General features: G+C 60.9%; 2 protein-coding genes across 4 annotated transcripts; one reads left to right on the forward strand and one right to left on the reverse strand.

Annotated features, from left to right (window-relative positions):
• Positions 1-1,706: 1,706 nt before the first annotated feature.
• PPM1N (protein phosphatase, Mg2+/Mn2+ dependent 1N (putative)) lies at positions 1,707-4,970 on the reverse strand. Its single transcript, XM_044987911.1, has 3 exons — positions 2,880-4,970; positions 2,181-2,298; positions 1,707-1,822 (listed from the first exon to the last, which is right to left on the reverse strand). Exons 1-3 carry the CDS (start codon positions 3,783-3,785, stop codon positions 1,707-1,709), a joined length of 1,140 nt encoding a protein of 379 aa, XP_044843846.1. The 5' UTR covers positions 3,786-4,970.
• A 1,215-nt stretch (positions 4,971-6,185) lies between these two features.
• RTN2 (reticulon 2) lies at positions 6,186-34,315 on the forward strand. Of its 3 annotated transcripts, none has more exons than XM_044987908.1 (10): positions 6,186-6,374; positions 10,646-10,690; positions 17,894-18,382; positions 19,348-19,602; positions 27,381-27,588; positions 28,900-29,038; positions 31,741-31,810; positions 31,979-32,025; positions 32,575-32,633; positions 33,692-34,315. In XM_044987908.1, the coding sequence occupies exons 1-10, from the start codon at positions 6,344-6,346 to the stop codon at positions 33,732-33,734; spliced, it is 1,386 nt and encodes a 461-aa protein (XP_044843843.1). In that variant the 5' UTR covers positions 6,186-6,343; the 3' UTR covers positions 33,735-34,315. The 3 variants fall into 3 exon arrangements, with proteins under 3 accessions (XP_044843843.1, XP_044843844.1, XP_044843845.1); XM_044987909.1 differs by having other exon boundaries at positions 6,335-6,374; positions 17,871-18,382; XM_044987910.1 differs by lacking the exons at positions 6,186-6,374; positions 10,646-10,690; positions 17,894-18,382; positions 19,348-19,602 and adding an exon at positions 21,931-21,989.
• The last annotated feature ends 34,164 nt before the right edge of the window (positions 34,316-68,479 follow it).

A 68,479-nucleotide genomic window follows, 5' to 3' on the forward strand; every position in this document is an offset into this window, starting at 1 on the left:
ACAGCGACGGGGCGGCCCCTTGGGGGGCACCAGACGGGGGGAGGTCTCCAGCTGCCCTGAGGGGAGGCTGAGGCAGGATCCGAGCACCTGGCAACGGGCATTGGTCTTTGCTGGGGTGGGGGAGTCCTTTGCTCTCAGCCCTGCCCCTGCCTTTGAGCCCCGGGCTGCCCCCTAACCTCCAGCGCCCCTCCCTGTGCCACGCACTCCAGTGCGGCGACGGGGGGCCACGCGCAGGCCCTGGCAGCGTCCGTCCCCTTGTGCTGTGGTGTTTCCTCTGGCGCCAGCGCAGGGCCAGGCAGGGAGCCCTGGGCCCGGCAGAGCCGTCGGGGGTGGGGAATGTCGGGGGGCCCAGCAGAGCCGTCGGGGGTGGGGAATGTCGGGGGGGGCCTGTCAGAGCCGTCGGGGGGGCACGTGGAGCTGTCGGGGAAAGGGGTGGTCCAGTATCCTCGTCCCATGGGCGCCTCTGCCCCAAGAGGTCTGCTCAGCAGGGGGCGCCGCTCTCACAGGGTCCCTGCAATGGAGCAGACAGCAACAGGGGTGTCACATGGGCCCAGACCCGGGGGCGGGGCGGGGGGCAGAGGCTACAGGCCGGGGTTTACAGGGGATGCTGGGAGTGCAAGGGTGGGGAATGGGATGGGGGACAGTAGCTGGGGTGGGGAGGGGAGTGGCTGGGTTGGAGGCTCTGTGGTGGAGAGAGAAGGGGATCATGGGGTGAGGGGAAGGGGGCTGGGCTGGGGGACATGGGTGGAGGGAGCAGGAGTTGAGAGCCGTGGGGCAGAAGAGGGAGGGGCTGGGGGCCATGGGGCAGAGGAAGGAGGGGCTGGGGACAGGGGCGTCTCTAAGTATTTTGCCACCCCAAGCAGGGCAGGCAGGCTGCCTTCGGCGGCTTGCCTGCGGGAGGTCCCCGATCCCGGCTGGGGAACACGGGGTGGAGGGAGCAGGGGCTGGGGGCCACGGGGCAGAGGGGGCTGTTGTGGGAGCCGTGGGGTGGAGGGAGCAGGGGGACACAGGGTGGAGGGGGCAGGGGCTGGGGGGTGGAGGGGGCGGGGGCTATGGGGGCTGGAAGCTGGGGGTGGAGGGGGCGGGGGCTATGGGGGCTGGAAGCTGGGGGTGGAGGGAGCGGGGGTTGGGGGCCGTGGGTTGGAGGGAGCAGGGGGACACGAGGTGGAGGGGGCAGGGGCTGTAGGGCGGAGGGAGTGGGGGCCTCGGGGCACAGGGAGCGGGCGTTGGGGACCCAGGATGGAGGGGGCTGGGGTGGAGGCGATGGGGCCTGGAAGCTGGGGGTTCAGGGAGCAGGGGCTGGGGGGCGGAGGGGGCTGGGGTGGAGGCGGTGGGGCCTGGAAGCTGGGGGTGGAGGGAGCAGGGGCTGGGGGGTGGAGGGGGCGGGGACTATGGGGGCTGGAAGCTGGGGGTGGAGGGAGCGGGGGTTGGGGGCCGTGGGTTGGTCAGTCCTTACCGACATCTGGGCCTCATAGCTCCGTCGCAGGCGCTCATAGGCCTCCATGATCACGGCCCTTCTGCAAGGGGACAGCAGGGGTCAGCCCAGAGGCAGTGCCTGGCCCCCTCGCTACCCCACCCCGGGGTCCCCTGAGGGCCAGGGGGTTCTCACCCCCTCCCGTCCCATGGAGCCATAGGGCAGGCCCTCAGGCCCATGTGCTGGGGGGCGCCATGTAGTGGGGGGGGCGCTCGCTGGGAGGGGTCTGTACTCACTTGCTGGCCAGACCCCCGCCGGGGGGCAGGCTGGGGTTCACCTCGGACGCCAGGCACTGGAAGATGGCCACGAGGCTGGCAGCCCCCTGCTCCTGCAGCTCCCCGTACAGCTCTGTGGGGAGAGGGGCTGGCGCGTGACTGGCTCTGCCCAGGCACTCAAAGCCCCGCTCTGCCCCCCACCATACCTCCTCCATACCACCATACCCCCTCCCCGCTGCCATACCACCATACCCCCTCCCCACTGCCCCTGCCCCCATCCTGTTCTCACCCATCTGCCTCTGCCCTTCCCCTGCCTTCCCCCTGCTGCCCCTGTCCTCCTCCTACTCCCCTCCCTGCTGCCCCTGCCCCCCCCATGGCCTGAGGGGCAGTAGCTGCCACAGGCAGGCGTGGGCGCCTCTCGCTCTGGGTCCCATGGTCTAGCTGCCCCATAGCCAAAGGCCTGGTGCTGCCCAGGGCTCGACCTCACCCACCTGCCACCCGGCTCTCCAGGTGTGCGTCCAGCTCCCTCTCCTTCTGCAGGGCAGCCTGGGAGGTGCCAGGGGCCCCCCGGAAACACACCACCATGCAGGTCATGTTGTCGCGGCTTCCCTGGGCAGGAGAGAACCACCTGGGTCAGGGGGGGACCGAGGGTGGGGACAGGCGGCTGTAGGGGGCTCTGATGGGTCATTGGAATGGTGGGAGCCCATGGGGGCATTATGCCTGGATATGGCCCAGTGTGGAGCCCACGGGCCCATACAACAGCCAGATAAGGAGAGCAGCCTGATCTGCACCTTCCCAGCCCAGTGCAGGAAATCCATCCAACCAGACAGTGTTGGGGGGGGGTCCCTCATCTCCCCCCACCCCTGCCCCAAACCTCTGGCCAGGCAGAGATAACAGAACCACCGTCTGCTGGAGGGGAAAGGTCCCGTGCCCCACTCCCTTCCCCCTGAGCCAGCCAGTCCCTGCCCTGGGGGCAGATGGGAACCAGCGCCCCCTAGAGGGGAAAGGTCCCGTGCCTCATTCCCTGCCTCCCTGAGCCAGCCAGTCCCTGCCCTGGGGGTGGAAGGGAACCAGCATCCTCAAGAGGGGAAAGGTCCCATGTCCCATTCCCTGCCCCACCCCACCCTGCAGCTGGCTGGAAGCCAGCGACCCCTAGAGCCCAGTGGCCCTGCCCCCCATCCCTGCCTCACCTTGTAGAGCCCAGCGTCCAGGACCTCCTCGCACACGGCCTGTGGGTCCCCGCCGAGCAGCAGGCGGGAGCGGACGAAGGCGCAGAGCCCCTCGGTGTCGAAGGCGTCCCAGACGCCGTCGCAAGCCAGCACCAGGAACTCGTCCTCGCCGGGGCAGCGCGGCAGCTCGTACACCTCGGGCTCGGGCGACACCAGCTGCTCCGTCTGGCCCCGCCAGGCCACGGCCTTGTAGTCGAAGTCGCCCAGGGCGCGGGAGACGGCCAAGGAGCCGTTGACGCGCTGCAGCAGGACGGTGCCGCCGGCGTTCTCGATGCGCTCCCGCTCCCGCGGCTGGCTGGGCTTGTGGTCCTCCGTGTAGAAGGTGAGGCGGCCGGCCCGGCACAGCAGCGCCCGCGAGTCGCCCAGGTTGATGAAGTAGAGGTGGCCTGGCGAGACCAGCACGGCCACGGCGGTGGAGCCGGCGTGCTCCCACCCCTCGGCGCGGGCCAGCGCCTGCATGCGGCTGTCGATGCGCAGGAAGCCCTCCCGCACCGCCTCCTTCACCGCCTCAGGCGACTCCGCCTCCCCTGTGAAGGCCTCGCCCACCACCACCTCCCCCAGCAGGTGGCAGGCACAGAACTGCGCCACCGTGCTGCCTGCGTGCCCGTCGTACACGGCAAAGAAGGCCCAGGTGGCCAGGGCACCTGGCAGCTGGGGCTGAGCCGTGTGAGCGTCCTCCATGTGTGCCCGCCAGCCCTGCATGGCGCCCAGCCCATAGCGCAGCCCGCCCCCCTCGCCCCGCTCCAGCAGCTTCTCCGTCCGTGGCGCCTCCAGGAAGGAGCCGGGCCCCTCGCCACGCTCCGCCTTGAAGAGACGCGAAACCACCCGCTCCGCCTGCGACACCAGCAGCCGCACAAAGGTCGCCATCCTGTGCCCTGGGTACTCACCCTATTTCCAGGCCTGGTGCCCCCAACCAAGTGCCGTGGGGAATCACCCAGTGCCCAGGCCTGGTGCCCTGGGCCGTCACCACTTGGCACCAGCCCTCTGATCTCTGGCAAGTTTCAGTTAACTCCTCGGGGCCTTCCTGGCGCCCCCCATGGTGCCCTGCAGCCGGCTCGCCCCCTGGCAGCCCCAGGGACACATGCACTGCAGGGGCTGCCGCGGCTCTGTCCTCCCTGGCACCGTAATTCCTCATCCTGCAGCTAAATATGGAATGTTAAATCTCCTAAGCCCTGCCCGGCCATGGGCCAGCAGGCAGCTTGGGCCATGCGAGACTGGGGTGTGGGTAGCGGGCCCCCGGGCCCACCCCGCCCTAGCCACTGTGAGTGTTCTGCAGAGTGCAGACAGATTGGCAAGCGAGCTGTGAGCGGCGGCTGGATGGGGAGGGGCCGGGAATAAGGGGGATGGTGGGAATGCAGAGCAGGAGGGGGTGGAGGGGTGGGTGGGTGTGGAGGAGATGGACAGGGTAGGGGGTGGAGTGGCACCAGGGAGATGGAGGGGGCTACAGTGACAGAGCAGTTGGAAGGGGTGGGGGAGGGCAGGGGGGAGACGCAAGCAAGGAGGGGACCAGGCCCACGGTGCCATCATTAAAGTGTCCATTGTCCCATCACCAAGCTGTCCGGGGGCCATTCCCTTCAGGGGCGGGGGAGCAGCAGCAGGACCCAGCTGGGGTTGTGGTGTGGGGTGGAGCAGCAGGGCCCACCTGGCCTAGGCTGCTTTTCTCCCCGTTTGAATTCAGGGTTTCTCCCCACATAGCTTCACATAGAAACTTCACTTGTTTTCACTTCCTGTCCCAAATTGCTGGGCACTGTTGCTGGGTGACTGTGTTTATATATCCTACCTCCCCGCAGAGGTGGCTGCATCTCAGCACCAGCCGGCTGATCCCTGTATAAACAGCCCCACGCCCCACCCCAGAGATGGCTGCATGGCATTCTGGCAGCACCGGCTGTTGGGTGATTACTAATGTGGTGACTCCGTTATGCCCAGAAGGGGGCGGTGCTGTCCCCGGTGGTCCCCAGGTAGGGGGTGGGGCAGCGCAGGGTCCGTGCCACCCTGCTCAGCCTGGCGAGGGGCAGCGCTGAGTCCCAGGCTGGGCTGCATCTGTGGTAGATGCTCAGCTCTGTCCTCGCCCTCAACCCACCGGGGCGGCTGATGCCTGGTGTCCCACTGTGCCACCCGCCACCATCTCCATGGAGATGCCCCATTGCCACAGGCCCAACCACCTGCAGTCTGGGTGCTGAGCCAGGGGCTGCAGGTTTGGGTGCTTGGGGTGGCATGAGAGTGAGTGAGGAGGGGCTCAGAGTGCCGGGGGTCATGGCATGGGGTGGGGGGCAGCGGTTTGGAGTGACCAGGTGGAGGAGGGGTGCCTACCCTCGCCCAGCATGGCCCCCATGACTACCCCCCCCACTCCCATCCCATCATGCCATTAATTCCTCTTTCCCCAGAGTGCTCTGAGCGATGTCCCACTCCCACGCCTCCCTCTGCACCCACCCCAGGACCTACTCCCACCCCTCCCTCTCCACCCAGCACAGGATCAACCCCCCACCCCTCCCTCTCCACCCCTCCAGGACCTACCCCCACCCCTCCTCTCCACCCCTCCAGGACCTACCCCCACCCCTCCTCTCCACCCCTCCAGGACCTACCCCCCACTCCTCCCTCTCCACCCCTCCAGACCTATCCTCCATGCCTCCCTCTGCACCCACCCCAGGACCTACCCCCACCCCTCCCTCTCCACCCAGCACAGGATCTACCCCTCACCCCTCCCTCTCCATCCCTCCAGGACCTACCCCCACCTCTCCTCTCCACCCCTCCAGGACCTACCCCCACCCCTCCCCCTCTCCACCCCTCCAGGACCTACCCCCCACCCCTCCCTCTCCACCCCTCCAGACCTATCCTCCACACTTCCCTCTGCACCCACCCCAGGACCTACCCCCACCCCTCCCTCTCCACCCAGCACAGGATCTACCCCCCTCCCTCTCTCTCTATCCACCCCAGGACGGAGCTACCCCACCCCTCCCTCTCCACCCTCATAGAATCATAGAAGATCAGGGCTGGAAGGGACCTCAGGAGGTTCTAGTCCAACCCCCTGCTCAAAGCAGGACTAAGCCCCAACTAAATCATCCCTCCAGATCCCTCCAGGATCTACCCCCCATCCCCACCAGGATCTGCCCCCCACGTTCTCTCCCTTCCCCTGCGCCTTTGTCTCCGTCCCCCTTTGTCTGCGTCTCTCCCCCCCCACACGCTCCCCGCCCCTCGCCTTTGTGAGCCGCCGCCCGCCCTCCTCCGCAGCCCCCCCCCGCTCCCCCGCAATCGCTCGCGGGCCGGCGCGGAGCGGAGCGGAGGGGGCAGCGAGCTGCAGAGCCGCGGCTTCCCCACCCGGCCGGCCGGCGGCAGCAGCATGGGGCCGGGGAGATGAGAGCCGGGGGGCGCCGGGGGGCAGCGCCGCCGCAGCGCACCGCGAGCCCCATGAAGGGAACTGCGGGGCGATGGGGCAGGTCCTGGGGTTCGCCCACTGCAGTAGGTAGCGGGCGGGGCGGGGCGGGGCGCGGGGATCGGGCCTGCCGGGAGGGGGGACCAGGGGCAGGGTGGGGGATCGGGCCCAGGGGGTGGATCGGGACTGGGCGGGGGGATCGGGCCCGGCCGGGCGTGGGGACCAGGGGCAGGGTGGGGGATCGGGCCCGGGGGGGTGGATAGGGACTGGGCGGGGGGATCGGGCCCGGTTGGGCGTGGGGACCAGGGGCAGGGTGGGGGATCGGGCCCGGGGGGGGGAGGATCGGGACTGGGCGGGGGGATCGGGCCCGGCCGGGCGTGCGAACCAGGGGCAGGGTGGGGGATCGGCCCGGGGGGGGGGGATCGGGCCCGGGCGTGGCGGGATCGGGTCCGCTGCCCCCGTGAGCCCTCAGCCCAGCCTCGCTGCCCGGCCTGGCGCTCCAGCGGCTCCTGCTGCGGGGTCCCCGGGCAGAGCCGGGCCGCTGGGGAGCCGCCGCGGTGGAATCTCTCTCCGGCTCCGCTGGGGGCTGCTCTGCGCCCCGGGGCCTGGCTATGGCCCGGGCACGGCGGCAGGCGGCTTCCCGGGGCTGCAGGGGCGCGGCGCGGGCTCCGGGCCGGTTCAGCACCTGGCTGGGCGGAGAGCGGCAGCCGAGGGCCCCGGGGCTGAGCTAAGCAGGGACCCCGGGAGGTGCCTGGGGCGGATGCCAGGCCCGGGCCGCAGCAGGTGCCCCCGTGGGCTCTGCTCCCCGCCCGCCTGGAGGGACTCGCTTTGCTCTGGGGAGCTGGGGGGCCGGGGATCTTTGCTGAAATCCGACAGCGGGGCCAGGGGATGACCCAGCCGCCCCCCCCCTCCAGCCCAGGTCCGGGTGCGGCCGGGGCTCCGCGGGAGCTGGGGGGAGTCACAGGCCTGAGGCTGCTAAGGATCAAGCAGCAGGGTACAAGAGGTGCAGGCAGGAACCATTATCGTTTATTAGGTGCATTACGGTACCATCTATGAGCCCCAGCCATGGGGCAGGCCCCCACTGTGCCAGGGACTGTACATTTTTATTGCTATTGGGTGCATTACGGTAGTGCCTAGGCCCCCCCCAGCCACAGGGGCAGGCCACATTGTGCCAGGTACTGTACATTTTATAGCTATTAGGTGCATTATGGTAGGGCCTAGGACCTGCAGCCATGGGGCAGGCCCCACTGTGCCAGGCCCTGCACACACACAGAGCCGAACATCCCTCTTGGGAATTTGCCACTGAGACTTTCTGAAGGGAAATTCACTTTCGGCAACATTGACAATTTCTCAGGAAAATTTCAATTTTGCTGCAAAATTTCCATTTTCTGTCAGAAAAATCGTTCCCAGCCCCCCTGGCTCCTTTGCCCCTGGGTGGCCGAGGCTTCGTGGTGCTTGGCTCTGGGCAGCTCCCTAGACGCACCCCAGGGAGCCCACTTCATTCCTGCTTCAGGGACATGCGGGAGGGGTTTGGTCCCAGTCACGGATTAAAAACAAAGTTCCAAAAACTCTTAAGTATTTAGTAAAACAGGAATTTAATTTCCCAGCCGTCATTCACGGGCACTTGATCAGGGGGCGTGGTTGGGGCTGACCCCATTGCTGCAGTGTACACGAGGGGGCGTTATGCAATAGGGCACAGGCAGGGCTGACCAATTCCGGCAGTGAACACTAGGGGGCGCTGTGCTATAGGGCACAGCCAGGGCTGACCCATTCCGGCAGTGAACACTAGGGGGCGCTGTGCTATAGGGCACAGGCAGGGCTGACCCATTCCAGCAGTGCGCGCTGGGGGCGCTGTGCAATAGGGCACAGGCAGTGCTGACCCATTGCTGCAGTGCGCACTGGGGGCACTGTGCTATAGGGCACAGGCAGGGCTGACCCATTCCAGCAGTGAACACTAGGGGGCGCTGTGCTATAGGGCACAGGCAGGGCTGACCCATTCCCGCAGTGTGCACTGGGGGCACTGTGCTATAGTGCACAGGCAGGGCTGACCCATTGCTGCAGTGCGCGCTGGGGGCGCTGTGCAATAGGGCACAGGCAGTGCTGACCCATTGCTGCAGTGCGCACTGGGGGCACTGTGCTATAGGGCACAGGCAGGGCTGACCCATTCCAGCAGTGAACACTAGGGGGCGCTGTGCTATAGGGCACAGGCAGGGCTGACCCATTCCCGCAGTGTGCACTGGGGGCACTGTGCTATAGTGCACAGGCAGGGCTGTCCCATTGCTGCAGTGCGCACTGGGGGCACTGTGCTATAGGGCACAGGCAGGGCTGACCCATTCCGGCAGTGAACACTAGGGGGCGCTGTGCTATAGGGCACAGGCAGTGCTGACCCATTGCTGCAGTGCGCACTGGGGGCACTGTGCTATAGGGCACAGGCAGGGCTGACCCATTCCGGCAGTGAACACTAGGGGGCGCTGTGCTATAGGGCACAGGCAGGGCTGACCCATTCCCACAGTCGCACAAGGGGGCACTGGGCTCTGGCGCGCACTTGCAGGCTGAGCTGACCCCAGGGCGCCAGCGTTACTGACTGGTCCCCAAGCGAGAGGCTGGCCAGAGCCCTGGGGTCGGGACTCAGCCCTTTGGGGAGGAGCCTGGGGAACTGGAAGGGTCTTAATATCAGTGACTCAAAGGACAACAATATCCCCCCAGCATCACAGCGCCCGCTGCTGAGCCCTGCCCCTGGCCACACGGGCCCCCCTACTGAACCCTGCCCTGACCGCACGGCGCCCCCTGCCGAGCCCTGCAGCAGTGCCCCTCCCCGCACCCCCGGCCCTTTCCTCACAGCAGCTGGGCTTTGCCTTGACCCCCACCCAGTCTTGACCAGACCTGCCAGGGAGCCAGACAGTTTGGGGCAGGAGGAGGCTTCTTCACCCACCAGGGCCCTGGCAGTGGCCCAGCTCCTGCATTAACCCCTGGCCTGCACACAGCTGGGCTCTGAGCAGCTGTGGGGAGGGGGTGATGTCAGGCCCCGGAACAGCCTGTGATGGGAGGTGGCAGCACCTGCCCGCCCGTCTGTGGGGAGAAAGACCTGCCTTGGCCAGTGGGGCTCGCACAATGGTGCCCCCTGCTGGGCAGCCGGAAATAGGCCCCCTGGGTCTGGCTAGGGGCTGCCCCAAGGGTCAATGTCCCAGCAGAGGGGTTGCGGGGTAAAGCCACCCCAAAGACCCCAGCTCAGATCAACCCGTCTCTGACTCTCCCCAGCAACCTGCCCCTGCATAGAAAGGGTCTGCTGGAGACAGACGAGCCTGCACGTATTGGGGGGCAGTTAGAGCAAGGGGGCGGTGATGGTTGGAAGGGGTCTGGGGGAGGGAGAGGAGCAGAGTGGGAGACAGCGGGGGGTAGGGAAGGATGCAGCTCGGGTGCTGGAAAGATCCCCTGGGTCTCTGCACACAGGTACTTACATCCAGCAGCAGAAGGGGGCATCCTCCCCTTGGGCTAGTGAGGACGCGGCTCAGCAGGGCCGGGAACAGGAGAGAGTTTGTTGCAATGGATGTTCTAGTCGACACCTGCCCCCAGCCTGGGCATGGAGTGAGGCTGCGGGTTAGATTGCGCTGCTTGGAATCACGGCTCAGGGTTTGGTCTGGTAGTAAATGATGCAAAATGGCTGAGCCCCCCAGGACTGCTCAGTGGCCTGCAGGGAGCGGGGTGAGGTGCTCACTAGGGGGCGCTCTCCCCTGGCAGTCAGTGCTGGCCCCGATGCGCCAGTGCAGCGCTAGGGGGCGCTGTGCTGCAGGGAGCGGGGTGAGGTGCTCATTAGGGGGCGCTCTCCCCTGGCAGTCAGTGCTGGCCCCGATGCGCCAGTGCAGCGCTAGGGGGCGCTGTGCTGCAGGGAGCGGGGTGAGGTGCTCATTAGGGGGCACTCTCCCCTGGCAGTCAGTGCTGGCCCCGATGCGGCAGTGCAGCGCTAGGGGGCGCTGTGCTGCAGGGAGCGGGGTGAGGTGCTCATTAGAGGGCGCTCTCCCCTGGCAGTCAGTGCTGGCCCCGATGCGCCAGTGCAGCGCTAGGGGGCGCTGTGCTGCAGGGAGCGGGGTGAGGTGCTCATTAGGGGGTGCTCTCCCCTGGCAGTCAGTGCTGGCCCCGATGCGCCAGTGCAGCGCTAGGGGGCGCTGTGCTGCAGGGAGCGGGGTGAGGTGCTCATTAGGGGGCGCTCTCCCCTGGCAGTCAGTGCTGGCCCCGATGCGCCAGTGCAGCGCTAGGGGGCGCTGTGCTGCAGGGAGTGGGGTTCAGGGATGGGTGGACTCATTCCTTGTCTGGGGCTCAGGAGTGGACTGACCCCAATGCCTCCCTCTATCTCTTGCAGAAGAATCTCCTTCTACTGTCTCCACCACACCCGACTCCACAGATGGTGAGTCTCTGCCCCCCACACCCTGTCCCCAGAGCTCCCAGCACAGGGGGCGGAGCCCCTTCCAGTCCCATCCCTGATGGGGTTTGCATCCCCCACAGCCTGGAGGCTGGGGGTGGAGGGGCAGATCCCCTCCCAGCCTGGTCCCTCATGAGGATTGGGGGATGGGATCCCCCATGGCCCGGTCCCCATTGGGAGGTTGATGGTTTGGGGTGGGGGGGCAGATCCCCTCACAGCCTGGTCCCCCATGAGGATTGGGGGGTGGGATCCCCCATGGCTTGAGTCCTCATCAGGAGGGTGAGGGGATCTGTCCCCCCCTCACAGCCTGGTCCCTGGTGGGGTTTGGGGGGTTGGATCTCCCACAGTACGGACCCCATTGGGGGGTTGAGGGGGTGTCACGGTCTCACAGATCGTGCCCACTCTTAGCCCCGTACGGTCCCTGGAAGAAAGCCCCTTCTCGGGGGTCCACTCTCTCTCGGGGGTTAGGCCCCTCCACCTCCTGGAACCGCACCTCTCTGAGCCTTAACACGTCTGTCTCTCGCCGTGGGCCCCCTCAGGGAGTCCCCTCACTCTGGACCCCCGGGGCCTCCACTCCCAGAGGGAATAATGCCACCCTGCTCTCTAGACCAGAGCGATTCTCAGCCAGCGTAAAACAGGAGGGTTTATTGAGCATCTGAACACAGCACAGGAAAATCTCAGAGCCCTCAGGCCTGGCCTCCCTCAGCACAGCACATCTAAGTCTCTCCTGCAGCCAGGTGAGCTCTGCCTGCTCCCTCTCTCCAACCCAGAGCCCTTCCCCCACCCCCTGCTTTCCAGCTGGGCATCTGATAACACCTACCCCAAACCCCTCCTCTGTTCTTTGTCTTCTGTCCAGGTAAACAGGGTCTCCTGGACCTCCTCTCAACCATCCTTTGTCCCCCTCTGGCTGATCAGGTCACCGGGGTCCTCTCTTTGCAGCCCATTGTCCTCCCACTGGCCAGAACTGGCTGTGACTCCTGCGCTGGGCCTCCTGGTCACCAGTTGCTGGATTATCCATTCTCCAGGCCATTGGCTGGGGTCCCAGTTTCCCTTGCTGGTCCTCTGTACCAACAAACTCCCTCTCTCATCACCTTGTTAAATCTGTAACACCCAGGGAAACTGCATCCCACCATCTCTGCATGCAAAGCATAGAAACAAACAAGAACACCCCCCCCACACACACACTTCACATCTTTTCACCCTTCGAGTCTGAACTGAGCGGGGTCACTTAGCCAATGACCTGGGGAAGTTCAGGGCTCCCGCCCCAGTATAAAGCATTGGCTATAACACTGGCCCTCCCCCTCACACGGACCACCTCCATGTCAGACCCCTGGAGGAGCAGGCTCCATCTCAGGAGCTTGGCATTAGCCCCTTTCATTTGGTGCAGCCACGTCAGGGGCGAATGGTCGGTGTACACAGTGAAGCGCCGCCCAAATAGATACGGCTGCAGCTTTTTAAGGGTCCACCCCATGGCCAGGCATTCCTTCTCCATGGCCGCATAGTGTTGCTCCCGGGGCAGCAGCTTCCTAGTCATCTACACCCAGCCAGCACCAACTTCTCCCTGTCCCAGTACGGCTTCATCATGTTGGCACGGTACACCCGGTGGCTGTGTGCCTGGTTGGACAGTTCCACGACATAGTTCACCTCGTTTACCTGTCTGATGACCTTGAAGGGGCCGTCCCAGGCAGCTTGTTCTTCCTCACGGGGATGAGAAGCATCACCTGGTCCCCAGTAGCATAGGAGCAGGCATGTGCTGAGTAGTTGTACCAGACCTTCTGGTTTCTCTGGGTCCTGGCCAGGTTTCCTCTGGCTAAGCCCAGGAGCTTTTTCCGGAAGGTCAGTACATATTCCACCACTGATTCTCCATTGGGAGAGGCCTTCCCCTCCCACTCATCCCTCATCCAGTCGAAGGGTCCCCTCACTCTCTCCCCATACAGCAACTCGAACGGGGAAAACCCTGTGGATTCCTGGGGCACTTCCCTGTATGTGAACAGCAGGTGGGATAAATACTTGTCCCAGTCCTGCGGGTGCTGGTCCATAAATGTTTTCAGCGTCATCTCTCCACCAGCCCATTGGACTGAGGGTGGTACACCGAGGCTCAGGTGTGCCGGACCCCACACTTCTCCCACAAGCACTGGAGCAGGGTTGACATGAAGATGGACCCCTGGTCTGTAAGGGCCTCCTTGGGGAACCCCATGCTGCTGAAAATGGTCAGCAGCGCGTCTGCCACAGTGTCTGCCTTGATAGACAAGGCCACGGCCTCGGGGTAGTGAGTAGCGAAATCTACCACCACCAGGATGTATTTCTTCCCTGAGTGGGTCGCCCTGCTGAGGGGCCCCACTATGTCCATGGCCACCTTCTGGAAAGGCTCCTCTATGATGGGCAAAGTGCTTTACACTTATCCCGGGCCTTCCCCATCCTCTGTCAGGAGTCACAGGACCCGCAATACTGTTGGACAGCGTCAAGGATCCCAGGCCAGTGAAAGTTCTGCAGCAGCCTCTGCCTGGTGCCCTGAAAGGGGAATATCGTGGACCAAGTAGAACAGTCTGCGGCGGTACCTCTGGGGAACCACCACCTGCCTCCTGGCCTTCCAAGGTTCAGTTTGCCCTGAACCAGCCCATTCCCGGTACAGGAATCCCGTCTACCACAGGAATCTCTCCCGGCGTTTTCCCCCTGGGATCCTGCACTGCTGTGGCCAGCAAGGGCCCTCAGCTTCTCCAAGGAGGGATCCTCCTGCAGCTCCATCAGGAATTCAGCTGCTAGGTTTGAGGCTCCATCCGTGGTTGTCAGTTCCTCAGTTTCCCCACCTTGGGACGGAGGCTCCAGCCCAGCCCTGTCAAGCCCCATCCTCGGTGCTTCGGTCCCCCCCTTCAGAAGGTCCTGCGTCCCTCACCGGCTTGGGCCCCGGGTAAGGACCAGGGCACTCTGAGTGCCATCCAGCCAGTTCTCCAAGTCATTACCCATTAGCAGTTCAGTGGGCAGGTGATCGTGCATCCCAGCCTCTTTGGGTTCCTCAGCCCCCCATTTCAGGTGCACTACAGGTACTTTGATGGGGGGCCCGACCACTCCCCTCAGGGTCATGTAGGCATTGGGCACTAGCTGGTCTGGGTCCACCACCTCGGGCCATGCCAGTGTCACCTCTGCACCCGTGTCCCAGAACCCCTGGACTGGCGGTGCCCCCTCTCGGTGGGCTTCCACCCAGTTGACACCCTGCGGGTTCTGCTTGGCCGCCATTTCCTTCATCTTCAGGCACTGCGCCACCTTGTGTCCTTTTGGCCACAGTAATTACATTTCAGGTCCCACGAGGGGGGTCGGCCCGCCCTGGCATTCATGGGCACCCCTGAGTTGTGCTTCCTGGAGTCCCCCGATGTGGGTCTCCCTCCTGCCCCATATCTGCTTTCTACAAACTCATCCCACCTCACAGATCTTTGGGCTTTCGGTCCACTAACCACATCTTAAGGTCTGGAGGGCAGATGTCAGACAGCTGCTCCAACCCCACCAGGTTATACACGTCCTCTGCGATAGTGGCCCCTGCGCCCTTCCCCCACTTGCGTAGATATTCCTCCAGCAGGTTGGCGACCTCCTTGTAAGTGACACCTGAGGTCTTGTGTACGCCCCAGTATCGTTTCCTGTACGCCCCAGGGGTCAGTTCAAACTTCAGCAGCAAAGCCTGTTTGGACAGGTCGTAGTCCTCCATCTCAATACCATCCATTTGGCTGAACGCCTCCATGGCCTTGGGACCCAGCAGGGAGGTCAGACAGCGAAGCCTGTCTGGGGGTCAGTCTGGTTCAGATCACAAGCCTGCTCAAAGGCTGTGAGGTAGGCACTGTGGCAGAGTCATAGAATCATAGAATCTCAGGGTTGGAAGGGACCTCAGGAGGTCATCTAGTCCAACCCCCTGCTCAAAGCAGGACCAAACCCAACTAAATCATCCCAGCCAGGGCTTTGTCAAGCCTGACCTTAAAAACCTCTAAGGAAGGAGATTCCACTACCTCCCTAGGTAACCCATTCCAGTTCTTCACCACCCTACTAGTGAAAAAGTTTTTCCTAATGTCCAACCTAAATCTCCCTCTCTGCAACTTGAGACCATTACTCCTTGTTCTGTCATCTTCTACCACTGAGAACAGTCTAGATCCATCCTCTTTGGAACCCCCTTTCAGGTAGTTGAAAGCAGCTATCAAATACCCCCTCATTCTTCTCTTCTGCAGGCTAAACAATCCCAGTTCCCTCAGCCTCTCCTCATAAGTCATGTGCTCCAGCCCCCTAATCATTTTTGTTGCCCTCCGCTGGACTCTCTCCAATTTATCCACATCCTTCTTGTAGTGTGGGGCCCAAAACTGGACACAGTACTCCAAATGAGGCCTCACCAGTGCTGAGTAGAGGGGAATGATCACATCCCTCAATCTGCTGGAAATGCCCCTACTTATACAACCCAAAATGCCATTAGCCTTGGCAACAAGGGCACACTGTTGACTCATATTCAGCTTTTTGTCCACCGTAACCCCTGGGTCCTTTTCTGCAGAACTGCTGCCCAGCCATTCGGTCCCTAGTCTGTAACAGTGCATGGGATTCTTCCGTCCTATGTGCAGGACTCTGCACTTGTCCTTGTTGAACCTCATCATATTTCTTTTGGCCCAATCCTCTAATTTGTCTAGGTCCCTCTGTATCCTATCCCTATCCTCCAGCGTATCAACCACTCCTCCCAGTTTAGTGTCATCTGCAAACTTGCTAAGGGTGCAGTCCACACCATCCTCCAGATCGTTAATGAAGATATTGAATAAAACCGGCCCCAGCACCGACCCTTGGGGCACTCCACTTGATACCGGCTGCCACCTTGTCCCCGTGGGTCCTGCGCTTCTAGGTGGTTTATGCCAACCTCAGTGGCTCACTGCGACCCTCCACGTAGCCCTTCTCTCTCTAGGGCCAGGGTTACCATCCACTGAGCCCTTTTCATCATAGGCCTGCAAGGAGGTTGGGGAGAGAACTCCCACAGTCTCTGTTGGCCCTGGGGGCTTATTTCAGAACAGTTTAGCCTCCTGTCCTGACAGGGACCTGCCTTCCCCTCCCAGGAGCTGTTCCTGTAGTGGTGGGTTGGGGGGAACCCAGGCCCGCCCTCTACTCCGGGTTCCGGCCCAGGGACCCTAATGGCAGCAGCTGTTGGCAGCCAGCCTTTCACTGCCAGAGTTGCTACATTTCCCTGGGCCACTTCCCCACCGCTCTCCTGCTTCTCCCTTACCTTAGGGCTCCCTTACCGTGTCGTCATTAACCAGCCACACTTCCTCTCCTCTGGCTCGCCGGCTCCCCACACCTAACTGGAGTGAGCCCTTTTATAGTATCAAAAGGGCCTTAATTAGAGTCAGGTGGTCACATTACTTTAATGGCCTCACCTGACTCTTTGCAGGTTAATTGGAGTCAGGTGTTCTCATTAGCCTGGAGCAGCCCCTGCTCTGGTCAGTCAGGGAACAGAAAACTGCTAATCCGGTGGCCAGTGTATCTGCCTTCGATTACTTTGTTGTACCCAACTGGCCTGGGTCTATCACAGCATCAATATCCTGGGGCAGCAGTTTGGTGTCTGGATTCCGCACAAAGCTGGCGTCTCGAAGCCCTTCCCCTCTTACCCCCGGCAGGGCCCCTGGGCCCACCTGTCCAACTCCAACTCGTGCTTTTGCTGTTCGGCACGGTCCACCAGCCTCTGCTCCTCCAGCTCCAGCTCCGGTCTCCACAGCTCCTCCAGGGAGAAACCTGACTGGGCCCCTCCTGTGCTGGCTGGGGAGTCGGGTCTGATAGATTCCTGGCTGCTACACGGGCTGCCCCCACAGCTGCTCTCCGGGCACCCCGGGAGCCCCCAGGGATCTGGAGCCTGTTCCACAGACTGGTCATTCTCTACAAGCTGAGCCATCAGCCGCTCCACGCTCAGCCCTCTCTCCCTGCCAGGTCCCTCTTACAGAGCTGGTTATAGGCCATTTCCATGCTAGTTCCTTCAATTCCCTTGTTTTATCACTGGCAGCCACTCACTGCAAAGTGCCTGCACTCACAGCCCACCCTCTACAGGGTGCATCTGCCAACCATCCTCTGCTACCACGTTGTCACGGACTCAAAGGTCATGCCCACTCCTGGCCCCGTACGGTCCCAGAGGGAATAATGCCACCCTGTTCTCTAGCCCGGAGCGACTCTCAGCCAGCGTAACACAGGAGGGGTTATTGAGTGCCTGAACACAGCGCAGGAAACTCTCAGGGCCCTCAGGCCTGGCCTCCCTCAGCACAGCACATCCCAGTCCCCCTGCATCCAGGTGGGCTCCGTCTGCTCTTTCTCCAGTCCTGAGCCCCCCTGCTTCCCAGCTGGGCATCTGCTATCACCTCCCCCAAACCCTGCCTCTGTCCATTGTCTTCTCTCCAGGTAAACAGAGTCCCCTGGGCCTCCTCTCCTCTCTTCTGTCCTCTGTCCCCCTCTGGCTGGAACCAGCTGGTCAGATCACCAGGGTCCTCTCTCCGCAGCCCATTGTCTTTCCACTGGCCAGAACCGGCTGTGACTCCTGAGCTGGGCCTCCTGGTCACCAGTCGCTGGGGTGTCCATTCTCCAGGCCATTGGCTGGTCCCAAGTTTCCTCGTGGGTCCTCTGTAACTACAAACTCCCCCTCCCATCACCTTGTTAAACCAGTAACACCCAGGGAAACTGCATCCCACCTCCTGTGCATGCAAACCATTGAAAAAAACAAGAGCCCCCCCACTGCATCACAGGGGGGCAGAGCCCTTCACAGCCCGGTTGCTGGTGGGGTTTGGGGACTTGGATCCCCCACAGTCTGGTCCCCATGGGGGAATTGAAGAGGGAGCAGATCCCCTCAAAGCTCGGTCCCTGGCAAGGTTTGGGAGGTTGGATTCCCCACAGTCTGGTCCCCATGGGGGAATTGAAGAGGGAGCAGATCTCCTCAAAGCTCGGTCCCTGGCAAGGTTTGGGAGGTTGGATTCCCCACAGTCCCGTCCCCAACAGGGGGTTGACGGGGGGGCAGATCTCCTCACACTCTGGTCCCCATCAGGGGGCTGAGGGGGGGCAGATCCCCTCACAGCCTGGCCCCTGGTGAGGTTTGGGGGGTTGGATCCCCCACAGTCCGGTCCCTCGCTGGGGTCTGAGGTTCGTTTTCCCTCCTTGCCCGGCCTCTCTGCCCCAGTAACCCCCGCGCCTCCTCGGCAGGCGGTAATGATGAGTCGGATTTCCCGGAGCTGCAGACGGCGCGGGAGTTCTCCGAGGACGAGGAGGAGGAGACATCCCTGGACTGGGGGACCCCGAGGGAGCTGACCTTCTCCTACATCACCTTTGCGGGTGGCCCTGACACCATCCCTCCCAGCGAGCCTGGCCCCCGGGGGCGGCGGGACTCCCTGTCCCGCCGGGTGAGGGGCCCCCTGCCCCGCCCCGAGACCTGCGAGACCTTGGTGCCCATGCTGGGCGACAGCCTGGAGAACATCCCCAGCTTGTGCCAGTCGCCCGAGGGCGAGCAGGGGCTGCCGGCCAGGCAGTGCCAGGGGCTGGAACCCTTCTCGGCCTGGGATGCCCCGCTGAGCTACGCGGATGAGCCCAGCTCCCTGGGGTGGGAGGAGCCACAAGTCATGCCAGGCGGGGGTTGGCCTGGCCTCCCCCCTTTCGGGGCAGCAGAGCAGCCGGGAGCCCTCACCGCACACTCAGGTGGGAACCATGAGAGAGGGGCTCTGTTGGGGGGAAATGAAGGGAGGTGGCTGGGGGGATGGAGGAGGGGCTCTGTTGGGGGGAAATGAAGGGAGGTGGCAGGGGGGATGGAGGAGGGGCTCTGTTGGGGGGAAGGGAAGGGAGGTGGCAGAGGGGATGGAGGAGGGGCTCTGTTGGGGAAGAGAAGGGAGGTGGCACGGGGGATGGAGGAGGGGCTCTGTTGGGGGGAAGGGAAGGGAGGTGGCTGGGGGGATGGAGGAGGGGCTCTGTTGGAGGGGAAGGGAAGGGAGGTGGCTGGGGGATGGAGGAGGGGCTCTGTTGGGGGGAAGGGAAGGGAGGTGGCTGGGGGATGGAGGAGGGGCTCTGTTGGGGGCAAGGGAAGGGAGGTGGCTGGGGGGATGGAGGAGGGACTCTGTTGGGGGGGAAGGGAAGGGAGGTGGCTGGGGGATGGAGGAGGGGCTCTGTTGGGTGGAAGAGAAGGGAGGTGGCAGAGGGGATGGAGGAGGGGCTCTGTTGGGGGGAAGGGAAGGGAGGTGGCTGGGGGGATGGAGGAGGGGCTCTGTTGGGGGGAAGGGAAGGGAGGTGGCGGGGGGATGGAGGAGGGCTCTGTTGGGTGGAAGAGAAGGGAGGTGGCAGAGGGGATGGAGGAGGGGCTCTGTTGGGGGGGAAGGGAAGGGAGGTGGCTGGGGGGATGGAGGAGGGGCTCTGTTGGGGGGAAGGGAAGGGAGGTGGCTGGGGGGATGGAGGTGGGGCTCTGTTGGGGGGAAGGGAAGGGAGGTGGCTGGGGGGATGAAGGAGGGGCTCTGTTGGGGAAGAGAAGGGAGGTGGCAGGGGGGATGGAGGAGGGGCTCTGTTGGGGGGCTGGGGCAGACTGCATTGCTGGAGGGGGACTGCAGCTGGGCTCGTGGGGTGTTGGGCTGTCGATGACCCCGGCGATGACCCCTCCACTCCCCTGTCTGTGGCAGAGGATGCTCCGGAAATGGCGCCAGGGGACTGCCCGCGACCCAAGGTCCTAATGCCGTGTCCTGCAGGGGGCACCCCCGGGCTCGCTTACGCCGAGATCAGCCAGCACCCACCCCAGCCCTCAGCTGCCCCCAGCCCAAGGGAGGAGGAGCTGGAGCCACAGGAGGAGGGGCCGCAGGCAGATACGGAACCAATCACAGAACAGCAGCTGGATGGGCTGGACCAATCCGGGAACACTCTGGGAGTATACATCATAGGTGAGCAGCCAATGAAGACACAGAAGCTGGGAGCGAGGTGCGGGGCAAGGGACAGGTGAATAACAGGGCTGTGGCTGGGCACTGCCCTGGGGAAGCTCACAGCACTGGAGCCCCTCTGCTCTGGGGAAGCTCACAGCACTGGAGTCCCAGGCAGGGCACTGCTCTGGGGAAGCTCACAGCACTGGAGTCCCAGGCAGGGCACTGCTCTGGGGAAGCTCACAGCACTGGAGTCCCAGGCAGGGCACTGCTCTGGGGAAGCTCACAGCACTGGAGTCCCAGGCAGGACACTGCTCTGGGGAAGCTCACAGCACTGGAGTCCCAGGCAGGACACTGCTCTGGGGAAGCTCACAGCACTGGAGTCCCAGGCGGGGCACTGCTCTGGGGAAGCTCACAGCACTGGAGTCCCAGGCGGGGCACTGCCCTGGGGAAGCTCACAGCACTGGAGCCCCAGGCGTGGCACTGCTCTGGGGAAGCTTACAGCACTGGAGCCCCAGGCAGGGCACTGCTCTGGGGAAGCTCGCCGCACTGGTGTTCTGTGGGGCACTGCCCTGGGGAAGCTCTCAATGCCCAGAGTCCCCAGCTGGGTGCTGGCAGGGCTGCCTCAGCCCCCTGCCCCAAGAGCTCCTCCCAGCTTCTGAGCTGGTGCCGGAGCAGGATCCCAGGACAGGTGAGTCAGCAGGTAAACATAGCCCCAGTGCTGACAGCAGCACGTCCCGGAGCAGCGGCGGAGGGACTGTGGCTGGCACATGCCTCCCAGAGAATGTTACAGCTGGAACTGGGACGCTCCAGCCTCCTGCAGGGCCAGGCTGGGCTGAGGCTCAGGGGCTGGTTTTACAGGGATCCTTCCCCAGTGCTGTAATGCAGCCACCTCTGGGGTGGGGCACGGGAAGTGGTTATATGGGGATCCCTCACCCAGTGCTGTAATGCAGCCACCTCTGGGCTGGGGCGCGAGGGCTAGTTATACAGGGATCCCTAACCCAGTGCTGTAATGCAGCCACCTCGGGTGGGGTGCAGGGGGTGCTACACAGCCATGCAGCACTGAGGAACGGGGTGTATCCGAGTGCCCCCACAGGGGAAGGGGGTTCTAGTTAGCAGAATCCATCACAGCTGGAGTCAGCCCAGCATTCTGGGGTTCACACTGGTCTGTAATAACCGCCAGGGCTGGGGACACAGCGCCCCCTAGAGCCACACTGGGGTCAGCACTGACTGCCAGGGGAGAGCAGGGACACTAAGTCCCCTGTCCCGCTCCCTGCAGCACAGCGCCCCCTAGTGCCACACTGGGGCATTGGGGTCAGCACTGACTTGGGTGGGGGAGCACCTCTAGTGAGCCCCCACCCCCACAGTGCATCTCCCTGGCTTTGCCTGGAGGGATCTGAAAACCTGAGGGGTGGGGGTGGGGGAGGAAGATGAGCAAGGCTCCCATTGCTTCTTCCCCACTGGCCCGTCCTGATGCCCCCATGGCCCTGGCGGCAGAGACTGGGGATTATCCATTGACAGGGTCCCTGAGCCCTGCCAATCACTGTGGTTCTGGGTACCCTGGCCCAGGGCCCTGGGGCCTGGTTGGCAGGTTCCATGGGTGGCACTGGGGGTCGGGGCTGAGACACACAGCTGCAGGCTGCCTGTGGGGTCAAACTAGGGACCCCATACTACAGGGAACAAGGTCTCACTGTCAGGAGTGGGGGGCTGGGAGCCAGGACTCCTGGGTCCTATCCTCAGACGTGCCCCAAATTGCTGTTCACCTTGAGCGAGTCCCTTCCCCGCTCAGTGCCTCAGTTTCCCCTCTGTGCAATGGGGAGAGTGACACTAACTTGCTCGGTTACTGTGGTCAGGGAGAACGAGCGGGGAGCGGTGCTGGGATGTAGGGTGCAGGGCTCAGCTCCCCATTTCAGGGTGTGTGTGTGTGTCAAGTTCAGTACCAAAAATTCAGGCGGCTAGAGTCAGTGGTCACTTCTGAAAATGTTGACCAGAGTCACAGTGTCTGGGCCAAAGCTGGGAATAGAACCCAGGAGTCCTGGCTCCCGGCTCTCCCCCCCCCCGCTCTGACCACTGCACCCCATTCCCCTCCCAGAGGCAGGGGCAGAACCCAGGAGTCCTGGCTCCTAGTCCTGTGCTTTAGGCATTGGATCGTCCTCCCCCCCCTGGCTATTACCTGCCCCCCACCACTGCCCGTCGGCACCGTCCCTCCCATCCCCGGTGCGGCCGAGCACCCCTGCAGGACAGGAAGGGGGATGGGTGATGGGAGACAGCAGCTGGCATTCGTTGGCTATAAATAGCCCCCGGGCTCCCCCCCCTTGCACAGCCCCCAGCCCCCACCCGGAGACGGTGTGCCGTGGCGACGGGACCCTCGCACCGCGCTGCAGGCAAAGGGCTCGCGATGGGCAACGCAGGTTAGAGATGCCCCATCGCGGCGGGGGGATCTCAGGGCTGAGGATGGTCGGGGGCATTGGGGGGCTGCGCTCAGACAGGGATTGGGGCTGAGTCATTCTTGGGGGCCGGGGAGTGGCTGGGGGGACATTGCGGCCAGGGCTGGGCTGTGAGAGCGGGGTGGACGGAGGCTCGGGGGGGGGAGGGGCTGGGATCAGAGCTGGGGGTCGTAGTGATTGCTGGGGGGGGGCCCAAACCTCAGGGCGGTGACCGCCCCCCCACCCCAGTCTGTGCCTGTGAGCGACGTGGCCCCAGCCTGGCACTTGGGCCTGTCAGTTACCAGGTGGGGGAGGGGGAGCAGCACCATCCCGACAGCTGCAGGCCGGCAGCTAAACTTAGCCACAAGCCGCCCACAAAGGGGTGACCCCCCCAACCCCCTGGGAAGCAAGGCCCCCCCCACTACCATTTAAAGGGGCAGGGCTGGGGGTGGCACTTAGCCAGATGGGGAATGGGGGTGGGGAGCAGGGTGTCCCCAGCTCCTGGGCAGCTCGTGTTACAGAGAGTGGCCTCTGCCAGGGGAGGAGGGGAAGGAACAAGGGCACTGGGAACAGGCATGGAGTGGGCAGTGATGGGGGACAGTATGTGGCGCGCCCAGAGGGGTGGAAGCTGCCACATGCAGCCTTTCAGGGAGGGAGGCGTTAGCACGGCACAAGCAGGGCCAGCGGCTGGGGCACTCTCATGTCTTGGACATTGCGTGGGGTGCGGCTGAGCATGAGGAGACACTGCGGGGGCGGGGGGGGGTGTTGGGCACTAGCTGTGCAGGGGCGCTGAGATGGCCCTTCTGGGGTTTGGCACTGGGGAGTGCTGAGATGCGGGCATTGCAGGGGGCTCTGGCACTGCAGGGGGCACTGAGGTGTGGGCCCTGCAGAGGGTGCTGAGATGTGGGCCTTGCTTAGGGAACTGGCACTGGAGAGGGCTCTGGCACTGCTGGGGGTGCTGAGATGAGGGCACTGCAGGGGTGCTGAGACATAGGCATTGCAGGGGAACTGAGGTGTGGGCACTGCAGGGGTACTGGCACTGCAGGGGGTGCTGAGATGTGGGCACTGGCTGTGCAGGAGGTGCTGAGATGTGGGCACTGCAGAGGTCACTGGCCTGCAAGGGGTGCTGATATGCGGGCACTGCTGAGGTTCTCTGGTGTGGGCACTGCAGAGGGAACTGGCTCTGCAGGAGGCACTGAGATGGGGGCACTGCAGGGGCACTGGCTCTGTTGGAGTGGGGGTGGGGGAGTCTCCCGTATCTGGCCCCAGTGGGTCCTGGTTTCAGAGCAGGTGTGGGTTAGAGGGTTTTCCTTTCGCCCTCTTCTCTGGTCCTTGTCACGCAGACAGCAGGCAGCAAAAGACCAGAAGTGCGAAGCGCAGACAATGGGATGTTCATTGGGGTTAGTTTCCAAGAAAGCACATTCCGAAGCCCTTCACACCAGTCCAGCTTCTCTCTATATGCAGATAGAGCCTTTACCCCATGTCCCCCTTGCCGGCTCCGACGCCACAGAGCGTTTACCCCACGTCTCCCTTGCCGGCTCTGACATCGCAGAGCGTTTACCCCGCGTCCCCCTGCCCGGCTCCGACGCCACAGAGCGTTTACCCCGCGTCCCCCTGCCCGGCTCCGACGTCGCAGAGCCTTTACCCCACATCCCCTTCCCAGCTTCAACACCGCAGAGCGTTTACCCCGCGTCCCCCTTCCCGGCTCCGATGCCGCAGAGCGTTTACCCCGCGTCCCCCTTCCCGGCTCCGATGCCGCAGAGCCTTTACCCCGCATCCCCCTTTCCGGCTCCGACGCCACAGAGCGTTTACCTGTGTCCCCCTTCCCGGTTCTGACACCGCAGAGCGTTTACCTGTGTCCCCCTTCCCGGTTCTGACACCGCAGAGCGTTTACCTGTGTCCCCCTTCCCGGTTCTGACACCGCAGAGCGTTTACCCCATGTCCTCCTTGCTGGCTCCGCCGCCGCAGAGCGTTTACCCCGCATCCCTCGTGCCAGCTCCGAAGCTGCAGAGCATTTACCCCGCGTCCTCCTTGCCGTCTCCAATGCCGCAGAGCGTTTACCCTGCGTCCCCCTGCCCGGCTTCGATGCCACAGAGCGTTTACCCCGCGTCCCCCTGCCCGGCTCCAATGTCGCAGAGCCTTTACCCCACATCCCCTTCCCAGCTTCGCCCAGCTCCGACGTCGCAGAGCGTTTACCCCACGTCCCCCTTGCCAGCTCTGACACCACAGAGCATTTACCCCGCATCCCCCTGCCCGGCTCCGACGTCGCAGAGCCTTTACCCCACATCCCCTTCCCAGCTTCAACACCGCAGAGCGTTTACCCCGCGTCCCCTTTCCTGGCTCCGACACCGCAGAGCATTTACCCCACGTCTCCCTTGCCGGCTCTGACATCGCAGAGCGTTTACCCCGCGTCCCCCTGCCCGGCTCCAATGTCGCAGAGCCTTTACCCCACATCCCCTTCCCAGCTTCGCCCGGCTCCGACGTCGCAGAGCGTTTACCCCGCATCCCCCTTGCCAGCTCTGACACCACAGAGCATTTACCCCGCGTCCCCCTGCCCGGCTCTGACGTCGCAGAGCCTTTACCCCACATCCCCTTCCCAGCTTCAACACCGCAGAGCGTTTACCCCGCGTCCCCCTTCCCAGCTCCGATGCCGCAGAGCCTTTACCCCGCATCCCCCTTTCTGGCTCCGACACCGCAGAGCGTTTACCCCGCATCCCCCTTTCCGGCTCCGACGCCACAGAGCATTTACCTGTGTCCCCCTTCCCGGTTCTGACACCGCAGAGCGTTTACCCCGCATCCCTCGTGCCAGCTCCGAAGCTGCAGAGCATTTACCCCGCGTCCTCCTTGCCGTCTCCAACGCCGCAGAGCGTTTACCCCACGTCCCCCTTCCCGGCTCCGACGCCGCAGAGCGTTTACCCCGCGTCCCCCTTTCCGGCTCCGACACCGCAGAGCGTTTACCTGTGTCCCCCTTCCCGGTTCTGACACCGCAGAGCGTTTACCCCATGTCCTCCTTGCTGGCTCCGCCGCCGCAGAGCGTTTACCCCGCATCCCTCGTGCCAGCTCCGAAGCTGCAGAGCATTTACCCCGCGTCCTCCTTGCCGTCTCCAATGCCGCAGAGCATTTACCCCGCATCCCCCTGCCCGGCTCCGACGCTGCAGAGCGTTTACCCCGCGTCCCCCTGCCCGGCTCCGACGCTGCAGAGCGTTTACCCCGCGTCCCCCTGCCCGGCTCCGACGCTGCAGAGCGTTTACCCCGCGTCCCCCTGCCCGGCTCCGAAGCAGCAGAGCCTTGCCTGTGTCCCTGTTCCCATCCCCCCCATTTAGCAAACATGATTCCAATTTCCCTTCCACTTCCTGTTTAACCCGTTTATATAGTAATATTCTCAGCTATACCTTAACCCAGGGGTAGGTAAACTGTGGCACCCGTGCCGAAGGCGGCACCCGAGCTGATTTTCAGTGGCACTCACACTGCCCAGGTCCTGGCCACTGGTCCGGAGGGGGAGGGGGGGGGGCTCTGCATTTTAATTTAATTTTAAATGAAGCTTCTTAAACATTTAAAAAACCTTATTTACTTTACATACAACAATACTTTAGTTCTACATTATAGACTTAGAGAAAGAGACCTTCGAAAAAGGTTAAAATGTATGACTGGCACGCGAACCCTTAAATCAGAGTGGATAAGTGACGACTCGGCACAGCACTTCTGAAAGGTTGCCGACCTGCCTTAACCAATCATTTTACTGAAATTCAACTGACCAATCCTAACATATTGTAACATAATTCTCTAACCAATTATATCCCACTACCCTAATTAACTCGCACCCAGCAAAATGAATTATACAGCCGACAGAAACAATTAGAGAACCAGACTGATTAACGATAGAAAAGTGGGGGCCATAAAGATAGAACGATAGAGAAATGAGGGTTTCACAACCACTGATACGTGATTTCTTGCCAGACCGGATGCTTTCAAACTACGTTTTCTTAACCATTTTAAGATCTTTTTCTTTATCTGGCGGTGATGGGCGCTATCAGGACAGGATCTGGTTTGGGATGTGAGGATGTGACCCTAAGCGTATGGTTGCCCCTGCTGCTTAGCCAAAGGCCTTGGCCTACGAACAAGGCCTCAGACTATCCTAGTGAGAGACGGCCCGGACACAGGCGGACTGTGCTTTTGATTCTTTGTTTTATATCTCGATAACTAACTAAGTGCTAAAAATACACCGAAGTTCTATAGTCTAAGGGAGTCTCTCGTATCTGGCCCTGGTGGGTCCTGGTTTCAGAGCTGGTGTGGGATGCCTGGCCCAGTTTCAGACCCCCTGTGGGACGGGAGCCCAGAGCAGATGGCGCCTTGACTCCCCCTGCCCCCTTATTCCTTTTCCCCAAGTGTATCCTATAGCCCGGCCTGTGGGGAGGCCTGGAACGACCCAGTCAGGGCTGGCATGGCCCCAGGGTGCCCACAGGCCTTCGGGATCCCCTTCAGGGGTGGGCATTGGATCTGGGCTAAGCAGCAGCTGCCAGGGTCTGTCACCCCCTCCCCTCCAGTCTGTGCCCGCAGCCCTCCCTCAGAGTGCCTGCCCCAGGGCTGTGCCCACCCTGGGCCCCATAGCAGAGCCCAGGACCCTATGGCGGCCTCGACCCATCCCCAGATCTCTGTGGCTGTGCCCAGTGGAGCTCCAGAGGCCTCAGGCCCGCTGCAGAGCCCGGCCCCAGGACACCCCCCAGGCACCGCCAGCGACCCAGACACAGCCTCCCCCCAGGGGCCTGCTGGGAGGGATGGTCTCGGGGTCCCATCCTCCCCCCAGCACCTGCTGCCGGCACCGTGCCCCACAGACCAGGTGTGGCTGGGGGTCCCTCCTGGCCCGGCACTGCTGGGGAGAACCCCAGCAACCATCCAGGCCTGGGTCTGGCTGGCTGGGCCCTGTTGGCGGCTCATGCCCTGGCGAGGCGCTGCAATATCCAGGGGGTGGGGGCAGGGGCTGGAGGGTCTGTGCCTGGGAGCTGGGCACCCACTGCATTGGGCTGATCATTGTTCTGGCCCAGCAGGAGATGCAGCCAGGGACCCACGCTTGGGGAAGGGAGGGTCAAGCCTGGGAGAGGGGGGACTGAGCCGGGTGTCCCCAGATCAGGGTGGGAGGGTTCCCTGAGGGGCCAGACGGAGGGAGGGGGTCCTGAGGGATGGAGCCAGAGTCCCCAGGTGGAGGGGGTTCCTGAGAGGTCTGGTGGGGAGAGGGGGGTCCTCGGATGGAGCTGGGGGTCCCTGGGGGGCCAGGTGGGGAGATGGGTCCTGAGGGACGGGGACAGGGGACGCCCCAGGCTGTGGACACCTCTGGCTCCAGGCCCCACCGTCACGCCCCGCTACCGCTCTCCCCCGCAGTGGCGGACCTGGTGTACTGGCGGGACACCCGCACCTCGGCGCTCGTCTTCACCGGCGTCATGGTGACTCTGCTGAGCCTGCTGCACTTCAGCATCGTCAGTGTGGGCTCCTACGGCGCCCTGGCCGTGCTGGGCATCACCATCACCCTGCGGCTGGGCCGCAAGGGGCTGCAGGCCCTGCGCCGCTCCGACGGCGCCAACCCCTTCCAGTGAGTGTGAGCCCGGGGCCCCGCCGAGGAGTGCGACCCCCCTGGTGCCGTGCCAGGGATTGTGACCTCCCAGGGGCCCCCGCCAAGGAGTGTGACCCCACCCCCCCGGGTGCCTTGCCAGGGAGTGCGACCTCCCCCCCCCGTGCCATGCCAGGGAACGTGACCCCCGCCCGGTGCCTTGCCAGGGAGTGCGACCCCCCCGGTGCCATGCCAGGGAGTGCGACCCCCCCCCGGTGCCTTGCCAGGGAGTGCGACCCCCCCACCGGTTCCTCGCCAGGGACTGTGACCTCCTGGGGGTCCCCGCCAGGGAGTGTGACCCCCACCCTGGACCCTCTGCCAGGGAATGCAACCCCCGCCCAGGGCCCTGCCAGGGAGTGTGACTCCCCTCACCCCCTCTGACAGGGAGTGTGAGCCAACCACACACCCTCCCCCCTTTCAGTGAGTACCCCCATCCTGACATCCTCCTTCCAGAGAGTCCCCATGGTCCCCCAGCACACCACTGGCCAACCCCCCGATCCTCTCCCCTTCTAGTGAATGATCCCCCCCACAACCCCCCAGCCTCCCAGTCAGAGATTAACTCCCAGACTCCCACTTCAATGAGTATCCCCAACACCTCCTCCCCATGAGTACCCCCTCCCCCTTCCAGTGAATTCCTCCCTCAGCAGCCACCTGACTATGCCAGAAGGGGGCACTGTGGGGACCAGGGCAGGGTGCTGGCTGCGTGGGGAGCCCCCAGCTATGCCAGTCCCAGCCTCTCCCTGCAAGGGGCGCTGTGGGGAGTGTGTGGGGGGGAGCAGCTCCCGGCTATGCCAGGCCCAGCCTCTCCCTGCAGGGGGCGCTGTGGGGAGCAGGGTGGGAGCAGCTCCTGGCTATGCCAGTCCCAGCCTCTCCCTGCAGGGGGCGCTGTGGGGAGCGGGATGGGAGCAGCTCCCAGCTATGCCAGTCCCAGCCTCTCCCTGCAGGGGGCGCTGTGGGGAGCAGGATGGGAGCAGCTCCCGACTATGCCAGTCCCAGCTTCTTCCTGCAGGGGGCACTGTGGGGAGAGGGGTGGGAGCAGTTCCTGGCTATGCCAGTCGCAGCTTCTCCCTGCAGGGGGCGCTGTGGGGAGTAGGGTGGGAGTAGCTCCTGGCTATGCCAGTCCCAGCTTCTCCCTGCAGGGGGCGCTGTGGGGAGCACGACGGGGCACTGGCTGTGTGGGGCGCTCCCGGCTATACCATCCTTGGCCTCTCCCAGGGGGTGCTGTGAGGTGTGGGGTGGGTGCTGGGCTGGGGTCCCCCCCACTTGCTAACCCCCCCGCCCCCATGTGCTCAGGGCTCAGCTGGATGCCGACTTGCCGCTGTCCCAGGAGCAGCTGGAGCGCCTCACCACGCGGCTCAGCCAGGACATCCTGGCGGCCGCCCACACCCTGCGCCGCCTCTTCCTGGTGGAGGATCTGGTGGACTCGATCAAGGTGGGTGCTGCCCCTCCCTCCCCCCGAAGGGTCACCCCAGCTCCCTGTCCCTGCTGGTGTAGGGGGCCTTGGGCCCCCTGTGAGCATCCTGGAGTGGGGGTGGGAGAAGTGTTGTCCTCTGTTTAACCCCGCTCCCATGGGAACAGGGGCACAGCAGGGGAGGGTTCTCGCCCCCCGTTATATGCTCCCCTTGGCTGTTAGGGAGTCATGGGGGGGTGGGGGTGGTACCTACCCCTGGGTCTGGCAGGAACTGGGGGGATAGTCAGCAATGTGGGGACTCCTTTCCATGGGAGTGGGGGCAGTGATTAGCAGGGGGTTGTGGGGAGCGAGCGAAGGGCCCCCCATGCCTGCTGGAGGGGGATGCCCACTCTGCAGAGTTTTGGGGGTGCAGGGGGAGCCAGAGCCTGAGGCTGGAGACATGGCCCAGCAATGCCCAGGCCGTGTGGCCAGTAGGGTGGCAGCCAGGTGACGGCCACGCCAGGTGGGTGGGGAGGCGGCCAGGTGACGGCCATGCCACGTGGGTGGGGCCAGTGGGGAGGCGGCCAGGTGCTGGCCACGCCAGGTGGGTGGGGCCGGTGGGGAGGCAGTCAGGTGACGGCCACTCCAGGTGGGTGGGGCCAGTGGGGAGGCGGCCAGGTGATGGCCAGGCCACATGGCTGGGGCTGGAGCTGGTGCAGGGCGGGCGCCAGGCCAGGGCACTGGGAAGGTTTGAGCAGGGGGTTGGACTAGATGACCTCCTGAGGTCCCTTCCAACCCTGAGATTCTAAGACGCAGGCACCGCCCGAGCCCCAGGGGGCCACACACTCACAGCTGGCCCTGAGGCACCAGAACTGGACCCCACGGCTTCGCCCGCAGGGATCAGGCCTCCAGCTGCCCTCCCCACGGCCCTGCCTGAGCCGGAGGGAGCTGGGGCTGCTCCCGCTCCGGCGCTCAGGCTCAGCGCTGAGCCAGCTGAGGCCGGTCGTTCCTCACTCCTCCCCAGGCTCTGACCCTGCTGGTCCCCTGCGGGCGGCAGCTGGGCTGTGTTTCCGATCCCAGCGCTGGCCGGACTGCGCACAGCCCTCCCCTGCCCCTGCTGGCGGGCAGCGACCCTCCTGTGCCTGCAGCACCTGGGCCCTGGGACTCTGGGAGTTGGATTTAGGGTTGCCAATTTTCTAATCTCACAAAAACCAAACACCCTTGCCCCGCCCCCTGACTCGAGGCCCCGCCCTTTCTCAGAGGCCACACCCCCTGCCCACTCCATCCCCCCTCATCGCTTGCTCTCACTTTCACTGGGCTGGGGCAGGGGTCTTTGAGGTGGGGCCGGGAAGGAGGGGTCTGGGGTGTATAGGAGGGGGCTCCGGGCTGGGAATTGGGGTTGTGAGGGGGTGAGGGCTCCAGCTGGGGGTGCGGGCTCTGGGGTGGGGCCGGGAATGAGAGGTTTGGGGTGCAAGAGGGGGCTCCAGGCTGGGGGGCGGGGCTGAGGGATTTGGAGTGCGGGAGGGGGCTGTGGGTTGAGGCAGGGGTTTGGGGTGCAGGAGGAGGTCCGGGCTCTGGCTGGGGGTGCGGGCTCTGGGGTGGGCTGGGGATGAGGGGTTTGGGGTGCAGGAGGGGGCTGTGGGTTGAGGCAGGGGGTTGGGGTTCGGGGGAGGTGAGGGCTCTGGGCTGGGGGTGCAGGCTCTGGGGTGGGCTGGGGATGAGGGGTATTGGGGGTGTGTGTGTGTCTGGGGGTTGGGCTGAGGGATCTGAAGTGGGGGAAGAGGCTGCGGGTTGAGGCAGGGGTTTGGGGTTCAGGGGGATGAGGGCTCTCAGCTGGGGGTGCGGGCTCTGGGGTGGGGCTGGGGATGAGCGGTTTGGGGTGCAGGAGGGGGCTCCGGGTTTGGGGGCAGGCTCAGGGCAGGGGCAGGGGGCTGGTGCTCAGGGTTGGCGGGCGAGCTTACCTTGGGCGGCTCCCGGTCAGCGGCACAGAGGGGCTCAGGCCTGTCCTCTCTCCGCGCTGTGCCCCAGAACCGGTCAGCAGGTCCGGCTTCTAGGCTGGGGGGGGCCAGGAGACTCCGCGCGCTGACTCCGCAGGTACCGCCTCCCCCCAGCTCCCATTGTCCGTGGTTCTCAGCCAGTGGGAGTGCAGAGCTGGTGCTTGGGGTGGGGCCCGTGACACCCCCGCCTAGGAGCCGAACCTCCTGGCTGATTCTGGGGCGCAGGACGGTGCCAGGCTAGGTAGGGACTAGCCTGCCTTAGCGCTGCAGCTGGAGGGAGTTTTCACGGCCCGGTCGGCGGTGCCGACCAGAGGCGCCGGGGTCCCTTTTCGACCAGCTGTTCTGGATGAAAACCAGACCCCTGACAACCCTAGCTGGATTCCTGTTCCTAGCATCCCGGGCGCGGGGAGCCGGGCGGGGCTGCCAGCTTGAAGGATGCACTGAGGACAGAGTGGGTCGCAGCAGGACGCTGACCCCATGGCTGGTCTCTGTGGGTCTCAGGCGTCAGGTCAAGAGCCACGGCCACGAACCCACAGGGCTGGCAGGGAACTGCTCCCACTCCCCGGCCCTGCCCTGCACCTGCCAGCTTCCCCGGAGGCTGGGAGCAGGGACCCGTGGGAGTCTCTGCTGAGCAGAACCAACCGGGTGCCCTCCCCCTGCATGGGGGGCTGGGGCCGGCTGCAGCCCCATGGCGGGCGGCGGGAAGGGAGGCAGCCTCGCTCTCACCGCGCTCTCTCCTGCTTGCAGTTCGCCTTCCTGTTCTACATCCTCACCTACGTGGGAGCCGTGTTCAACGGGCTGACGCTGCTCATCCTGGGTAAGGGCGGGCGGGGGCGAAGGGGGGTCGGGGAGGGGGGTGTGGGGCTGGACCAGCGTGTAGGCAGCAGGGGGGTAGCGCTGGCTGTGGGGGGCTCCCCCAGCAGGGGGCGCTGGGAGCGGCGGGGGGTGTGTGTGTGTGTCTGACCTGCCCCTTTCTGCCCCCCAGGTGTGATAAGTGCATTTACTTTCCCCCTGCTCTACCGGCAGCACCAGGTGAGTGGCCGGGGGGTGGCTCAGGGCCACGTGCACCATCGGGGTGGGCTAGTGGGGCCAGCACCCGCCCCAGGGCAGGAGAGAGAGAAAGACGGCGCCCCCTAGAGGCGAAAGGACCCATGTCCCATTCCCTGCCCCCTGGGCCACCAGTTCCCATCCTGGGGCTGGGTGGGAGCTGGCGCCCCCTAGAGGGGAAAGGACCCATGTCCCATTCCCTGCCCCCTGGGCCACCAGTTCCCATCCTGGGGCTGGGTGGGAGCTGGCGCCCCCTAGAGGGGAAAGGACCCATGTCCCATTCATGGAATCAGCGACGATCAGGGTTGGAAGAGACCCCAGGAGGTTCTAGTCCAGCCCCTGCTCGAACCTGCAGGACCAACCCCAGCAGTCCCTGGAGCTCTCACTTTTGTTCAGGGATCCCCAGAGGTGTCGGGGGGGACCCCAGGCAGCGACTTCCGGCTCTCCGGGGGCCCTGTAGCTGCACAATGGTCTCTGGTGGGGGCAGTTGCCCAGACCCCCCCCCCCATTTACCTCTCACTTCATCTGTTCCAGGCACAGATCGACCAGTACGTGGGGCTGGTGAGGAACCAGCTGAGTAACCTCAGAGCCAAGTAAGGGCCCCCCGCCCCCCTCGTGTCTGCCATGGGGGGAGGGGATGAGCTCCCGGCTCTGCCAGGAGCCACACGGGCCACAGCTCATCATCTCCCAGGCAGCCGTAGTGAGCCCACAACGCAGCCCAGAGATGACATGCCCTGCAGTGCGGTGCCCTCTGCTAAGACCCCTGCCCCCTTCCCGTCAGCGTGGCACCCCCCTCCGAGCCCCCAGCCCCCTCTTGTCGGTGCAGTGCCCCCCCGAGCTTCACATCCCCCTCCCATCTGTGCGGCACCCCCCGCCGAGCCCCCAGCCCCCCTCCCGTCAGCAGCCCCCCCCACTGAGCCTCCTGCCCCCCGCCTATCAGCACAGTGCCCCCTGCCCAGCCCCCCTACCCGCCTCCCGTTGGCGCCTCCCGCCAAGCCCCCAGCCCCCCTCTTGTCGGTGCAGCACCTCCCCGAGCCCCCAGTCCCCCTGCTGTCGGCACGGTGCCCCCCCGCTGAGCCTCCTGCCCCCCGCCCGTCAGCGAGGCAGCCCCTGCCAAACCCCCCGCCCAGCCCCCCCCACGCCTCCCATTGGTGCAGCGACCCCACCCAGCCCCCCTCCCCTCTCCCATTGGCACGGCGCCCCCTGCCGAGCCTCCAGTCCCCGTAGGGTGGCACCCCCCTGCCGAGCTCCCCGCCCCACGGCTGCACCACAGCGCCCCCTGCCCCACGGCTGCAGCACGGCACCCTTACCATGGTTCTGGGGTACTGGGCTCAGCTCTGAAGGCAGGGGGTGAGTTCCTGCAGCACGGCATCCCCACAGTATTTCCCTGTGGCGGTGCTGGGTTCAAGGCCCTCCAGTGACTCCTTTGCTCATCAAGCCCGGCCCAGCCCAGGCGTCCTGTGGGGTGTGAGTGGGCTCCCCTCTAGGGGCAGGCCCTGGGGGCTGAGTGCCAGGGGGTCAGACCTGGAGCCTGGGTAACCCGCCCTGTGCCCGCCCTGCCACGTGTGGTGCTGAGGAGGAGGGGGAGGGGCTCCAGCCCGGGCCAGGGGGATTAAACCACCGTGGTGATGTTTCTCTTTCTCTCCTTTAGGATTCAGGCCAAGCTCCCAAGTGCCAAAGCGAAGCCAGAATGAGCGACTGCCCCGGCCCGACTCACAGCAACGACGCCCCTGGCCCCCCCCACCCCAGAACCACCCCCGCTGGTGACACCCCCCGCCCCAGGGAAAGGGGCCGAGGCCCCTCTCCTCGTCAGGAACCCGCCTACAGCTCTGCCCCTGCGCTGCCCCCCTGGCCCTGCGTGTTGGGGGGCTGGGGCAGGAGGCAGCTCCCTGCACATTCAGGGCTGTGGGGGTGACTGAGAGGGGCCCCCCCGCGATTCGGCCACCACCCTGCCATAACAAGAGGCCCCCGCATGCCACCCTCCTGCTGGGCCCTGCCTGCTTCCTGCCTCCAAGCCGCAGCCCCAGCATGAGCCCGGGTGGGGGTGGGGAAGGGGCAGGCCCCTGGCTCCTCAGGGCTGGAGGGGTCTGGTTTCCCGGGGGGGGGCTCAGACCCAAGTGCATTCAGGGTCTGTGATTGGTTGGGAGGCCAGGGGCTGGCAGCCTGTTGCGTCCGAGCCCCCCTCCGCCCCCTGCTGTTTTTAGTCCGGGGGCCCCTTCTTGGACTTGGCCTGGGGCCACCCCCTGGCGCCGTGGGGCAGGCGCCGTCCTGGCGCCCGCAAAGCTCCACTCAGATTTACACTTTAATAAAAACGCTGGTGGAAAAAGCCGCCGGGCAGGGTCCTTCACTGCGGCCACGGCGGGGTGCAGGGGGCGGGAATGACCCAGACACCAGCAGGGGGGAGCTCCTGAGGCTGGGAGAGTAGGTGGAGGGGGGTCACAGCAGGGGCCAACACCAGGCTCCTCCCCCCCCACATGCCCCGTAATCGCTGCCCACCCAGCCCCTGAGCAGGCGTGGCAGGGCAGGGGGGCTCAGCTTGGCACCGGCGCAAGAGGGGGGAGCTGCGTGGAGCCCATCCCCCACTGTGGTGCCCCCCTAGATGTGATCCCTTAACCCGGCACAGAGCTGGGCTCCCCTGGCACCAGCTGAGCCTCCTGCCCCCCACCCATCAGCGAGGCAGCCACTGCCAAACCCCCCGCCCAGCCCAGGAAATGAGACACTGCCCCCCTGGCCAGGGCATGGGGCCAGCAGGGCAGAGCGAGGGGAGCGGGGAGCCGGCGGGAGGGGAGGTGGGGGCCAGCGCGAGGGGAGCAGGGATCTGGCAAGAGGGGGGGTGGGGGCCAGCGCGAGGGGAGCGGGGATCCGGTGGGGAGGGGGGCCGGCGGGGCAGAGCGAGGGGAGCGGGGAGCCGGCGGGAGGGGAGGTGGGGGCTGGCGCGAGGGGAGGTGGGGGCCAGCGCGAGGGGAGCGGGGATCCGGCTGGGGGGGGACCAGCAGGGCAGAGCGAGGGGAGCGGGGAGCCGGCAGGAGGGGAGGTGGGGGCCGGCGCGAGGAGGTGGGGGCCAGCGCGAGGGGAGCGGGGATCTGGCTGGGGGGGGACCAGCAGGGCAGAGCGAGGGGAGCGGGGAGCCGGCGGGAGGGGAGGTGGGGGCCGGCGCAAGGGGAGCGGGGATCTGGCAAGAGGGGGGGTGGAGGCCAGCGCGAGGGGAGCGGGGATCCGGTGGGGGGGGCCGGCGGGGCAGAGCGAGGGGAGCGGGGATCCGGCGGGAGGGGGGGTGGGGGCCGGCGCAAGGGGAGCGGGGATCTGGGGGGGGGCCGGCGGGGCAGAGCGAGGGGAGCAGGGAGCCGGCGGGAGGGGAGGTGGGGGCCGGCGCGAGGGGAGCGGGGATCCGGTGGGGGGGGCCGGCAGGGCAGAGCGAGGGGAGCGGGGATCCGGCGGGAGGGGGGTGGGGGCCGGCGCAAGGGGAGCGGGGATCCGGTGGGGGGGGCCGGCAGGGCAGAGCGAGGGGAGCGGGGATCCGGTAGGAGAGGGGAGGTGGGGGCCAGCGCGAGGGGAGCGGGAATCCGGTGAGGAGGGGGGCCAGCGGGGCAGAGCGAGGGGAGCGGGGAGCCGGCGGGAGGGGAGGTGGGGGCCGGCGGGAGGGGAGCGGGGATCCGGTGAGGTGGGGGTGGGGGCCAGCGGGGAACCGGTAGGAGAGCGGGTGGGGACCAGCAGGGCCGGGTCATGGCCCCGGGGCTACACCGTGGTTTGTATCTCCAGTGCCCCCTGCACTTGGCATCACCAACCCCGTGGCATCTGGCTCCCTGAGCTGGGAACGTGGCGTCTAGGAGCTCCCCCCACTCCCCGCACGGTCCTTACTCCTGAGTAAGGCCCTGTCCCCCCCCCCCACCGACAGGAGCCAAGTGGCTTCCTTTGCTGCCCCCCCCCCACGTCACACAGAGCCAAGGACAGGACCAGCGGGTGCAGAGAGCCCGGGTCTCTGGCAGCCTTTCACAGTGACCACGTGACGCTGCCGTGTGAGCTCTAACCACTAGACCAGGGCTCAGCACGCGAGCCGGTTTTTAATGGCACGTTGCTGCCGGCCGGAGTCCTGCCCGGCCCGGCCCAGCCCGCTCTTCTCCGCCCGCCCCCACCCCCACCCCCACCCCCGCGGGGGCAAGGGGCAGAAGCTTGGTCCTGACGGCTCCCCTGCCTCTTCCCGCAGGGTGCTGGGTTCCCGCCCCTCCTCCCTCCCTGCCGGCGGATCAGCTGATGGGTGGGAGAGGAGTGGAATCAGCTGTGGCGGCAGAGAAGAAGCGGGGGCAGGGCCTTGGGGAAGGGGGGGTGGAATAGGGGCATATCCCCTCCAGCCCCCTGCTGTGAGCAGCCTGACCCCAGTCCACACCCCCAGCTCTCTGCCCTGACCCCCCCTCACACACCCAGCCCTCTGCCCTGAGCCCTGCACCCTGCACCCCCCCCAAGTCCCTGCCCTGAGCTCTGACCCCCCCTCACACACCCCCAGCCCTCTGCCCTGACCCCCCCCTCACACACCCCCAGCCCTCTGCCCTGACCCCCCCCTCACACACACCCAACCCTCTGCCCTGACCCCTGCACCCTGCACCACCCCCCACAGGTCCCTGCCCTGAGCCCTGACCCCCCCTCACACACTCCCAGCCCTCTGCCCTGACCCCCCCCCACACACCCCAGGTCCCTGCCCTGAGCCCTGTACCCCCCTCACACACACTCAGCCCTCTGCTTGTTTCCTTTACCCCCCCCCCACACCCCATGCCCTGACACCTGCGCCCCCCTCACATGCCCCCAGCCCTCTGTCCTGACTCTTACACCACCCATATACCCAGCCCCTCCACATCTCATGCACCCCCCACATCCCCACCCTGAGCACCAAACAGGAGCTCCTGCACCCCCCCCCCGCACATTCCCACCTGCACCCCTTGCACCAAATGGGAGCTGCCCAACTAAGCACTCCACACCCAAACCTCCTATCCCAACCCTGAGCCCCCTCCCTCATTCTAGCTCCTGGCCAGACCCTACACCCCAGCCTGCTCCTTCACCCCCAGCCCTGTGCTCAGTGCAGAGAGAAAGAGGAAGAGAATGGGCCAGAACCAGGGAGAAGGTAGGTACCCACTGTATGTGGGCAGGGCCGGGACCCCAGACTGGCAGTGGGCTGAGCACGTCTGGCAGCCGGGATCCCGGCTGGCAGGAGCCAGCGGATGGAACCCCTGAGTGCTCAGTCCACTGCCGGTCTGGGGTCCCTGCCGCCAGCCCTGCACAGCCCATTGCCGGTCTGGGGTTCTGGCTGCCGGACCCTTGCCAGCTGGGGTCCCGGCCGCAGGCCCCGCTCAGCCCACTGCCGGCCTAGGTGAACAGAATCCCAGACCAGCAGCGGGCTGGCAGCGTAAGATCAACATTTTAATTTCATTTTAAATGAAGCTTCCTAAACATTTTGAAAACCTTGTTTATTTCACAATACAACACTAGTTTAGTTATATAATATCCAGACTTATAGAGAGAGACCTTCTAAATAACATTAAAATGTATGACCGGCGCGCAAAACCTTAAATCGGAGTGAATAAATGAAGACTCGGCCCAGCACCGCTGAAAGGTTGCCGACCCCTGCACTAGTCACCACTCCCTGGCCAGAGCCTGAGCCCCTGCACTGCCTGGCCCATGAGAAAGGTGGCGGCTCCCAAGCCTCCTGGGTTCTAATCCGAGCACTGACACCACTTCCCTGGGTGTCCTGGGCCAGCGGCTGCCCATCTCCCTGTGCCACAGGCTTCCTGGCAGCCCAGGACGCTGGTCTGGAGCAGCGGCTGGTTTGTATCTGGGATCGAAAGTGTAGCCTGGCCCCTGCGGGTGGCTCTTTCGCAGCAGGATGGGGCAGCCCCTCAAGCACCTTCCCCCAGCCCCCTGCTTATGGGGGTTCTGTCTGACGGGTGCAAGCCACGGGGCTGGAGCATGCGGGGGGAGAGGGGATGTCAGGGGCTTTACCTGGTGCTGGTTTTGGCTCTCCATGGTGCCGATCTGGCACCCAGCAATGCCAGATCCACCCCAGAGCAACTTGCTCCCAGGGAGACGACTGCAGGGCTTGGCCGGGCGCCGACCTCCTCAAAAAGACCAACCAAGGGGAACAGCGATGGCTCCCCACCCCCGCCCAGCCAGCTGCCCCCTGGGAGCGATACCCCCCCTCCATGTGCCTGCACCCTGCTCCAGCTTGTCAGAACCTGGCATGCTGCTGACTCCCGCTCACTGCTAGCACAGCTCAGTCGGGAACGTAGCTCGCACCATACCAGGGAACCCCTCACGGCTCACTCTGCAAGAGCCTTTCTCCCCGGCACGCGGCCCTCAGGCCAGTGCAGCATTTAGCCCATCCCTTCAGGATAACGGAGTTCAGGACCCCTGCCAAAGGCCATCTCCAGACATTGCTCAGCCCCTCCTCGGGCTCCGGACCACTATCCCCGTGGCCAGCAGGGGAGCCCGGGCCCACCCGCTACCCCGGGTTCCAGCCCAGGGACCCTACAACGAGCAGCCCAGGTCTGCTCAGGCCCCATCCCTGCTGCTATTTCCCTGGACTGCCTCCTACCAGCCTCTCCGTCTCCTCTTGCCTGGTCGTGGGAGCTGCTCTGCTCCCCGGGGCTCCCAGCCTGTGGCTGACTCCTTGCTTCAGGGCGGCCTCTCAGGGCTTGGTCTCCTGCCTCCCTCGTCCCAGGCAGAGACTGCAGCCCCCTCCCGCTGCAGCCCCCTTCTCCCAGATTCCTGGCTGGTTAGTGCGGCCCAGCCCTGCCCTGCCCGTCTCCCACCTCCATGAACTTGGGCCTTCCCACACCCAGGACTGGCCGGGGAACGAACTGACCTCGTCTCAGGCTTTTGTTAACCCTCTCAGGGCTGGGGTGGGGTGCCCGCCTGTCACACACCCTGCCCGCAGGACTAGCCCGTGGGGGAAGTGCCCTCTGCAGGGCATCTCATTTCTGCTCCAGGTGACCTGCCACGAGATGCCCTTGCCCATTTTCTTCCCTCATGCCCGGTGCTGCTTCTGCAGGAACTCTTGGGCCTCTGCTGGCAAGGCCTGCGCTGCAGTGACTAGTGTCACCTGACTCCTCCGCTGCCACCACCCGCGCCCGTCCCAGCCGGGGCTGTGTGCCCACCGGGGCCAGTCCTGTGTCTGGGCCGGGCCCAATCGCAGCCTGTCTCGACCACCCTGTGACCTCCGAGCGGCTGCAGGGTGAACTGAAAGGTCCATGGGCGTCGCCGCCACTTCCACCTTGCCTGCCTCCTGCCCGGTCCTGCGGCAGGCCACCCCTCCGGCCCCTTGGGGTCCATGCCGCAATGGGATGCTAAACTGTACTGTACGGTTCTGCCACCAGGTGGCGCAACGCACCCAGCCCTTATTTCAGCAAACCTGGCCATACCTGGCAGAGCATTAAAGGGTCTTACAGCTGGGGTGGGGTCTGTCTGTGAGGGACGCCCTGTAGCCTGTCCGTATCCGCACAGCAGGGCCGGCTTTAGGAAGTGCGGGGCCCAATTCGAACATTTTCGGCGGGGCCCCGGCAGGGATGACTTAAAAAAAAAAAGTTTAAAAAAGCCTTTCATTTCTTAGCAACCAGTTCCCTGTAAAAAGTTCTGTTTTAAGGGATGTGCCACAGTATGTATTTTTTGTACCAATAGGGTTACCATACGTCCGTATTTTTAAAAATTCCTCCCGGATGGCGATTTAAGAACCAAAAAGCTGGACATGTCTGGGAAAATACGGATGTACATTAACCCTACCTAAACTTCTTTTTTAAAAAGATGGGCCTGAACTAGAACTGAACTCTGTTTCACATGTGTGGGTCCCCACCACTCCCTGGGGGTGTGCTAGGGTGACCAGATGTCCAGATTTTATAGGGACAGTCCCGATTTGCGGGTCTTTTTCTTATATAGGATCCTACTACCCCCCACCCCTGTTCCAATTTTTCACACTTGCTGTCTGGTCACCCTAGGGTGTGCACGTGTGTGGGTCCCAGCTGTTCCCTGCCCCTCTCATTGAAGCAGGTGTGCAGGGTTACTGCCCTGGGAACTGCAGGGCACCAGTGGACATGGGGCTGGCTGGAGGCAGGGCAGGGGCTGACTGGAGGTAGGGTCTGGCTGCAAGCAGGGCAAGGGGTGCGGGGCTGGCTGGAGACGGGGATGTGGGGTGGGCTGGCTGGCTTCAGGCAGGGCCGCAGGGGGGTGCGGCAAGGGTTGGCAGGCCTGGAGACAGAGGAGTGCGGGACTGGCTGGCTTCAGGCAGGGGCGTGCGGCCGGGGTTGTCTGGAGACAGGGCAGGAGGTGCGGGGCTGGTGCGGGCAGGGGCTGGCTGCAGGCAGGGCAGGGCGTGCGGGGCTGGGTGCAGGCAGGGGCTGGGTGCAGGCAGGGGGTGTGGGTACAGGGGGTGCAGCCCACCCTGTACGGTAAGTGCCTCCTCCTCTCCCCTCCCTCACCAGGGTAGCAGCAGCAGCCCGGGGCTCAGGGGCTATTTAAAGGGCCCGTGGCTCCCCTGCTTCCACTGCCCCAGCCCTTTAAATAGCCATGGGAGCCCTGGGGAAGTGGCAGGGCTCCAGGGGCTATTTAAAGGACCGGGGCAGCAGAGGCAATTGGAGCCCCCCGCTACCCCAGGACTCTGAGGGTTATTTAAAGGGCCTGGGGCTCCCCTGCTTCTACCACCCAAGCCCTTTAAATAGCCACGGGAGTCCTGGGGAAGCGGCGGGGTTCCAGGGGCTATTTAAAGGGACGGGGCAGTAGAAGCAAGGGGAGTCCCAGACTTTTTAAATAGCCCCCAGGGCTCCAGCAGTGGGGCTCTGGTGGCAATTTAAAGGGCCTGAGGCTCCAGTCCCTGCTGGGAGCCCCAGGCCCTTTAAATTGCCTCCTGGGGAAGCTGGGCCACCCCGGTACAGCGCACTGGCAGGGCTTGGGTGCGGGGCCCTCTTAGGCGCGGGGCCCGATTCGGGGGAATTGGTTGAATTGGCCTAAAGCCGGCCCTGCCGCACAGGAGCCTGCCCTGGGGGGTCTCTGGGAATCACGCCCTGTAGCCCGTCCGTATCCACACAGGAGCCTGCCCTGGGGGGGTCTCTGGGAGGGACACCCTGTAGCCCGTCCGTATCCGCACAGGAGCCTGCCCTGGGGGGTCTCTGGGAGGGACACCCTGTAGCCCGTCCGTATCCGCACAGGAGCCTGCCCGGGGGGGGGGTCTCTGGGAATCACGCCCTGTAGCCCGTCCGTATCCACACAGGAGCCTGCCCTGGGGGGGTCTCTGGGAATCACGCCCTGTAGCCCGTCCGTATCCACACAGGAGTCTGCCCTGCGGGGGGTTCTGGGAGCAGGGCCGGCTTTAGGAAGTGCAGGGCCAGATTTGAATAGTTTCAACAGGGCCCTGGCAGGGATGACTCACCCAGTGGCACTCCGGGTCTTCGCTCTGGGTCTTCCGCAGCACTGAAGGACCCGCCGCCAAAGACTCTGGAGCGCCACCAGGTGAGTAAAAAAAAGAGCCTCTTTGTGTCTAGATCAGGGAATGGGGCTCTTGCTGCAGCGGGTTCGCCCTCACTGTTCGCTCTGCAACAGCCTTACTCCCAGGCACTCGGCCCTCTGGCCAGCGCAACATTCAGTCCGCCCCTTCTGGGGTTACAGAATCCAGCAGGACCCCTGGCCAAAGGCCGTCTCCATACGGTACTCAGCCCCTCCTCAGACTCAGGGCCACTATCCCCATGGCTGGCAGGGGAGCCCGGGCCCACCTGCAACCCTGGGTTCCAGCCCAGAGACCCTACAATGAGTAGCCCAGGTCTGCTCAGTCCTAGGGTTGCCGGGGTCTGGTTTTTGAGTGGAAAGTCTGGTCAAAAGGAGACCCATGAAGTGTCCAGTCAGTTATGTTGACTGGACACCAAATGTCCAGTTCCCGCAGTAACTGCCACTGGCCTCTGCAACCGGGAGGCGGGAAGAGCAGCTGCTGCTGGAGGAGGGATCCTGACAGTGCCTGGCATTTGAGGAGCAGGGTCAGTGGCCGGGTTCACCTCCCATGAGAGCCCGTCCCACCTTCTCAGCCTCCCAGGGCCTCGGCTCTCTCCCCACCATGCCCCAATTGGGCAGGCAGGTAGGCTCTGCGTCAGCTCCTCCCAACCCAGCTCTGCGAGCAACAGGGGAATCCTGGTGTTACCCGCACAAAATTCTCTGTTACTTGCACATTCTAGGGACACCCTCCTTTACCCAGTTCCTAGGGCTCAGGGCATTACCTTACACTCTGCAGGTTTGTTATTTATTAACAATCAGCAAACAGGATGCACAGGTTACACATACAGTGCTCACCACTCCCAATAAGGCAGATGAACTTTTCTTGATGGCCAGTCAGGATCAGATCATCTGGGGGACTCCCACTTTTGCACAGTGTGGTTAGCAGGGTGTTGAGCTCTGGTAGCTCTGTTCTTGGGGTTGTGTCCTGGAATTAGCTCCTAAAGAACTTCCTCTTGGATCCCAGTTTATATAGTGAAACTTGAGTCCTGCTTAGCTATACTTTAACCAATCAGTTAAAGGGCAGTAGAGAGGTCCTCCAAGCTGCTTAGCGTGGCTGTGTGGGAAGCAGCCAATCAGGGCCCAGCAGGTCAGTATAAAAAGGGCTGCAGGGCCAGCGGGAGTTCAGTGCCTTGCTGGAGTTGGAGGAGAGTAGTGGTGCTCCCTTCCAGGAGCCCTTTCCTGAGTGGCCAAACAGCTGTTTAGTGGCACCCCTGATTAGCTGATATGAGGTGCTGCCAAACAGCTGTGGTTGGTGGGTGCTGAGCCCCCATTATTTATTTTTTTCCATGGGTGGCTCAACCACAGAGCACCCTGGAGTCAGTGCCTATGGCATGACTTGCTTTTGACCAATCCATGTTGGCTGTAACTTATCACTGAATTATCCTCCCAGTGTTAACAGGGTTTAATAATTTGTTTCAGGTATCAGAGTTAGGTTGCCTGGTCTAGAATTCCTGGGGTCTTTGTTCCCCTTTGGAAGATAAGTATGATGTGTTTTCCCTTCTCCAGTCCTCTGGGACTTGACCCACCCTTCAGGAGCTTTGCTAATGGTTCTGAGATGGCCACAACCAGTTCCTTAAATAGCCCAGGGTGAATTTCATCTGGTAAAGGGATCTGAGGTGCAGAGGGTTCAAGGGGCTCAGGGATCTGGGGTGCAGTGGGTCACTTCCCAGCAGGGCCGTCACCCCAGTGGACAGATGGGGCTGGAGGCACAGAGACAGGGTCACTCAGGAGGGCCGTGTCAGAGCAGGCAACTGAGCCCTGGTCTCCAGAGGCTGGTGACCAAAGGTAGAGGGGGTGTTGATGTCCATCAGGGGCTGATCCTGAGTCCCAAGCTGGGCTTAGCCTGGACATCGGGTCGAGCTGGGGGTTGGGAGATGCTCCCTCTCTGCAGCTGATGGAGCATCCCAGAGGCTCCCTGGCTGGCATGATGCCCACCCAGGTGTCCTTTTCCGCTGTGCCCTGGCTGCCCCCTCATCCACCTGCCAGGAATGGGCAGTGCCCCAGGTAGCTGGCATTCACCCTCATTGGAAGGTGCACCCCTAGACAGGGCTGAGGTGTGGACAGGCCTGGCTCCCTCAGTCTGTCACTGGGTGTGTGTGGGGGGTGCCTCATCAGTTCTTTACATTGGGGGGGGTCTAAACTGCTGCCAATTTAACCCTGTCATTGAGCTCCTCATGGGGCTGATGGAAGAGGGGCCTTGAAAACAGATCCCCCCTAGAGCCCTGGCACCCAGATCACAAGAGTTGGGTGTCGCACAGGGCAATGAACTGGACAGCTGGGCACCCAGGCTGGGGGAGCCTCTGCCATGCCCTGCAAAGTGAGGCAGAAGGGCTCGTGGGAGTCTGCTCTGTCTCAGGCGGGGGCCGAGCCCCCCTTTCCCTGGAGATGGGGGTGTGTGTGTGTGTTTCTGGGTGAGTGACAGCAGGCTGCTCTCCGCACTCCTGATATCACCCATTAGGTGGCGACCTCACGCCAGCCAATCCCCAACCCCTCTGTCACAGTGAGCAAAGTGTCGCCCTCATGGGAGTGTCCTGGGGGTGGGGGCTGTCACTCACCCCTGACAGCACCTCCTCCAGTGGCCCCTTTCCTCCAAATGCCTCTTAGCAGTGCTAATCAAAGGGCAGTGGGGCCTAGTGGTTAGAGCAGGGGGGGCTGGGAGCCAGGACTCCTGGGTTCTATCCCCAGCTTGGGGTGGGGAGGGGGGCCTAGTGGTTAGAGCAGGGGGGAGTCTGGGTATCAGGATTCCAGGGCTCTAGCCCTAGCTGTGACAATGACAAGGCCTTTCTCTTGCTTCAGTTTCCACCTCTATACCGTGGGAGCCACGGCACTGCACAGGCGGGTGGCTGGATGCTGCTGGCTGTTGGGTCCTGAGACCAACTGGAATGGGTTGGGGGTTGGTTTTCCATGCTGGGTTGTTTTACAAGTGTGGGTGTGAGCTCACACAACACTGCTGCCCCCTGCTGGAGGGGATGGGCTCTGCTGTCTCTGTGTGAAATAAACTCCTTGTCCAAAGCTATTTGTCAGATGTGACCGGAATTTGTAAATCATTTTGGGGGCCCTGAAAACTGCATTTTTCAGCAAAGTTGTTAGTTGCCCAAAAAAATCCCCCCCGCAGCTCTGATAGATAGGCCCGTGAAACCCTCTCGCCTGGCCTTGTGCGTAACGCAGGGCATCACGTCTCACCCAGCCGCTCTGTACTGGGCCCAATCACTCAGGCTTGGCTGAAGCGTCTTCTCCAAAGGAGCCAGACTGGCCTGGGACCACCTGGAGATGGAGCCTCCACCCCTTCCTGGTGAACATCTGGGCCTTGGTCCTGGTGCGAACGTGTCCGGCTGCAGCCCCCGGCCCTGGGCTCTTGTCCTGCCTCGCCTGGGTCCAAGAGCCCTTCAGGCCCTGGGATTATCTCCTCACAAAGGTGCTTAGCCGGGAGATGGCCTCACCTCCCTTTGCTCAGCTAACCCGGCCAAGCCCGTTCTCTGGCCTCCAAGCACAGAGTCCCAGAGGGGGAGGGCGGGAAGGGACCGCGAGCACTCACTTAGTCCAGTCCCCTGCGCTCCAGGCAAGGCAGCTCACGACCTAAATCCGGTTCAGCGGCGCTGCCTCCCGGGGCCCCCCCGGCAGCTGGCGGGACCCATAGATGTGACGCAGCTGGGCTTTAGTATGGCTTTTGGCACGACGGCCCCCACGACATTCTCGTGACCTCACTAGGGAAATGAAGCCTAAGGGCCATTACGATAAAGCGGATGAGCAACTGGTTGCAAAACCACCCTCTGTGGGTGACTGTCAGCCTGGGACGCAGCGCGAGTGGGTCCCGCAGGGCTCCGGCTGGGTGCGGTGCTCCCAGAGAGGGTGAGGGCGGACTGGGGAGTGTGTGTAACACGCTGCAGGCTGCACCGCGCTGGGAGGGGCCTGAAGCACCAGGCAGAACCTCCTGAGACATTGGAGAATTGGTCACGGGGAGGGGTGGGGTGGGGAGAGAGAGCTGGGGAGAGGATGGGGCAGAGGGACGGGAAGATGGGGGAGGGGCAATGGGGATGCAGAGCAGAGGGATGGGGCAGGGGAGGGGGAGATGAGGGGCCAGAGGCTGGGAAGGGGAGACATGGGGAGGGGGCAGAGGGCTGGAGGCAGGGGAGGGGGGAGATAGGGGCAGGGGGCAGATGCTGAGCTGGGGAGACATGGGGAGGGGGCAGAGGGCTGGAGGCAGGGGAGGGGGGACATGGGGGAGGGGGAGGGGCCAGAGGCTGGGCAGGGGAGAGGGCAGAGGGCTGGAGGCAGGGGAGGGGGGAGATAGGGGCAGGGGGCAGATGCTGGGCAGGGGAGACATGGGGAGGGGGACATAGGGGGGGTTGCAAGGGGCGGCCGGCGCAGGGTTCCGCGAGGCGGGGGGGCGCCGGCCGGGCCCGGAATAGCTGCGCTGACGCGGCTCCGGCCCAGCGCGCAGCGGCCCCCCCGCTATTCCTGGCGCAGCCCAGCTAAAAATAGCAGCGAGCCAGAGGCCGGGCGATGACGGCAGCGGCGCAGGGGCTGAATCAGCGGCTGGAGGGTTTGGGGCTGGATCCCCCCTCCCAGTGCCTGGGCCCAGCAGCACCGGGAGGGTCATAAAGGGGGCTGGGAGCCAGGACTCCTGGGTTCTCTCCCTGGCTCTGGAGGGGAGGGGGGTCTAGTGGGCTGTGGGGGGAGGCTGGAGCCAGGACTCCTGGGTTCTCTCTCTGGCTCCGGAGGGGGGGGGGCCTGGTGGGCTGTGGGGGGAGGCTGGAGCCAGGACTCCTGGGTTCTCTCCCTGGCTCTGGAGGGGAGGGGGGGGGGACTAGTGGTTGGGAGGGCCCATAGGGCCAGGCTGGGTGATTTGAGGATGGCATTGGCAGTGGTTGTGGCTGGTCAGAGGTGTTGTTCTGAATTTGGCTCCTTTCCAGGCTCTTGTGACCCATCTGCACCCCCCTCCCTTCCCCTCCCCGCTAGTCCCAGCCTCAACAGAGCTGGAAAGTGGGTTTAATAGCATAGGGTGTGTTTTTGTTTTGTTTCTTCTAAAGAACAAATGTGTGGAGTAGGTGAAGGAGTGTTAGGGGATAGGGGTGCAATGGGAGGACACATGGGTTTGAGGTGGGGTGAGGCAGGAGGTGGGGGGATGGGTGGGGGTGAGGTGGCAATGGGTGGGGGTGAGGGGATGGGGGGTGAGGTGGAGATGGTTGGGGTGAGGTGGCAATGGGTGGGGGTGAGGGATGTGAGGTGGGTGGAGGGATGGGGGGTGAGGTGATGGTTGGGGGTGAGGTGGCAATGGGTGGGTGTGAGGGTTGTGAGATTGGGTGGGGGTGAGGTAGGGGATGAGGGGGATGGGTCGGGGCAAGGGTTGTGAGGGGTGAGGGAGGATGGGTGGGGGTGAGGGATGAGAGGGGATGGGTGGGGGTGAGGGATGTGAGGTGGGGATGAGGTAGGGGGTGAGGGGGGATGGGTGGGGGTGAGGTGGGTGAGAGGGGGATGGGTGGGGATGAGGGATGTGAGGGGGTGAGAGGGGGATGGGTGGGGGTGAGGGATGTGAGGTGGGGATGGGTGAGGCAGTTGAGGGAATGTGGGTGGAGGGATGGGAGGGGGAGATACATGGGGGGTGCAGGAGGGAATGGGTCTGTGGGGGGAGCGCTCATTTTTGTTGCTATCTAGTTTTGGAGCCTTTCCCAGCTTTTCTCCCCAGCCGGGCTGTTTGGTTGACAATCCCACTGAGGTCCATAGGGAATCCTGTGACTCCAGCGGTCGGGGTTTTATGAGACATGCCGAGTGGCCGGCCCAGAAGGGCGTCTCTCCCCGAGTAGGCTGTTTGCTGCATCATGGGGCACATTTTTCCATTCTCTGATTGGCCGTCTGACAGGAAACTGAGCGGCAAGGGCCAGCTGACAGCCCGTACCGAAGACACGGTGTCGGGAGACAGGCTTGGGGGAAAGAGGGGTATTAACTGTGCTTAAATCCAGGTGTGATCAGCCCAGGGGCCCATCTACCCTGGTATCTGGGCTCTGATGGTGACTGGTACGATCTGCTGCAGAGAAAGGTGCAATGAAGCCTCCTAGTGGCTAGTCCTGGAATAACCTGGCCCTGGGGGCTGTTCCCTTCTGACCCGGTGAGTGAGTCGGGACTTTTATAAATTGTGTCTGATGTACCCGGAGATCTCAGCCTCCAAAGTCTGCTCCTCCCCTCCCGCCACCCAGGCTTATGCCCTCAGTAGTATCTGGTGGCACTGAGTTCCGCAGGCTCATTCTGCACTGTGCATTCCCACTGCTCAGTTACGAAAGTGCTGCAGACCCCATGTCCTCGCAGGCAGACGGGCTCAGCCTAAGCCCGGTCTCATTCTCTCTCCCATCCATTAGTTTGGATCTCGCCGGCATCTCCACTTGGCCAGGATCCAGGAGAGTTTTCCCTGGTGACCAGCCCTGAATAGAGCTGCACAGACATTTTTTCAACAAAACTGGAAGCAAAATGTTTTACCGAATCGACTGCCGACTTTTGCCAAACGCAGCCAGGTTTGCCTTGGGAAAGGGCCGGGATTCAAGGGTCGACGGCTCCTCAGCCCAGAGCCCGCCACTGCCCCTGGCCTCCTGGCTGAAGTTGGGTCTTTTGAGCTGCTAACTCCACGCTCCATGGCAGGGACGCTGGAAGCACGTGGGGAGTTGTGCGGCCGGCCGGCCAGCCGGGGAGTCTGAAAGCTCTGGGGTCCCCAGCCAGGGCAGGCCCCAGAGCTGCAGATCCTGGGGGCCAGTCCCAGGGCCCCCAGGCTCCCAGCTCTAGGAGAGACAAGGTGGGGGAGGGAAGATTTTTATTGAGCCACAACCTCTGTCGGGGAGAGAGACCAGCTTTCACCTATTTCCTTCCAGGACCACCCTAGTTTGGTGTTTACAAAACAACGTTTGGTGGGCGCGTCGGCTGGCCAAGAAAGTCGGTAAATTTGCTTCTGTTCTGGCTCAGATCACATCTGGGATACCAAAAAGTCTCAGGAGCCATCCCCCGAGTTCTGGCCAGCTCTGCTCCTGAATAATGACTTACACACACCCGGCTGCAGCACGCCTCTGTGCCGGGGGCTGCTTTCTTGGCTACTGGATGGGAAGAGGTGGCCTGTGGCAATGCCAGCCAGGACCGGTAACAGCACCAGGGGCACCCAGAGGGCCTCTCTGTCCAGATTTCTATAGCACCGGGAGGCTGGCATGTGGAGTTGGAGAGATGCCCCAGAGGGTGCTGGGAAATTCCAGTGCCACCCCTCCATGCTGCCTGGTTTTCAGGTCTGGCTCAGCGGGAGCAGGGGGTGCCCAAAGCTCTCAAAACACATTAGCACTAACCCCCACTCCCCCCGCTGTACAGGGAGGCAGTGTCGGTAATGGCTAGAGCACCAGAGATTGATTCCCAGCTTGGGGGGAGTCATTTCCCTTCTCCGAGCTTCAGAGTCCCTGTCTGCAAAATGGGACCAATGCTCCTAGGACGAAGAGGGAATTTTTTGTAATATTTTTATGGAGCCCATGTGTGCCTCAGTTTCCCGCCATGCTTTGCACTGCTCCCCAGTGCAGGGAGAAGGGATAAGTCTGCTTTGGGCCGGTGCAGGAGACGTGAGGTTGTGGGGGTCACCTGCCAGTCTGGGGTGCAATGGATGATCGTTAAGGAGCTGGCTGAAACCTTCTGAAAGTGACCCTGTATCAGCATCCTACAACCCAGCCACCGGGAGGAAGGGGGTGTCCCCCCCACCTCTGAGCAGGGACGGGGAGCGGAGGTAGAACTCACAGGCCAAGCAGGTGGGCTGGAGCCCAGAGGCTGTGTCAGGAAGGAAGAGCAGGACCCCTTGGGCTCCGCCACACTGGCTGGATCCTCCAAGGGCCTGTCAACCAGCACAACCCCCCTGGCAGATCCTGACCTCATGGGCAAAGAGATGAGCAGCCGAGAGCCGACCCGGGTGTTGTGCTGGGGGAGCTGCCTCGGGCGGCCGGCAGGGGCAGCCAGGGAGAGGGGGCTGCCAGGTCCCACTGCACGGTGGGAAAGCAGGTGGGGAGGGTTCTGTTCATTGGGCTCCAGGGAACATTTTGGGGCAGGGGCAGTCCATGGGGAGGGGGATGAGACCCCCCATGAAGCAAAGTGGAGCCAGGCTGCTGGCACGTGTCAGGGGCGCCTTCGATCGGAGAGCTGGGGGCGGGCAGCACCTGAGTCGGGCAGAGGCGGTGGCTAAGGACGGCAGTAACACAGCCGGCCAGCTCCCAGTGCCCAGTCCCGGGTTGGGAGAAAAGCATGGCTGGCCGGGAGCAGGGAGGGGCTGAGGCCACACAAGAGAGTCACTTAGAAAGCGGTTTGGGGGCAGGGATGGTTCTCTTCTGTTCAGAGCCTAGCCCACAGTGGGGGCCTAGGCCGTGACTCTGCTGCTGTCTGCACACAGGGGTCACATGCTTCATTGCTACGGCCGAGCTGTACACCCAACTGGACCCCTCAGCATGGGTGCCAACTTATATGGGCTCTTGGAGCTAAAGCCCCAGGAATATTCATAATCAGGGGCTCTGCTCCACCAATATTTGGAGCTAGATTTTTCCCCCTCCCTGGAGCTTCCCTGCCTGAATGTAAAGAGAGCACACAGTGGGTCTCTCTCTCCTTTGCTCCTGCTGCCATAGCCTAAGGGCTGCAGCATTAGCATAAGAGGAACGTGCTAACTGCTGCTGAAGCACTCAGGAGGGGGAGGGGAGTGGAGGGGGCCTCCCCTCCCCTCTCCTGCCCCTACCTGGAGGAGACACAAACGGGCCAGGAGACAGACATCACTCACCTTAGCAGCTGTTGGGGCTTCCATGAGTGTTTGACCCTATGATTTTTTATTATGTTTGAGTGTTTGACCCTATGATTCCCCCCCTGCCCCAGCCCCAGCCCCAGCCCCTACTCCTACCCCCAGTGAGGCGCAGCAGGCTGCACAGGGGAGGCAGGAAGCCACATGTGAAGGCAATGCCCTCTCCCCCAGCACCCACCAACCCACCCGCCACAGGAGGGATGGGAGAGGGAGGCTTCCTAGACCTGAGCAGCTGGGGCTTGGGTGAATTTTATGACACCCTGCTCCCCCGTCCCATAGCCACCACCCTGCCTACCCCACTTCTGCCCCATGCTGGGCAAGGGGCAGCCCCATCCACAGTGAAGTTATGGTGAGGGGCAGCAACATGGAAGGCCACCTGTGCCCCCCCCCAGTACCCATCATAGGGGAGGGGAGTGAGCTTTCTGGACCTGAGAGGGGCCCTAGGAGCATGTGCAGAGTGTGTGTGCCATGGGGGGCAGGAGGGGTCCCTCCCCTGGAGCTTGCTGCTGACAGTGGTGGTGATGGGGAGTCCTCTCTGGCCCTAGCCCTGGGGCAGCCTGTCTGCACCCCAAGTTCCTCATCCTCAGCCCTGCCTCACCCCAAAGCCTGCACCCCCAGCACCGAGCACGCTCCTGCACTGTGAACCCCTCATCCCCAGCCCCACCCCAGAACCCTCACCTGAGGGGAAAAACATGCAACTTAAATTTGGTGGTCAGTTTGGAGTATCATTGTATTTAGCACAATATTTGATTATTTTACACCCTTCAAAGTATGTAACTGGTCATATACAGGTGTTTTCTCTGAATACTGTCTGTGTGCCTCAGTTTCCCCAATGCATTTCTTAAGGCTCTAGATGGTGGGATAAGGGGGTGTGATTGTTTTAAAGCCCTAGAGGGCCAGTGTGATGCTGTCTGCACAGAGAATGGCCGACACCCTGTCTCCAGGCAACTGATGGCCTGGGCCACTCTCCTGCAAGGTGCCAACTGAAGGTGTTGGAGAACAAGGAGATCAGGTGGCCTCCTAATGCCTGGAAAAGAGACAAAGGCCAGAGGAGGGAGTGTCAGTGCCTGTGCAGACTTCCGGGAAGCGCATGGTGTGGAAGGGGATGCTGGGATGCTTTGGAACAACTCCATACAAAGCCAGTCAGGACTCTGGGGGAGCCTCCTCTCTGAGCAGACTGTCTCCAGGGCAAGAAGCTTACACCTTCCTGGGTCTGACCTCGGAGCATTCAGCCCTTCCACACCGTGCGCTTTCCACAGCGAGTCTGCTCAGGCGGGTCCTGGGGCAACCAGAGGTCCCTGCACCCCAACTCCGCAGTCAGATGTGACTCTCAGCCAGACAGTAAAACAGAAGGTTTATTAGATGACGGGAACACAGTCTAATACAGAGCTTGTAGGTACAGAAAACAGGACCCCTCAGTCAGGTCCATCTTGGGGGGTGGGGAGCCCAGACCCAAGTTCTGGGCCTCTCCCGATTTCCCCAGCCAGCTCCAAACTGACACTCCCTCATCTGGCCTTTGTGTCTCTTCCGGACAAGGAGGCCACCTGATCTCTTTGTCCCCAACACCGTCAGTTGGCACTTTGCAGGGGAAACTGAGGCACACACACAGTATTCAGAGAAAACATTAAGAACATTCCCACTTTGTCACAACAGGTGCAACAAAATTTAATACCGTATATTGAAGCAGGAAAGTGCTGCTTCTGACTTTCCACTTTTAATTGACCCTTATAATCTTGTGGTGCTGACGCATTGTAGCTTCATTTTATATCAGCTTACAGGGTGAGAGCGGGGGGGGGTGACCACCATTTTGGGCCCCACCAAAAATTATACAAACCTGCCGCCTATGCCCCTCACTCCCCACTATGACCATCCCCGCAGCTGGGCCCCTCACTTCAGAGGTAGCAAGGATACAGCTCAGCCCACGTAAGCAAGGACACATGTGCCCCTCTGCTACGAAATGCTGTAAAACCAGCCCAGCTGTTGGATTAAGGAGTCAAATCAAATTGGATCAATGCTAAGCCTGGCCAAGAATCAAAGCGATAAATGTCTGGATCCTCACGGGAGAAGCTCGCAGCCAAACTGCGGTGGACGAGACGCCTGGCGATGGACGGAGCTTGGTGCTACAGGCATGACGGAAACGTGGTGGCAGGACAAAACCCAGTGGGTGCTGGGATACCTGGTGACAAGCGATCCAGGAGAGACGGAGTTGGACGAGGAGCTGGGGGAGCCAAGCTCTGTCTAACGGAGACATAGAATCAAGAGAGAGAAATTCTGAGCACAGAGGATCAGGCACTGATCGAACTGCCCAGCAGGACCCAGTGAAGAGGACGATTCCTTGGCATTTTCAGTGGCTGCTGTTTGGAACAGCTTGTTGGCTGAGTTTGCGAAGACCTTACACTCACCACCACGGCATTGCTCTGCCCACTTGTCTGTAACATGGGAACTCTTCAAATCCACAGCCCAGCAATTCCAAAATCCCAGGGAACGTTCTAGGGCAGAACTGTCCCGGTCAAGAAGAAACCAGGTGTGAAAGGCTCTGGGTGTCCCCCATTTCCCTCCTTTGGTTTTTGCAATTTCCCCCCAAATCAACAACTTTCTGCGCACTGATGCCTTGAAGAGGAGGCTCAAGCCTCCTTTTGAAAACCTCCAGGAGCTTCCATGACCTCCCTGGGTGTCTGTTCCATTGTCCTACTGTTCTTACAGTTAGGAAGTTTTTCCTGAGATTTAATCTAAAGCTGTTGGGCTGTAGTTCGAACCCACTGCCCCTTGTCCTGCCCTCTGCGGCAAGAGAGAACAACTTATCTCCATCTTTCTTAGGGCAGCCTTTCAAATATCTGAAGACCACTATCATGTCCCCCCTTAATCTCCTCTTTTCCAGACTAAACATACCCAGTTCCTTCAGCCTTTGCTCATCTGGTTTGTGTTCCATCCCTCTGATCATCTTTGTCACTTGCCTTCTATATTCTTTCTATACATTGGTGACCAAAACTGGACACCGTACAGGCCTAACCAGAGGCGAGCGGAGCAGTACTATCACCTTGCAGGTTCTGCCTCTGTCAATGCAACCCAAAATTGCATTTGCTTTTTTTGAAACAGCATCGCATTGCTGACTCATGTTGAGGTTGGGATCCAGATCCCAGATCCCAGATCCTTCTGAGCAGTGCCGCTGCCAAGTCAGGTTTCCCCCCCAAGCGTAGCACCTCACAATTGTCTTTGTGGAATTTCATTTTGTTGTCTATACTCCAGTTCTCCAATTTATCAAGATCCGTTTGATTCTAGCTCTGTCCTCCAAGGTGTTTGCAACCCCCTCTAGCTTTGTGACATCTGCAGATGTGACCAGTATGTTCTTTAGTCCTACATCCAGGTCTTTAATAAAGATGTTAAGTAACACCAGACCCAGAACAGATCCCTGCGGAAGCCCACTGGAGACCTCCTTCCAATCCGACATCGTTCCATTAATAGTTACTCTTTATCTGTGGTTCTTGAACCAATTATGTATCCACTCAATGGTAGTTCTGCCGAGCCTGCATTTCTCCAGCTTACTTATAAGAATGTCATGTGGGACTGTGTCAAAAGCCTGGCTAAAGTCCAGGTATATGATGTCCACTGCATTCCCCCCATCCACCAAACCAGCTACCCTGGCAAAGAAGGAAATCAAGCTGGTTTGGCAGGATTTGTTCCTGGTGAATCCAGGCTGGCTGCTAGTCATCACCCCTTCAGCCTCCAGCATTTGACAGTGTCCCAGAATGATTTCACTCCTTGCCGCACCAAAAGTGAGCCAGGAAGGCAAGGAGTGAAATCATTCTGGCTAAATGGTTCGAGAAGCTGTTGGAGCCAAATGAAAAGCCTTCGACAGTTGAAAATCCGACCCAAGTGAAACCTACAAACGGGAGCATCCATTACAGGAGGCGATGAGTCAGAGGGGCCAAAGCGGGGTTCAAAGAGCAAATAGCTAACGGTGTAAAAACAAACAAAAGATTCTCCAAGTCGGTCGCAAAAGAATCGGGCGTCAGCTGGCTCATGGGGATCAAAGGCAGCAAATCAAGGAAAGAAAACAAGTCTGCTGAGAAGCGAAATTATTTCTTTGCATCCGTCTTCACCACAGAAGATGTTGGGGGTGGGGGGGAGGGGATTCCTGCCCGCTTTCTCCTGGCAACAAAGATGAAGTGATCTCAGAGAGAGGTGTCAGAAGAGATGCTGGAGCAACCTGGTCATTTCAATTCCAGTAAGTCCCCAGGCCCAGATGGTCCAGCCAAGGGTTCAGAAGGAGCTCGAGTAAGCAGCTGAGCGTCTAACAAAACTAAGAAATTTCTCACTCAACAAGGCCACCGTTGCAGGGGACCAGAGGGCAGCAAATCTTGTGCCTAAACTTATAAAAAACATTTAAGGGGCACGTGGGGCAGGTGACCTAGAATGATAGAATCGTAGGACTGGAAGGGACCTTGGGAGGTCATCTAGTCCAGTCCCCTGCACTGAGGCAGGACTAAGAATGATCTCAACCAGCCCTCACAGGTGTTTGTCTGACCTGTTCTTAAAATCCTCCAGTGATGGAGATTCCACAGCCTCCCTGGGCGATTTATTCCAGTGCTTAACCACCCTGACAGTTAGGAAGTTTTTCCTAACATCCAACCTAAACCTCCCTTGATGCAATTTAAGGCCATTGCTTCTTGTCCTCTCCTCAGAGGTTAAGAAGGACAATTTATAACCCCTAACAATCTTTTAGGTACTTGAAGACTGTTATGTCCCTGTCAATCTTCTATTCTCCAAACAACCATCCCCCCTTTTTTTTTCCACTCTTTCCTCACAGGTCATGTTTTCTAGGCCTTTAATCATTCTTGTTGCTCTTCTCTGGACTTTCGCCAATTTGTCCACATCTTTCCTGAAATGTGGTGCCCAGAACTGGACACAATCCTCCAGCTGTGACCTTATCAGTATTGAGTAGAATGGAAGGATTGTGTCTTGTGTCTTGCTTACAACACTCCTGCTAATACATCCCAGAACGTTTGCTTTTTTTGCAACGGTGTTACACCGTGGGCTCATTTTTAGTTTGTGATCCAGTCTAACCCCCCAGATCCCTTTCCGCAGAACCCCTTCCTAGGCAGCCATTTCCCAGTTTCTGTGTGTCCAATGGATTGTTTCTTCCCCGGTGTGCTACTTTGCATTTGTCCTTATTGAATTTGTTCGTCACCAGGGTGGGGCAGCCACCCAAGACACAAAGCCCCAGGGGTGGGAAAAGGGGGCAAAAAATGACCGAAAAATGCCCCTGGCAGGGGGTGCAAATAGGCTTGCTCACCCTGGGTGCTAAAATGCCTAGTTACGGCTCCGTGTCATCCTATTCCAGCCCATTTCTCCAGTTTGTCAAGGTCATTCTAATCCTGTCTTCCAAAGTGCTTGCAACCCCTCCCAGCTTGGGATCATCCACCACTTTATACATGGAAATCTCATCATGGAATAGTGATTATAAATTCTAATTGTGTAGTATGAGAACCAGCCCCAGGACAGATCCCTGCGGGACCCCACTCGATATGTCCTTCCAGCTCGACTGTGAACCATCTGAGTGCCGTTTTCCAGCCAGTTGGGCACCTGACTCATAGCAGGCTCACTAAGGCTGTATTTCTCTAGGTTGGTTATGAGAAGGTCATGCAAGACAGTATCAAAAGCTTTACTGAAGTTGAGATCTAGAATCACAGAAGATCAGGGTTGGAAGAGACCTCAGGAGGTCATCTAGTCCAACCCCCTGCTCAAAGCAGGACCAATCCCCAACTAAATCATCCCAGGCAGGGCTTTGTCAAGCCTGACCTTAAAAACCTCTAAGGAAGGCGATTCCACCACTTCCCTAGGTAACCCTATATACCAAATCTACTGCTTCCCCTCTATCCACAAGGCATGTTACCCTGCCCAAGAAGAATATGAGGTTGGTTTGACATGATTTGTTCTTGACAAATCCATGTTGACTGTTACGTATCCTCTTATTTTCTCCTAGGTGCTTACAAATGGATTGTTTGATTATCTCCTCCATTATCTGTCCAGGTACTGGAGTTAAGCTGACTGGTCTCTAAGTTGCTGGGTTGTCGTTATCAGAGGCGGCTCTAGCAATTTCGCTGCCCCAAGCACAGCGGCACGCCGCGGGGGGCGCTCTGCCGGTCGCCGGTCCCGCTGCTCCGGTGGACCTCCTGCAGACGTGCCTGCGGAGGATCCGCTGGTCCCGTGGCTCCGGTGGACCTCCCGCAGGCACGCCTGCGGATGCTCCACCGAAGCCGCGGGACCAGCGGACCCTCCGCAGGCACGCCTGCGGGAGGTCCACCGGAGCCACCTGCCGCCCTCCCGGCGACCGGCAGAGCGCCCCCTGCGGCATGCCGCCCCAAGCACGCGCTTGGCGTGCTGGGGCCTGGAGCCGCCCCTGATTGTTATAGCACCTGTCTATAAAAAGGGGAATATTTGCCGAGACTTTCAAAAGGCCTTTGACCAGGTCCTGCACAAGAGGATACTAAAGAAGCCAAGGCCCAGATCTGCAAAGGTATTTAGGCTCCTAAGTTCCACTGAAATCAAGCCTACGTTGTCATGGGTGAGAGGCAAAGTAATGTCTTGGATCAAAATCTGGCCAGCAGATAGGAAGCAAAGAGGTGGTTAACCAGTGAATGTTCATCATAGGAAGAGGTCCCTAGGAGTTTAATGAATTTAGCAAGGATCTGGACAGGGGAGGTGGCACCAAGTTATTCAGTGGAGCTTGTGGGGAGTTTCCCTACGGAAGAGGCCATTTGGGCAAAAATTGAAATTTCCCATGGGAAAATGTCCGTGTTGCTGAAAAACATCAGTTTTCTGTTGGGGAAAATCAACATGAGAGAGTCTCGAAAGCAAAACTGACTAATGCTTTCCAGGAGGTCTCCTGCCTCCCCAGTGGCTCCAGGGCTGGAGAAGCCGAGCGCCCAGGTTCTCTGCCTCTCTGGCGCTGGGCGGGAAGGCTCTTGTCAGTGTCACTTTCCCAAGCAGGCGGCCAGGAAGCTGAAAAAATTTCATTTGGGTTCTCCCTTCCGAATCCTCTCCCATGCTTCCAGCCCATGAACAATAACACCCCCTTAGTAGTGGGGCCTGAAAGAGAATGAATGAAACCAATCTCCTTCTCGGAGCTCTTGGCATCCTGCCTTAGAGAGTAAAACAGGGAACTCGCGGAGAGTCTGGGCCAATCTGGCTAATGGATTACACTTTCACTTCCCCATTTGGGGTAATCCTGACTCACAGATTGGCAACCGACCGATCCTACGGCATGGGAAGGCAGGCAGAGGCACTGGAGCCCTCTCTGTAGTTCCATTCCAGGTCCCACCAGGGTGGATAAAAAAAAATCAATGATTTTTTTAAATTTAAATTGGATTTTTTTGATAAATGTTTTTTGAGGAAAAAGCCTATCTAAAGGCAGTTTTAATTAAGATACATGATAGCCCCAAAATATTTATAATCACTATTTATAATCACTATAATCACTATATCATGGAATAGTGATTATAAATTCTAATTCTGTAGTATGAGACAATATATTCATGTCATGTTTAAGAAAAGTTTTGTACATGAGTTCCAATAGTTCATGGATTAGGGACCCAATTTTATGGGGTTCCAGGGGCTTCTGTAGAGATTATTTAGGTTAATCTTTCTATCTACCCAATGGGACTCAGTGCTCAGTCTAGAACAGTGGTCCCCAACCTTTTCCTCTGGCGGGCGCCAGAGGAAGAACCACTGTGGCAGTGGAGCACCCGCCGAAATGCCGCCGAATTTCGGCGGCGACGCCTGTCAATGACGCTACTTGCCGTCGACAAGCTGCGTCATCGAGAGGCGTCGCCGCCGAAATTCAGGAGCGAAGCCTCTCGATGACGTCATCTGTCGACGGCAAGTAGCATCATCGAGAGGCGTCGCCGCCGAAATTCGGGGGTGATGCCTCTCGATTACGTCAATTGTCGACGGCAAGTGGCGTCATCGAGAGGCGTCGCCCCTGAATTTCGGTGGCGATGCCTCTCGATGACGCCGCTTGCCGTCGATAGATGAGGTCATCCAGAGGCATCTCTGCCAAAATGCCGCTGAAATTTGGCGGCATTTCGGTGGGTGCTCTCCCGGGGGCCAGGATGCGGGCGCATTAAGATGCCCCCGCGGGCGCCATGGCACCCACGGGCGCTGCGTTGGGGACCCCTGGTCTAGAAGATATCATCAGAGATGCTTGGTTTTGCAGTTCTCAAACTGTGGATTTGTGTCTCCAGAGATAACATGCTTGTTAACAACAAAAATGTTTTAAAATAAATAAATAATATATAGAGGTGAGAAATAACAGACCTCAACTCTATTGTCTCTCTGCAAATTTGTGTACACAGAGTCAATGCCTTACCTCTCTGTAAGTGCAAAGTTTCAAAAAGTTCAATGACTAGAAGATTGTTGGGGGCCGAATAGATCGGGACAAGGAGAAGAAGTCTGGAGATAAATGTGAGAAGGGAGGGACAGGCAGTAGCAACAAAAGTGAAACTGTTTGAGCAGCATATTCCAGAAGTCTTGAGGTCTTTCTGAGTGTAGCCTTCACTGATTTGAGATCTACCAGACCATTCTCTCACTAGAAGGGAAAACCTATAATGGCAGCAGGCCGTAAAAGAGACCCAGTTGGGAATAAGAACCATTCAAGAAATATATGTTTGCTGATGATGTTTTAAACAAAGTCACACCAGTGAACTGGTGGAAGTCACTTAAGCACTTGGATTCAGAGACTGTTGAAGTGATAATCTCACTTAACAGCAGCAGCAGCTTCTGCCAGTGTAGAAAGAATATTTTCTTCCTTTGGACTAATTCATTCCAAACTGAGAAATCGTTTGGGACCTGAACAAAGCAGGAAAGCTTGTTTTTTCTTTTCCAGATTATGAACTAACAGGAAAATGAAGGTGAAGACGACTGAGTTAGCTGCAGAAGCCAATATTTTAAGTTTCTCATGTTGACCTGGCTGACATAGTCTATTTAAATTTTGTGGGTTTTTTTAAATATTTCATTTAACTATTTTAGTTAAAAACAATTAAAAAAAACAAACCTGATTTTAAAAAACTTGAATGTTTAAATTCAAAAATGCATATGCTTGTTTTGTTAAAATATTATGTGTTTGCTGTTGAAGAAAAAAAATCCAGAATACATAATAATGTTGATTTAGTTAAATAAAACAATTTAAATGTCTGTCTGGTGATCTTCTCCTCCTAATACAGCCTGGCAAGAAAATCCTCCAAATATTAACGATTAACCTGTTGAACTGGAGCTAGTTCACCTCCCAGTGACTTCATAAATATCTGCTCCAATTACCTTTGGTAAATGAAATAACCAAACAACCATTATTTTCTGATGTAGCTGTAAAACTAATCTGAAAAGTTTTCAAAATAAATCACTTTCAAAATGTAGAGCGTGTACCTTCTAAAAATGAAACCTACGTCTATCTATACAATTTATTAAACAGCAACCAATTAAAAAAATAAGGATAAAATGGAAAAGGTTAAAGGAAAACCTGTCACCTGCTCTGTGGCACGGGGACGTCACAACCAGCGTCTCTGGGATGTCAGGGCAGTTCACTGTCTGTCCCTCACAAGTCCCAGGCCCCTTCTCAGGCCCTGGCTGTGCTGCCAGGTCGGATACTTGCTCTGGCGGTGGCCACACGCTCTCAGGCGCTAGATGGCAGGACCCTTCTTCCCAGCGTCGCCCCTGCCCCGTCGGGGTTACGATCCCCCCCCCCAAGTCTGGCCTGCCAGGCCTCTTGGCTGGGGCGCCTCCCCGTGCTGGGCCTGCTGCCCGGGGTCCCCCTCGCTCTCCACAGCTGCTCACTGCACCCGGCTCTGGACTGCTCCAGCCTCAGCTCCAGCTCCACCCTGCCTCAGCACGGCTGCTCCCTGGGCTGCTTCTCTGGCCGTGGATGCTACAGCTCTGCTCCCAGTGCAGGTCTGCTCTCCGGGCTGCTTCTGTGACTCTGCTCCCAGCTTAGCTCGGCCCCACTCTGTCTGCCCCAGGCAATTCCAGCTCAAATGGAGGATGGGACCCCCTGGCCTCCTGATTAGCCTGCCTGCCCTGTCAATCAGGCTCACCTGGAGCACTGGCCTCTCCCTATTGTTCCTGGGGACTGTCACTCCCAGAGGCCTTATTTCCCATTGACCCCTCCCCTAGGTCCTGGGAGCCAGCAACCAGAACACCCCCCCTGAGTTTTGTCCCCCTACACTACGTACCGCACGTCTCCTCTCACACTGCGTCTGCCTCCGCCCGTCGCCCGGGGCTCCGCGCCGCTGCGGGAGGCGGGGTTACTGGGCCAGCGTAACGGGGCAGGAGACGGACTGACGTGTCGTACGAGCAGAACTACGGTGACGCAAAGCGGCTTCTGTCGCTCTAAATCTGCAGCGCAGGCCGGGCCTGACAATGTGTAAATCAAGCTGGGCTGTTTCTGAAGGCTCTGCTCTAGGGATTGTTCTGGGGCACTTACCCAGGATGGGTCCCGTCCGGCCTTGGATTTATGAAACATTTAATGACCGATCACTTTGGCCCAGAGGCCCCGGGACAGCCTGACACCCCGGAAGTACCCTGGGTAACAGAGGTGCCTCACAAACTCCCCAGACCCAGATCCATGGATGCTTTTTTTGATAAAAGGACCCTTTGAGTCCTGAAATTATTACTAAATCCTGGGACGACGCCCTGGTGCACACTGCAAAGGCGTCTCCGTGGTCGGGCGTCTTCCGCACGGCAGAACATGCTGCTCTTCGCTTACTTGCTCTTGTTTAATTCCACCAGGGACGTATTCACGGTGTCGGGGACTCGGTGCAGATGAAAGCTCTTCCTTCGGGTACATGGGGGCGCTGCGGTAAAGCTACAGGCGTGGGTCTGCCCACGGCCACGGGTTCAACGTCTACGGCAGACAGCTGGCGTTAGCGTTAAAACAGAGGTGACGTCCCTAATCTGTGGGGCGCGCGCCCCTAGGGGGGCACCGAAGAACATTCGGAGGGGTGTGACTGGGGCCAGGACAGCCCCCATGGGGGCAGGGAGGGAGGCCACCCTGCTCCACTCCTGGCCTCAGCCCTGGCTGCCAGTCCTGCGCCCGGGGCTCCCGCCTGCTGGCCCCAGCTGTGGCCCCAGCCTTGGCCCCCATACCGTTGTCTGCGTCCCCCCGGCAGAGCCACAGCCCCGCTCCCAGCCCCGGCTGGTGAGGAGAGGCACGGACGTGAGGTAAAAAGTTTGGCCACCACTGCACTAAAATGATTTGGGGATATCGAACACCATTCTCCCCAGATCTTGCCGTTTCCTGCCCAGCTCAATCATTTCCGTGAGTCAGGAGCAGGGAGGGCTGCGAGGATCTGCAGAGACCTGAGCCAGCCGCGAGGGTGGCGGCCACATGGTGGCAAATGAAATTCATTGTTGAAAAAAAATGCATGTTGCCCTTACGGGGCTCAAACTGAACCGGGCCAGCTCTGGAGCAGGACCTGGCATCGGCGGAGACAGTCCACTGGGGACCTCTGCCCAGCGAGCAGCTGTGGTCAAAATCGCTAACGAGATGTTCGGGTGCATAAGGAATGGGGTAGAGAAAAAACACTGAGACTGTTCTGACGCCTCCAGATAAATCGATGGGGCGGCCCCATCTGGGCTGTGTGCCTGTAACCCTGGGCCCATCTTCTCACACTGGATAGTGCTGAACAAAGGGGGGGGATCAGAGATGGGTGACAGCATCGATCAGAGCCTGGCTAACCTCTCGGATGCAGATGGGAAAGATCGGGATTGCTATTGCAGAGAGGGGATGAGTGAGAGGGGACGTGGCAACTGTCTCTGAAATAACAACTGGTCTGGAGAGGGGAGATTGGGGGCTTTGGTGCCTCACACACAACAAGAAGGGGACGGTCCAGGGAATGAAAAGGTGGGGGATTCAAATCTGATAAAAGGAAATACCTTGTTACGCAATGTGGGATTAGCTTGTGGAACTCCCAGCCACATGAAATCGCCGAGGCAGAGACTGTAGGAAGATTAAAATAGGGACTGGATATTTATACTGATAACAAGACTATCCAGAGTTATCACAGCTAATACAAAACGTTTGCAATGGATATAAACATCCTGCTCCAGGGTTGATGTTGATCTCTAGCTATTACAGACCAGGGTGAGAGACCTGATGTGGGGGGCAGCTGCTTATCCCCATCTGCCCAGGACAGTGGGGGTCTCACACCTTCCTCTGAAGCAGCAGGTGCTGCCTCTGTCAGAGACAGGATACCAGGCTAGATGGGCATGACTCTGGTCCTGCCCGGCAGTTCCTAATTCACCTGGCTAAAGGCCCCACTGACTTGTGGGAGGGGGAGACCCTGTCTAGGCAGCTTAGCTGGGACCACCCCCTCTCTGGGCTGGGTGAGCTGCAGCCTCCCCTCCCCTGGAGCTCAGGTGGCAGCAGCTGGTGGAGTTGGTGCCGGGGGAGGCCCCAGGACTTAGCTAGACTCCTTAGCAGGAGCTGCTCCGGATGCCCCCAGCTCCACCCATCCCAGTCCCTCCCCAGAGGCGGGAGCGGCTGGGTTCTGAAGCCGGCCACACCCGCCGTGGCTGAGGTTTGTAACACCAGCGATTTTGCCAAACTGTGACGGCTGGGGAATCACGTCTTACACTGAGTCTGGGAGACCCCTCCCACCCCACGCCAGGAATCCTTGGGGATACAGTCACCCAGGCCTCGCCGCTGTGCACTGGGCTGGGAGCCAGGAGACCACGGTCTCTTCCCAGCTGTGCCACTGCCCTGCTGGGTGACCTCAGGCAAGTCCCTTCCCCTCCTGCTCTCGGTCTATTTTGATCACAAGCTCTGTGGGGCAAATGCCCTGAAGGACAAAGGGCCTGAATTGTCCCCATGGAAGGGGGGGGGAGGAAGTATCCCCCCCCCACTCCATAGCCCCCTTGCTGGTTCATCAGCGTCCACTGATTCATTAACCTGCCACGGCCCGCAGGGGGCACAGAGCCCCGGCTGGGCTCGGGGTCTCTCACAGGCTGCTCTGGCCACGGTCATTCCTGCGCCTGGCATGGGAGCCCCGAGGGTGAAGTGGGGTCACGGGAGCTCGGGCTGCAGGGTCCAGGCCAGAACCAGTCTTGAAGGGAGGGACACCCCTGCCCCCTGCAGTGCCTGGAGACTCTCTGCCAGGGTCAGACCCCAGCCCAGGATGTGGGCACCTTGAACCCAGCTCCCCCTGCCCTGCCTGGGTGAGGCCCCAGTGCTAGGAGCAGCCTGAATCCTGCTCCCCTGTGCCAGCAGAGGGCACCCAGCATGGGTGCTGGGCCTCGCCATGCTGGGGAGGTGGGGGTGGTAGCAGCCCTGGCTTGCGATACAAATAGCACCCGAATGCCTGGCTTCCACCGCAGGCGGTGTGCACGGGTTTGGTCAATCGCTCTCTGCTCCCCGCCCCCTAAATTGCTCCAGCTCTGGAGGAGTTAGCGAGACCCCCGTGCAGCTTGGTTCCCCATTTGGGGGGAGGGGGCCATGGGGTGATAGGGGCCTGGTCACAACTCCCACTGCTCCCGCGGCCTGGCACCTGCACCCCCGCACCAGGCATGGCAGGGACCCCTTGGCACCAGGATCGGGGCCCGCACCGCCCTACAGGGCCAGAGCTGGGATCCGGGTCCATAAAAAAATCCACTCCGGGATTCACTAGGACCCGTTGCAGCGGCCGTGAGAAACGCGGGGCGAGGAGTAAAACCAGAACTGGATTCCAAGCCGGCTGCGGCTACGAAGGAGGGGATTTAAACTGGGGGAGCCCCCCAGCCCAACTCTGCTGATGCTCCTCAATCCCGACCTGCAGCCCCCCCCATGACAATCCAGCCTCCCAGCGCTCCGCTCATGCCCATCAATCCCCACCTGCCCTGGCACAGCCCGGCTGGACGAGTTCCCAGCTGCCTGGAGCAGCGCATGCACCCCCACCCCACTGCATGCACCCCCCCGCTAGCCGCTCTATCTAGCTACCTAGCCCCATGCACAGGTCCCTGTATCCAGCCCGCCCCATACACACCTCTCTGCGCTCAGAGCTGGTCCCTGCAGGCAGGCTGGGCTCCCTTGTGGGGAGCTCTGGCTCTGGCACTGGCACTGGCACTGGCGGGGGGGTTTGCCAGTGGCGCAGACCGGGCGCACACGCGCTGCAGCGCGCGCGCACGCATACGCTCGCGCCCCGGGACCGCTCCTATTTTTAGCCGCTCGCTGCTATAAATAGCGCAGGCTGAGCAGCGCTGCAGCCCGAAATAGCGCGGGCGGGTGGGGAAGGAGAGTCACCCGCTTCCGGCCCGCTGCCATTGTCCTGGGCACGGCTGCGTCTGCGGGGACAAGCCGACGCGGTCACCGGCTCCTCCCGCTGGGCACTCGCTAGCCACCCACCCATGCGCAAGGCCAGGAGGGAGGCCAAGCTGCCCTCCGCCCCCTGCAGGGGGGTACCTGCCTGGGCACCCCCGGGGTGGGGGTTAGTCCTAACCCCAAAGGGGCTCGTTTCACCACTGAGATGCAGCCACCTCTGGGGTGGGGGCTGTTTATACAGGGATCCCTGGCCCAGCACTGAAATGCAGCTGCCTCTTGGGTACAGCTCAGGGGCTGGTCATACAGTGATCCTTTGCCTGGCTTGGAGATGCAGTCACCTCTGGGGTAGGGCATGAGGGCTGTTTATACCGGGCTTCCTTGCTCAGCACTGAAATGCAGCCACCTCTGGGTTGGGGAGCAGGGGCTGTGTATACAGGGATCCCATACCTGGCACACCACTTGGGGGAAAGGGGAGGTGTTTACTTGGCACTGAAATGCAGCTGACTCTGGGGTACAGCTCAAGGGGATGTTCATAGTGATTTTTTGCCTGGTGCTGAGATGCAGTCACCTCTGGGGTGGGGAGTGGAGGCTTTTTATACAGGAATCCTTTGCCTGGCTCTGAGATGTAGACACCTCTGAGGTGGGGCTCAGGGGCTGTTTATACAGGGACTCTGTGTCTGGTGCAGAGATGTGGCCACTTCTGGGGTGGGGTGCAGCAGAAGCTGTGTATGCAGGGATCCCTCACTTGGTACTGAGATGCAGCCACCTCTGGGGTAAGGCATTGGGGCTGTTTATATGGGATCTTTTGTGCTGTGATGCACCACCTCTGCAGTGGACATAGGGACTATTTCTACAGGGATCCTTTGCTCTGTGGTGGACATAGGGGTTGTTTATATAGGGACCCCTCACCTGATGAGGAGATGCAGCTGCTTCTGGAGCGGGTGGTGGGCAGGGGCTGTTTATACAAGGATCACTTGCCTGGCACTGAGATGCAGCCACCTCTGAGGTGCGGCACTGGGGCTTTTTATACAGGGGGCTGGTAAACAGGGTACAAAATATATAGGAATGACAGAGTAAGTCACGCTGGTGGGGGAGTGGCCCTGTATGTGAAAGAAAGCAGAGCCCAATAGAGTAAAAATCTTAAATGAATCACACTGTACCATAGAATCTCTCTGGCTAGAAATCCCAGGTTTGAATAGAGCAATGGGAATATACTACCGACCACCTGACCAGGATGGTGACGGTGACTGCGAAATGCTCAGGGAGATTACAGAGGCTACAAAGGCAGAAAACGCAATAATAATGGGGCATTTCAACTCTTCTCATGGTGACTGGAACATGTCACCTCAGGACGGGATGCAGAGATAAAATTTCTAGATGCCAGAAATGACTGGTTCTTGGAGCTAGGCCTGAAATCCACAAGGGGAGAGGCAATTCTTCATTTAGTCCTAAGTGGTGCACGGGATCTGGTCCAAGAGGAGAATATAGCTGAACCGCTCGGTAACAGTGACCATAATGTAATTAAATTTACCATCCTTGTCGGGGGGAAAATGCCAAAGAAACCCACCCTAGTAGCATTTAACTTCAAATAAGGGAACTACACCAAAATGAGGAAGCTAGTTACATGCAAATGAAAAGGAACAGTCATAAGAATGCGATGGCTGCATGCTGCATGGAAACTATTTAAAAACACCATAATAGAGACTCAAACAAAATCTAAACCCCAAATAAAAAAAGAAAACAGTAAGAAGACCAAAAAAAAAATGCCACCATGGCTAAACAGCAGAGTAAAAGAGGTGGTTAGAAGCAAAAAAGGCCTCCTTTAAAAATGGGAAGTCAAATCTTAGTGGAGAAAATAGAAAAGTGCCTAAAACCTGGCAAGTCAAGGGTAAAAGTGTAATTAAGCAGATCAAAACAAGAATTTGAAGAGCGACTAACAAAGGACACAAAAGCTAACAGCAATTATTTTTTTAAGTACATCAGAAACAGGAAGTTGTCAACCAATCTGTGGGGCCATAGGCCAGACTCTCAGGGTGAGAGCAGGGTAACTAAGCAGAGTCACACCTTCACGTATATTCAAAATCAAATAAGATAATAACACCCCCACCAAGTGCCACGCTGCCTGGACTGGGTCACGCCCGGGAGTGTCACCCTCAGGGCAGCCGGTCAGCAGCAGGGCAGAGACCCCACACTGGTGGCATGCTCCATAATTACATTTCACCAACAAATGTGAACTCCTGGGTCACTGTAACAGCCTTACCGTGGCGTCACAGACAGGCCCCCTGGGCTCTTCTCTCTTGCCATCCAGGCAAGCTGGACTTTGCTATACAGCAAAGCTCACAAAATATTCCGGTTGCTCCCAGTCCCAAGAGACCACTTACCCCCGCTCAATTTGTACCTTAAATCTCCCACCAAAGATGCTGCTAGACAATCCTGTAATTAACGAACCAGAGATTTATTAACCAAGACACGGGAGAGTTAGTGCCAGGTTCAAGCAGGCAACGTGTAGACATACATGAGTTACAGTCTATGATTTTAAAAAGGTGACAGAGTTGTAGCAATCTGTCAGCTCTGAACGCCTTTCAGGGCTTATCCAGGCTGGAGAATCTCTGCTTCTTTTTGGTAGCCCCAGCCCTGTGAGAATCCAAGCAGCAAAAGGGAGAGGTAAAGAACGTTCTTGTCAGCTGTTTTTATTTCCTTCTTCCAGAATTCCAGCAGATGGGACGAGCCCTTCATGGGTGTGAAGGGACAGTTCACAAAGCCTTTGCATTGGGATGACCTGCAATGGCTTTGATAGCCCTTCTTGATGGCCAGAAGAGGATCCCTCCGGATGGGGTTCACAGCTTCAGAGCAAACCTTTATTAAAATATTACGTTCTAGCATGTGAGACAGATATTATACAGGAGATTAATGCAGCCGACGACTTACAATCACTTCATAAAGTCTAAACACATTGTTATAAGTCCAATATCCATCTCACCCACGCTAACACACAGGTGAAACAGACTGGTTTCCAGCAATGAATTTGTCAGTGCTCAGTTGAGGACAAAAGCCTTGGCCAGAGCTGGCACCTGTGTTGCATCGAGCTCTTCTCACCCATTGATCTCAAAGTATTCACAAAGGGGGGGTGGAGTAGCATTATCCTCATTTTACAGATGGGGAAACTGAGGCACAGAGCAGGGCAGTGACTTGCCCAAGGTCACCCAGCAGGCCAGTGACAGAGCCAGGAACAGAAACCTGGTCTATTGAGACCCAGCCCAGTGCTCTACTCACTAGGCTCTGCAGCCTGCTATGTGTTTAACAGGAAGATTTTCCTGAATAAGTTCAAACAAATGAATACCACACTCAGCCCCCTCCAGGGCCTGCACCTCTCTCCATACCCCCCATATCCCCACTCCACTGAGCTCCCCGCATGTTCCCTGCCCCCGTCCTTCCCCCCCTTCCTTGCCATAGAGAGCACCTAAGCACCTCTCTGAGATGCCATGGGCCCACTTACCCCTCTCAGAGCAATCGGTTCAGGCTCCCTGCAGACTCAAGCAGGTGTCACCTGGGCTATGTGTGAGAGGTTTTCTTCTCAGCCACTGGGGCAGGAGGGAACATTGATTTTCTAACCAATGTGCAAATTCTAGTGTGTGATTCTGTGGCAAGAGGCAGAGTCGATGCTGAGGGTGGGGTCCACGATGGGGGCTTGGCTCCTTCCCCACAAGGGTCTCCTGCTTCCTGAGGTTCCCAGCACCCTGGGGAGCGAGTCAGAATCTCAGCATCCTGCGCCCCTCCCAGCGAGTGGGCTTCCCAGCAGGCGTATGCTCGACACGAGTTCCATGTCCTTAAACGTGAGGCTTGGCGCT

Source organism: Mauremys mutica, chromosome 15, assembly GCF_020497125.1.
Source record: "Mauremys mutica isolate MM-2020 ecotype Southern chromosome 15, ASM2049712v1, whole genome shotgun sequence".
NCBI classification, from domain to species: Eukaryota; Metazoa; Chordata; order Testudines; family Geoemydidae; genus Mauremys; species Mauremys mutica.

Coding starts and splice junctions, on each gene's coding strand:
- PPM1N (XM_044987911.1), bottom strand. CDS start 3,785: ATGGCGACCTTTGTGCGGCTGCTGGTGTCGCAGGCGGAGCGGGTGGTT. Junction 2,299..2,879: donor TGGACGCTGGGCTCTACAAG/GTGAGGCAGGGA, acceptor TCTCCTGCCCAG/GGAAGCCGCGACAACATGAC. Junction 1,823..2,180: donor CCTGGAGAGCCGGGTGGCAG/GTGGGTGAGGTC, acceptor CTCTCCCCACAG/AGCTGTACGGGGAGCTGCAG.
- RTN2 (XM_044987908.1), top strand. CDS start 6,344: ATGGGGCAGGTCCTGGGGTTCGCCCACTGCA. Junction 6,375..10,645: donor CCTGGGGTTCGCCCACTGCA/GTAGGTAGCGGG, acceptor TATCTCTTGCAG/AAGAATCTCCTTCTACTGTC. Junction 19,603..27,380: donor TCTGGGAGTATACATCATAG/GTGAGCAGCCAA, acceptor TCTCCCCCGCAG/TGGCGGACCTGGTGTACTGG.